Raw genomic sequence first — 61,432 nt, 5'->3', positions numbered from 1 at the left:
CGAGGCGGAGCCCAGCCAGGTCACACGTGCGCGGCGCCGGCGGCCCTTGGAACCCCGCGCTGGGACGCAACCCGCAGAGGGCGGGGGCTGCCCCTAACGCAGCCGAGCCTGAAGCAGCGCAGCGCTGGGACTCTGCTCCTGCAGCCCGCTTCTCTGCTGACCGCGGCTCTCAAGCATCCAGCCTCATTAGGGGCAACCTGTTACAGGGCGGGAGATGTGCCCGCTTGTTCCCGCGGCAGGCAGCGGAGCTGGGTAGCCCCCGAAACTGCCTTGCCCGCACCTCGATGCAGAAAGGATTTCGCTTTAACGGGGCCTCTGGACGCCCATTTTAAGTCCATAAAAAAGCCGAGTGGAATGTTTTGATTGAGTCTCAACATTGTCTTTGAATAAGGCTGAGACCATGTAATTAATGTGTCTTTTTAATAAGAGACAATACGGCCGTTCAAGCTATTTAATTTCATTTAATTTTCCATCCCATTTGCTGCACAGCCCGCTTTTACTTTTAACACCCAGCCTTTCACGGCCCATCTTGCTCCACTGGGCACATTAGATTGGTTTCACCCTTGCTTTTTAGGGGAAGAAAAATAAAAGAAAATGTGTTCCTTTCCTCCTTTGTGGACAATTTATTTCACTTGGGGAACTTCAACTCTGAGCCACAGGACAGAATAAAACTCGCCGAGCTGGTGTGAATGCCTCTGGCGCAGTCCCTTTCTTCTTGCAGGGCTGGGAACCAGCCACAATTGGCTATATTAATAAATAACTTTCCTCACAGTCGGCCTTTACATGGTCCTATTGATAAAATTGTTCGCGTGTCGTTCACGCTTTTTCACTCATTAAGGAGAGCTAGGGAGGAGCCCCAAACCCAGGCCTCACGCTCGCCCCTTCCCGCTCACAGTGCTGGTAATTTAAACTGGGTGTCATCCCGGAGTCGCCAGGCCAGAGGTTAGAGGGACATGTTCATGGCTTAAATTTATTGCCCTCGACTCTTCGGAGCGGCTTCCTTTCCTCCTCCCCTCCCCAGGCTTTTGCCATTCATGGGATGCCGGATCAAAGGCTCCCTTTTCTCCATCGCGCGCAGCCTTTACAGCCCGAAGAAGGGAAATTGGAGAGGTGAGAGGAAAAATCAGCGGCAGGTCTCTCAGAAAGTGGCTCAGGACATCGTGTGGCAGCACAGTCAGAGGAACCGCAGCGTGTGGCCTCTCAGACCAGCGGAGCAGGGGCTCTCTTCTCTGCCCCAGCAGCCTTTAGCCCCATGATCGCCTGTCTACGTGTCATCGCACAGTGTCACTTAAGAAGCTTAGACTTGAGACCCTAGACCTGGCCTAATTCCCCCATTAAACAAACCTCAAGTTTTGTAGTGCCCCAAACTCATTCACTCCATAAATCATTGCTATTGACCTTCACAACAAACTCAAGTGAACTGCGGGGTGGAAGACAAGGGTCTGTTTGCATCATTTCCATTTTAAGGATTAAGAGACTGAAGCTCGGAAGCAATTTACCTAAGTTTCCCCGAGTCTTGAATGACAGAGCACAGACTGAAAGACTCCGAGACTCCTGACCATGTCCAGTATGGTGAATGTAGATCAAGGGGTGCCACACAGAGCTTCTTTGAGGGCCTCGTGGGACAAAGTGCTGAGTTACAGGTGTCGCCACCTTGCGTTCTACCGCCATTGTTAACCAGGGTCACCCTGTCAGTGGCCTAAGAACCGCACCTTCCGTGGGTAGAGCAGAGCCTAGTGGAGAATTCGACGTGGTGGTTGCCGGAAGTCCTCCGCCCGTTTGTACAGCGGTTGGGCTACTAACACCAGGCCAGCAACCCAGAATCGCTGAGGCATCTCCCGGAATTCTGCTTCGGGCTCGAGTCCAAGAACATAGGATAAGCAGAGCGTGGCAGGTGCGGGCAGAACTGTTAAAAATATCTGATGAACTCGATTACTAGGCTATATATTTTGAAAATAAATGTTACCACAGAAATCGGAGGCTTTCCTAAAAGAAAACGAGCAGCACTCTGATTTAACTCCGAAGTACCCGTTCTCTTAGTTCATGAGCTGGGCTAAAACAGGGGTTGCCAACGTCTACCTACATTTTTTAAAGAAAAGTCCAGTTTGTTGGTTCCCAAGAAGTCAGCCTTAAGGACTTCTCAATTTTAAACTTAAAAGTAAATCAGGATTTGGAACGGTTGGTTAGCATGTGGGGGAGACGTGGTTAAAAACCCAGCGGGCAGAACCCGTCTTCTTCCTTAGGCGTGGTCAGGACACAGGATACCCCACAAAGCCGTGGCCCTACAGCCCCTTCCCATTCTCCAGAGAAACTGCGGGCCCCTGGTGTACCCGAGAGCAGTGATGCGCAGCTGACCTCATCTGTCCAAACTGGTCCAGACGCCTCCATATTTCGGGGCGAAACTGGACAGAGGGAACGATAAAGCGGTTCTAAATAGACCACTGGCCTGAACCCAATCCCCTGAAATGGTAATATGGTCGTCATTTAAAAAGTGTAGGTATTTTCTGGTGTTTTCCCATCAAGTACCTGCCTAATTTCTGTATGGCACACGCCAGAAATCAATAGAAGTTAACAAGTCCTCCAAACAGTCCCCATCTCTTTGTTTAATCTCCTTTACAATAAAGCCAAGGGGAGAGAATTAAAAATCTTTGAAGTGGACCAAGGTTCAAAGGAATCAGCCAAGTAGACTTAAAGTAGTCACTTATTTCTCAAAACTGGTTTGTCGGCGAACAATAAAAGGAAGTAAAATTTATGGAGAAATTATACAGTGGATTTGTCACTTAAAATATCGTAACTGTCTCGAGGACAATACCCCATGCTGAGGATTAATGGTCCCGCCGGACCTTTGATTCACCATCGCCTTTTCTTCGCCCTTGACAAATTGGATTTTTAGGAATGGGAAGGTCGCCTGGACCATTGTGCGCCAGCCATTCAGAGGCCTCGATTATGCAGGGGGCTGAGGGAACCACTCCATGTGACCCTCTCGGGTGGGACTCTGCAGCTGCTTCGCAGCGCAACTCTCTCACCAAACTCCGCGCCCTTGCGCTAGCGATGCCAAAAGGCGCCCGCCCTGATTGAAAAGGCGCAGTGCATGCCCGGCCGCGTCACTCCGCGGGCGGAGGACGCACGTCGGGGCGCGGCTCACTGGCTCGCGCGCGACTCCGGCACTGTCACTCGCGCCCTGCCGAGGACCCGGCGCGCCCAAGCGCCTGCCTGGCGGCGGCGGCAGCAATGCACGGAGCCGCCCGCGCTGCGGCCACCAGCGTGAGTGCCGATTGCTGCATTCCGGCCGGCCTGCGCCTTGGGCCGGTGCCTGGAACCTTCAAGCTGGGCAAGTACCTGTCAGACCGCAGGGAACCTGGGCCCAAGAAAAAGGTATTAGCCATTCCTACCTTCGCCCCCTGTTGTTCGCTTCCCTTTTCCCTGGCCCAAGAAACCAGTAGATAGAGCAAGTAAAGGAATGGGGTGATTGAGTCGTTACCTGCGAACTCTGCCGTTTAAGGGGGCTCCGATTATTTCCCGCAAGTTGCATTAAACAAGAGCTGGACGTGGGCCGGGCTGAGGGAAGAGGACGGGGTTGAGAGGGGACAGCCCCCGGGTGGGGTGCACGGGGCTATTTTCGTGCCGGGACCACTGGGAACGTGCGGTTTTCCCGCAACTCTGGGGTCTTCGCAGAGGCGCGGGTGGCCCCAGTCGCTCTCCACAAACGCCCCTTTCCTCTCTTTTAAAACGGTCAAGGCGTTGAGGAATTTCCTTATCTTTCCCTTTAATATGCTAATTTGAGCTCAAATTTACCTTAAAATAATTTAATCTCATCTCCTCTGAAAAAATAATCCTTGGGAAACTCTCAGTTCCTGGAACCTCCCCAGAATTTTCTTTCTGCGGATGTCTGCTTGTGGGTTTGGGGTAAATGGATAGAGGGTGAGCCAGGTGGTGGCTCTAATGAGGGCTCCAAGGGCGTGAAGCGCCCACTCGCCTGGGGCACCGGGTCCGGGTGCCTGCAACCGGGCTTTGAGAGCCCAGGGTCGCAACCGCGAGGCGTCAAGCCCAACCCCTCAGCTCCGACTCCCCAAACAACGTCGAGATCCCTGACCATAGAAGGGTTTTCACAGCCCCCGCCCGCCCTCAGGAGTCCCAGCGGGCAAAGTTCGGTAAACAGCCACGGGGAAATGAAGATGGTGGGGTGGGGCGGGAGAGGACCTTAGCTTCGGCTTGCGGCTGTTTAGAGCGTTTTTGGTAAGAAATTGCTCCAGTGCCCAGCCAATGGCACCCGCATCTGGCTGCTCATGCAATCATCATGTCCTTCGCGGTCTAAAGCCAGGTTGGCGGCGCACTACGCCTTCTTCTTTAAATGTGCTTTAATTGCTTTTAAATGGCGGGACAGCTTGTGGCTACTTTGTTCAAACACTTGGGCTGCCTCCGCACCTCCGTGAGGAGCAGCGAGAATGGGGGAACACGAGAAGGGGTGGAGGATACTCTGGAACTCGGGTGGAGGTTCTGGAACTGACTGCGAAACGTCACTACTCTGGTAATTGGGTTGCTCTCTGAGCCTCAAGAGGGAGAGCTGGGGTGGAAGTGGGGGACGTCTTGGTACGAGATGCGCCCAGGTGCTGCGGGTGGGGATGCTCTCACCCCTCGTATTGCCTATAGGCGGGGTATAGAGGTGGACTGCTATATTAGCTTGCCTACGCTTTTCATTCCTCTCCTAAGCAAGGATCCTAAGGAATTACCCTCCTCCCAGCAGCCCACAGCAGTCTGGCCAAAGCGAACACAACCGTTTTCCTGAGTCGGCTGGGGTGGAGGATAAACTTTCCCTCTGGATTGTGGGCCTGGCTGTGGCGCGGGGGAGAACGACCACTGCTTGTGTTGCAGGTGCGCATGGTGAGAGGGGAGCTGGTGGACGAATCGGGGGGCTCCCCTCTGGAATGGATAGGGTTAATCCGGGCAGCCAGGAACCCCCAGGAACAGACTCTGGAAGCTATTGCAGACTTACCCGGAGGACAGGTACTGTGGGCCTCTCCCCCACTGCCAATTCTGTCTACCCAACCGTCACTAAGGTGGCCAGCAATATTAAGAGCAAAGCTCTTTAGCTACGAGTCTCATTTAAACATCCCAACAACCCTGTAAGGTAGATACTATTATTTTCCGTTTGAAAAATAGGCAAGTGAGATTCAGAGAGGTCCAATAGCTTTTCCAAGGTCACACAGTATCAGAATGGGGGATTCCAACCTTTCCTCTCAGTTGTGTTCTGACCAATTATCCAGGAAATGACAGCAAGCTGTCCTGTTCCTTGCGTCCCAGATCTTCTACCGAGCGCTGCGAGACGTCCAGCCAGGGGAGGAGTTGACCGTGTGGTATTCCAACTCCTTGGCTCAGTGGTTTGACATCCCCACAATTGCAACTCCGACACACGACGAGAAAGGTACCGCCTCCAAGAGGGCCTCCGGGCCAGCGCGGGTGGGCACGAGTCTAGCCTTCCTCTCATCTTTGGGCAAGTCCCCAGTCTTGAAAAGCCTTTCTCTTGCGCTGTGTAAAGTTAAATTCAGATTCCCAGTCTGTGTGGGCAGAAAGGCGATGTCACCACTATCTCCTTAAAATCAACAGTCAATGATGAAGTGGCAATAATAATCTGGCTCAAAGTGGCAGGCAAGAACTACTCTTTATAAACTTCATGAAGGTCATCCTTTCCTATTGCATACCCAAAGACACATGTATTCAATTAAGTATTAATAAAGACTTACCATTTTATTAGAATAATCACATTATGAGCTCCAGAAACCATAACAAGCCTGGAATGCTTTTAGGTGCAGGGGCATCTCTTTTCCACTGGTTTGAAGGATAGTAATGTGTTTCTACGACATTTTAGAAGCATTACGGTACTTACAGCTGGTCAGTTGGCAGGTACTGAGGCACTTCCATTTAAATGGTATTTATTCACTTCCCCCTCCCTACTTAAATTGAATTTGGGATGTATCCCAGTTTCTTCAGATTTATTTGATCCCTTCCAAAGCCAAGAGCGGATTTATGCAAATTAAGGTGCAGTAACTAAAGAGGAAAACATTTTCAAACCTTCCCTAGAACACTGAAGAACAATTCCCATGGAAAAAAGCTGGGAGGTGCTAAAGTAAAGATCTTGAGACTCACTTTTAGTGCACAAAGCTTCCATGATTTTTTTCCCCTTGCCGATTGTTTATCTGTAATTTCTCCTAAAGACACAGTTAATAATAAAATCAACATAATAAAATGCTGCGAAATATTTTAGCATGATCTCCTCCTAAATTGTCTGCTCAATCTCACCCCTTTACAAATAGGGTTAAATTGGTACAAATGTGGGAATCAAACATTTCATGAATAAGGCAGAGTGAAGTTTATTCAGAACAATGAATCACTTCACTTCAAAGTATCACTGTCTTCTATAAATCATTTTTATTGATTTTGTGGGTATATTTGTATGTACAGTATTCATAAAAATTATCCTAAAATAGTTTGTTCCTTGTATCACATTATATTAAATTCTCTTGTCAACTTCTTTCAGTAAAAGAGAAACATCAAAAACCCCATAGTGGAGAACTCTCAAATTTTATATTACAGAACAATTTTGAGGGCTGCTGGCCATTAGGGGCCAGACATTTCTGCATAGAACACACTTCCTTAGGCACTCTCAAATAGTATAAAGGCAACTCGTTTGAGTGGTGGCCCTTGTGTTTTCATTTCAGCCAACTGAGCCTATAAACATTATATGGTAACAAATGTCAAAATATACACCATTTTTCTTTCGGGGAAGGTATGGGTTATTCTGAATCCTGACTTTTGACACGTTTGAAATCTTGACAACCTTAGAGTTACATGAAGGAGAGGAGGTGAAGTCACTTATGAAGTGTTTGATACTTTTGGTATAGGGTAGATTTCAGAGTCCAGAGAACATGTCAGTGGTTAAGATGAACTGAAAAAGAAACATCGAAACTGAAAACATTTATCTACTTAAATCTTGAAACAGGGAAGAAATAGGTAGGGATGGCTGCTATTATTCCAATGTTTACTAACTCCAGTGGATTTCAATTCAATAATAAGGTTAAGGAAAATATTGACCCTTTGTTTTAGGTACAAATCTTACCTGGCTTTGCATTGAGCTGAGTCATTCTGGGGCAACCTCTGAAAACTCCCTCTTAAAAAAGGGATAATGAGAGGGAGGGTCTGAACTCAGGAGAATGGAGGTTATTTAAGATATTAAATCAGCATACACACCAAGAGAATCCAGGAGGTCTCTTCTCTCTTTTTCTTTCCTTCGAGATTTATTTTACATGGCTGTTCAATGTAACAGAAACATTAAAATGATATTATCCAAGCTTTCCATAAACAATTAGGATAGGGTTTCATAGGCAAATCCTCTTCTCTACTTTTTTCTTTCTGCTCTCATGGCTTCAGCTGGAAGAAACTGCTCCTTACTTGAAATTCCATCTTAGTTATCTGCTGGATACTACTTGCTTTACGACAAGCTAGAAGTAAAATACACGAGGGAGGAAGATGTGCATATTTCCCCGCATTGTTGTTCGTAGTGATGTTTTAGAAGTTTGACCTGCTTGTGTGCAAGGAGAGAAAATTTATCTTTTCCATCAAATTTAATGAGACTGACATATATTTTGGATACTTCCTTGTGGCTCAACTACTTTTTCACAGAAATCCTTCCCTTCAGTATTATCAATAAACCACAACATTTAAAAAGACATCCATTTGCAAATCAATGATCTCTGTACAGATGTAACACGACCTTTTGAGTGAAAATTAACTTTCACCATGTGATCAGAATCTGTTTCGTACATATGTCTCTTGATTGTGTTCACAGGCTCTGACAAAATTAAAAACAACTGATGTTAATATTAAATAAAAAAAGATTTGACAAAAAACACATAGTTCTGGTAGAGAATAGCACACTTATTAAAAGCTGAGTATCTATACCTACATCACTTATATGTATTCATGTAATAAAAATAAACTACATATCTTTTCCAAGGCTACACTTGGATTTGTGCAGCTATCTAGGAATTAATTAATTACCAGTTGGAAAAACTGACAAGATAATGCAACATCATCCTTCGGTTTTTAGAAGATCAGGACACAGGATTTTTTCTTTCTCCCATCAAATTAAATGGGGTTAAAGAGGAAATAAAGATACAAATAATTTTGAAGAATAGCAAATTATAGTCCCTATGTGGTTCTTCAGTTAGTCACGCTCCAGGAAAACCTCAGGCAAAGTATTTAAGGCTGGGAGGGGTGGAAGGGGTGGGTAGTTGACATAAAAGACATTGTTCTATGAAAAGGAATGATTACATATGGCCCATACATACAGGATATTGTCTTGCCTGGTAATGAGGAGCTCACGACCATTAGATTGGCCTTTGTTTAGTTTATCCAAACTCCTTGACATACGCCACCTATTCTACAAACGCCAACAGATGGGCCCGTGCACAGCACAGCCTCAGCACTTGATTTAGAGCAACAGCTGCTCTCTGCTCTCATCTCTTCCCTGGCCAGTCTGCCTGAGCTCTGCCCTCCCAACGAAGATTTGCTCGGATGGCCCAGAGGAAGTCTTCGTTGGAGAGGCCCAGATCTTACCCCCTCTTGGCCTCTAAGTAGTCCTTGAGGATGGAGATAGTGACAAAGTGGGCCATTTGGGGACTTCTCCCGGTTCTTGCTACAGTGTGGCTACTGAACTCAATTATTGGCCGGGACCTAAGAATACTGCTTTTCTCCATACCGCTAGTCAAAACCTCGGTTTTGCCTTGGGTGCGCTGGCGCTTTCTTTCTCTCTTGCGTGTTTGCCTCTCATGGGGTCGCTTTTCTATTCTTTCTCGCTCAGGGGAGGAACGCTACATTTGCTGGTACTGCTGGAGGACATTTAGATACCCTAACAGCCTTAAGGCGCACCTACGTTTCCACTGTGTGCTCAGCAGCGGCGCGGGCCGCGCATACCTGCACCAGGAGCACGCGGCTCGCCCAGGAGCTGCCGGGGCTGCGGATGGCCTTTGCCTCTCTCCAAAACCACCGGTGCCGGACTTCGCCGCGGCCACCCCGGCGGGCACTCTGCGGCCTCACCTTCAGGCCCTGCCTCCTGTCCAGGCCAGCGGAGCGAGGGAGAGCATCAAGCGCGAGGCCTCCTCGACACCCTCGGCCACCTCGCCACCCCCAGCCAAGTGGGGGCCGTCCAAGAAGGGCAAGGAGCAGCCGGACCGCACCCTGGACATGAGCGGGTCCGCCCGGGGACACGGCCACTTCCTCGGCATCGTGGGTGGCTCCCCAACCGGGGGCGGCGGCTTGGCCTTCTATCCCGGCGTGCGCTCGGCTTTCAAGCCCGCCAGTTTGGCCAGGGCGGCCGCGGCCGCGCATGGCGACCCCTACCGGGAGGAGGGCGGCGGTAAACCAGGGACCGGCCTGGTCTTAGGGAGGCTCCTGGGCGGGGGTCGGCCGGGAGGGCGTCCTGGAAGCAGGGAGAATCCGGCGGCGGGCGGCGCTGGCCACCACCATCACCACCACGGGCACCACCACCACCACCCCAAGTGCTTGCTCACTGGGGACCCGCCGCCGCCGCCTCCTCCTGGCCTGCCCTGCTCGGGGGCCCTGCGCGGCTTCCCTTTGCTCTCTAGTCCCCCGGAAGAGGTGTCTGCCTTTAAGCACGTGGAGCGGGCCCCACCCGCTGTCGCCTCCGCCGCTGGCGCCGCTGCCACCACGCTGCCGGGCGCGCGTTACACGCAGCTGCCCGGGGTGACAGGGCTGCCCCTCGAGCGCTGCGCACTGCCAGCCCTCGACGCGGGCGGGCTGAAAGCCTACCCGGGTGGCGAGTGCAGTCATCTGCCCGCAGTCATGCCAGCCTTTACCGTCTACAACGGGGAGCTACTTTACGGCTCACCGGCCGCCGCCGCTTATTACCCGCTTAAACTGCACTTCGGCGGGCTGCTCAAGTATCCGGAGTCCATCTCCTACTTCAGCGGGCCCGCGGCGGCGGCGGCGGCGGCAGCGGCTGCGGCCGCTCTAAGTCCAGCGGAGCTGGGATCCTTGGCTAGCATCGACCGAGAGATTGCCATGCACACGCAGCAGCTCTCCGAGATGGCGGCCGGGAAAGGACGCGGCCGCCTGGACGCGGGGACGCTGCCACCCGCCATCGTGCCGTCGGGTGGCGCGGGTGGTGGTGGCAGCGGGGGCGGCGGCGCGGGCAGGCCCAAGACAGGTCACCTGTGCCTCTACTGCGGCAAGCTGTACTCGCGCAAGTACGGGCTCAAGATCCACATGCGGACTCACACGGGCTACAAGCCGCTCAAGTGCAAAGTGTGCCTGCGGCCCTTTGGAGACCCTAGCAATCTCAACAAGCACATCCGGCTGCATGCCGAGGGCAACACACCGTACCGCTGCGAGTTCTGCGGCAAGGTGCTGGTGCGCCGCAGAGACCTGGAGCGCCACGTCAAGTCCCGCCACCCCGGCCAGAACCTGCTCGCCAAGACAAGCGATGGCCCTGGCGCTGAGCCCGACTACCCCCCGGAGCCTGGGGAGCCCAAGAGCGACAACGACAGCGACGTGGACGTCTGCTTCACGGACGATCAGAGTGACCTTGAGGCCGGGTGCGGCGGCGAGCGCGACTCATAATGAGTCTTCCCTGGAAGGGGTGTGTTGGGGGACGTGGACAGAGAAAAGTAGGGATTATGTTCTGGGAGAATAGGAGCTCCTGGTGGTGAGAAGGACCCGGTTGACAAAACAGTTTAATATGGCGGGGCGCCAGATTTTGGAACAGCGAGAGGAACCAGGTCCGATGCTGAAACTCATAGCACAGGTTTAGAGGTGGCTTAAAGAAACCTGGCCTCCTGGGCAGCCTGCGGGACTAGGTCCCGGCGCGCTCCAGGCCTCTGGTCTCTGAGGATAGACTTCCCTTCAACCGCCTAGGCGGTCTGCTCTTGAGGTTCAAGATCATACAATTGTGAACTTCGCAGCGCCCTTGAGGGCACCGATTTTAACTGCCACGTATTTTTAAATTGTTCTTTTCTGTGGAGGAAATTGTGCCTTTTGAAATAATGTTTTGTGTGTGTATTTTACATTAGCATTTCACTGCATAGGCAAAACAGTAGTCACAATTGGGTAGATGTGGCATTCATACACTTGTTTCCATTTCATCTGTTCTCCCATCAAAGTCTATGCATTGCTGCATTGAATATATAGTGGTAGCAGGTGTACAAATTGGTCAAGTCGCAATTATTTATAAGAGAATAATGACAAATGTAAAATATCTAAAGCATGAATTTAAAAGCACGCAATATATAATTTTAAAGAAAACGTCCTATTTGGTAGAGTACAAATGTGATGTATGTTGTTTTATAACGAATGATGTACAGCGGATTCAGTATTTTGGTCTTGGTTCCATTCTGTGCAATCTTTAATAAAAGTAAAGATACTTATGAAAGTTGTTCACTTAATTTCAGCAGATTCTTTAAAAAAACAGTTTAATTTGAAAATGATTTTTGAGGAGACTCCATAATAAAATAAATCATAGGAAACTTGAATACTTTGATTATTCATAAGATAAATGTTAAGTAGTGTTGTGATAGGGAAATATACCATTTTCAATGTGTGCATTTCACAAGCTCCCAGGTAGCAGGCAGAACAATAGTTTTCTGAAACTGTTGCTAATCATGCTAAGTGTCTTCATGTTTATAGAAAGAAGCTAATGACATTCAAGAAAAACACATCGTATTTCTTTTCAAAAATAATTCCGGAACTGTAGAATTATTATTTCTTGTTAATATACCAAAAATAAAAAAAAGGAAACTCGCTCAGTACCTTTAATGCTGCATACACTTTAATATTCATTCAACAAACACTAAAGGAGGATCTATTTTTATTGGAGGTGCTGATCTATTTGCTCTATGTTGGTTTCTTTTTTCCATGTCTTCCTTCCAACAATCTCGTACTGTCAGTATGAGTCCTATTTTACAGAAGAGAAAATATACTCTTCAAGATCACTGGGAGGGCCATAATTAGAACAGCAAAGTTAGAAGTAGTGAATTTATTTAAAGGTATAAAAAAATTAATGCTAGCCGATGGAAGGATATCATAAAGAATATAATTTTGGGGCTAAAATTGGAAAGCACTCTTTCCCCTTTCACTCTCCCCTCACTGCACACACATTCTGGGGAGGATTTTACTTCAGTTATATAAGAAGTAGGGGATAAGTGATCCGCTCAGCTAAGGGTAGGTACCCTAAGAGCCCAGGTCTGCAGGGCTCTTCTCAGAGGTTGGTGGAAGACAATAGGTCACCAAAAGGTCTGGATGTGCCCTCTGATGATTTAGTTCAGTTAAAAATGCCCTTCATTTTCAGAAATCCTGATTATTGCAGCAGTCTTCACCCTGTTATCTCCCATGGCCTCAGTCATTGGGTGGCTGGCAAGGACTTTTTCTGATCTATCACAGCAGGAGGCATGGGGGGCATCTGACTTGGTGGTGATCAGTAAAAAGATTTCTTCTACAATAAAACTATTGCTGGAAATTATAGGGTTTTTTTTTTTTAAGTGTCAGCTGACCAGAAAATGCTCTGTAAAAGAAAGCCCAAAGAGAAACAAAAATAACGTGTGGATTAACATGTATGTATGGTGATAATGATACTACATTTATCGAGGACCTATTCTATGCCAGATCCTAATGCTATTTGCAGTTCTTCTCCACAGATGAGACTGTGGGCTTGCCCCACCAGAGTCAGTGATGGCTCTGCTACACAGAACTGGAAGTGAACCCAAGCACCTACCTATTCAACCTGGGCTCCAGAGGCCCAAGGCTTCTCACTGCCTGCTTAGTGTCATGGTCCTGCCCTTTGAAGCAATTGTTACTTGAAAACAAATCCACCCTTGTAGAGAAATATTAGAAAACTTTTCTGAAACCAGATAGTGTAAGTCCCCAGGGAAAGTGAGAAAGGCTGCCCAGATTTGAAACATAGGAATGTTTTACCAACTTTAATAATCTTGTTTCCTTCTCTCATTTCCTAGCTCAACACTAAGTCCTAAAACTCTTGTTGTTTTGTGTGAAAATAGCCTTTAAAGAGATAAATTAAAAATAGTTTGGTCAAAGAAAACACATTCAGAATTGATAAAGATTTAATAAAATGAACAACCCCCGTAGCTTTCTGTTTTCCCCTTCATAAACATAAACTGATACCTGTATGTTATAAAGAATGAAAATTGAACATAGATTTAAAAGGCTATTAATCACAGGTTGTTTGTAATTCTTTATAAATTACCTCAGGTAACCTGTAGATGTGTCCATGGATGTGCATATTCTCAAACGAAATTAATGCAATGATTTATTTTAATGTTGAAGTAAAATTACTGATATACAATCAGTAACAATAATATTACTTATTTTAAATGGCTCAGTTGAAGTAGTGTTTCTCAGATTATTTCTTTCAGTTTCCTATCCCTTTTTCTTTACTCCCACCCCGACCCTCGATCCTTCTCATTCTGATGACCTAAGTTTGATGGTTATGCTAAAGCCACTGGAAGTTTCTGCGATTTTAACTGAATATTTTGTACCAAAAGATTTTTAAAAAGATAGGAGGATTCATGCCTTTTAGAAAGGAAGGACTCTAGATCGTTTGGGCCTAGTTAATTTGGATGCTAAAATGTTTGCTAACCTAAATAAATCAGAAAGACATGGTTCTAGGCTTGCTTCCACTATGTACTTGCTTGGCATCTTGGGCCAATCTCTCTACTGCTTCAATTTCCTCATCTATTAAATAGGTTGAAATAAGCAACAGGGTAGTTGTGAAGACTGAATGAGTTAATATAGGTAAACTTCTTAGAATCAAGCCTAACAAATAGTAAGCTGTCAAAGAATACAGTCATGCACTGCTTAACTTCTGGAGATACTTTTGGAGAAATGCATTGTTAGATGATTTTATCATTGTGAGGACAACATCAAGTGTACTTACACAAACCTAGATGATATAGCCTACTATACACCTAGGCTATATGGTACAGCCTGTTGCTACTAGGCTACAAGTCTATACAGCATGTTACTATACTGAATATTGTAGGCAATTGTAACACAATGATAAATATTTGTGTATTAAACATATCTAAACATAGAAAAGGTACAGGTAAAAGATAAAGGGTGTTTGTGCCCGTCCATCTGTGGGCACTTTGGTGGGGAGGCCGGGTGGCGGGGGGAGGCCTGCAGAGGGAGGCATCCTCTGAGGGAGAGTAGACATCAGGAGGAGGGAGGGAAGAAAGGAGAGAGAGAAGAGAACCAAAGAGATAAAGGTCATGATGAACTAGTAAAAAGGAGAGGGGGTTGGTGTGGGGGGGGAAGGAGAGAGAGAGAGAGAGAGAGAGAGAGAGAGAGAGAGAGGGAGAGATTGGAAGATTGAACTGGGCTGGGAGGGAAGAAAAAAGAAAGGGAAGAGAAGTGAGTTTGTGCATATGAGTGTATGTGCCTGTGTGCAGGGTCTGGTGGGGGGTGGGGATGGGCTCTTTGGCTTCTCTCCTTCCCAGCCTGCTTCTCACTTCCTCACCAACTGTTGGTCCTAGTCTCAGCCACTGGGTAGACAGCTTGCTGAGCCTTCTCCTCTATTTAAACCACTCCGAGCTAGCAGTAAATTCAACACCTGGAAGGTAAGGGCCAACCTTTTCTTTCAAACTTTTTGATTATAATCCATTATATTACGGACCACAGAGGCATATGCTACATGCGGTCTGTCGGTGACTGAAACTTCTTATACTTCCAAGACTGTATTAAAATAACTCTAGCAACTCTTCGTGGTTTCATCTTGAAGATATCAACGAATAAGATAAGGGTTGCCATCCTTTTATAAGCATAGCGTCTTTTTCCAGGCTACTCGCTTCCTCCTTGGTTCACTTCTAGCCCCGGACAAACTTGTACCAACTTCAGTAAATAAAGGCCTTTCTCCATTTTACTAAAGAGAGACTTCTTCAGACTCCTTATCAAGCCATCTTTCCATTTTGAGCTCAGACACCGGGTTCAAACGGTTCTTAGCGGTTAAGTGAACCGGAAGAATAATGCCATTCGTCTCTTTTCACTCATTTCTTTAAATGCTAGGCTGTACGATGAGTGGAGAGTTTAAGCAGAAGAATGCTACAGCGGTGAACGCCCGTATGTCTCCCCTCCGGATCCCAGCAGAGAGGGGAGCATTTGGCAAGAGCTGCCATTCCTCAAGGTTACTCTGGGGAAAGTTTGTTTACCGTCTTGACTCTGAGGCAAGGAGGAGAGTGGCGGCAGGGCCCTAGGTTAGAACTGCTGTTCAGGGTAGCTGCAGGAGCCGCGGTGGTGCTTGTGCTGGTGGGTGCCAGAGCCGAGAGTGCGGTGATTGGCTGTGCCTCTTTAATCCGAGCTCTTTCGTTGGCTCCTCTTTTGGAGGCAGGATTGCTATTGGTGGCGGGCTCGCCGCGCGCGAAGATCTGGGAAGGTGCTGCCTCGTGGGAACCCCTGCCCAGTGGCGGTGTCGCTGGTTGGGCGGGTGCTGCGGCGTCAGCCAGCGCGTGTGGTGCCCTTGAGACTCACGGCTTCGCTCTCTCTGGGAACGGAAGTTTACCGATTCTGGGTTGCGGCAGAGGTGTGGAAGCCTCCCAGCGTTTAGGCGTACAGTCCCTCCGCGAGCCCTGGACGGGAGGGAGACGCAGGAACCACTCTCCTCTGGCCCCGGGCACCAGGGGAAGCCGAAGGAGTTCCAGGCGCCCAACTAGTCTTTATTTAAGTGCTCCTGCCCTGCTCTGGTCGGGAGCTGAGGCACCAGAGCATCGCCCCTCGCCATCTGCCGCTTCCTCAACGGGAACGGGGCAGAGGCGCTGGCGTCATCGGGAGGTCAGACTTGACCCTTAGCCACCCAGGTGTGAGTTGTGAAGGGGAGGACTCAACAGACGGCGGGCCAAAGTGTTTAATTCCAGAAGGAGCGTAGCGCTCGCTCTGGGCTGGGTGACCTTCGTACAAAAGATAAAGCAGCGCTTCTGTCTTCTGCGACTGTAGTTTAATTCAAATTAGGTGTAACAGGTTGTAGACAGACAACTTGTTAATGCCTTGGTTTGTTAACCATCCGAAGTCCCTTCAAAAAGGGATAGATGTTGGATGGACTGTACATATGTATGTAAACCCTTTGAAGACACTGATTTTATTTCAAGTACGATGTATTTTGTTTAAATTTTAGCTTTTTATGTAAATAGATAAAAACTAAAGCACAGGTTATTAAAGAATATAAAAGTGATAGCATAAAGACAGATTTTTGGTAATCAAAATTAGGTAGCTTAAGAAGAACGTTTTCATGTAGAGCAAGGAAACTATTAAAAATAAAATATATTAGATATCCAAATATCATGAGTATTTTCTACCTTTTTTCTATCTAAATATTCTTTTGTATAATTCCATATGGTAGAAAATGGCTGCAGATACACATTTCCTATTCTTAATGTTGGCAGTACAGTAATGTTCCTGAAGTTACTTTAAGTAGAAAATTATTTAAATTCCAATTTTCCATGGCAAGTTGTATTCGAGTGGAAGACACTCAATTCCAGTTATTTGTGTAGAAAGCCTTAGGTAGAAATGTCTTATGTGATAGGAGATATAGTGGAGAGATGGCTTTATATAAGAACAAATTGAAGGTTAAAGATAGTTTTTAATCTTTTTTGTTGTTGTTGTTGTTTTTTTGAATCCCTGACAACTGGCAGAAAGATAAGATACTGGACACTGAGCAGTTGATTCCTGAATTATCACCTGAAGGTAAATGGAAACATGACCTGGTCAGGTTTAAGCTCATTTGAGTGCACTGGACCACAGCAGAACACATCTGTGAGCAACAAAATGCTTTCAGGTATGGTAGAAGTCAATCCAATGAGAAATAAGTCAATGTAGGATGTCACATTTTATAAGCTTATTTATGATTTTCAGAAAGATGGAGAATGAATACTTTGGCAACGAGAAGATGTAGAAAAAAATACATTGGGGGGTGATATGTATACTTTCTGAAATATTTAAAGCTAACATGCTGAAATGTCTCAGAGTACTGGCTTTGCCATTTATAGGCGTTTGTACATATACTGTGCCCTATGTTTGTTTCCTAAATCAATTTGTTTATTATTGTCTTGAATTAGTAGTTAGGGACTTCATGCTATATTGGACAATATTCTTCTCAAAATAAGAAAGAACAGCGTTGCCTTGAGGTTTCCTTGACAGCCCTCATTTCATCATATCTTCAGTATCTCATTTAATCTTTATAACAACCTATTTTACAAGTAAGGGAAATGAAGTTTATGTTGCACAGCCAACTATAAATATTGTCCTAAAACTGCACTACTGATGGTAGAGCTGAGGGTGATCAGAAAGAGAGAAATACAGAGACAATATCAAAATAAGATGCCAGACACATTATCATCCGGAAAGAGACAGGCTGAGGCAGAATCCCAGTACATACCGGGCAGCAGAATGAAACCAAACCAAACCAAACAAGAAGGTTGGAATAGAATAAAAGAAGGTGGAGAAGGAGTGAGACCTTGAACAGCTAGAGCCTGGAATTTAAAAAAAAATTAATTTTACTTTTTAAATAGGTAATATACTCAAATGTTCAAAGACAATAACTGTATAAATAAGTTTATATTTAGGAATATTAATTCCATCTCATTTCTGTCCACTCTTGTCTAGTTAGAGGTAATTTCCAGAGGTGGATTTATTGTGAAGTTCACTGGCACGAGTTCCTTCCATGACCTATACCTAATTTTGCCTTCTTTTTCTTAAAGTGGTCCTCCCAAATCCTATGACTGTCAGAATCTACAAAATCTGAATCTGTACTTTGTAACCACTTATTTTAGTTTCTATACTTCCAGCGTTTCTTTTTGTAAGTATAAACACCCAAGAATGGATACACACACACACACACACACACGCACGTATATGTATATACACAGACATATACATATATGTAATTATATACCCTAGAAGTCTTTCCATAGTAGTCCAAAGAGAGCTTCTTATTCTTATTTTCTTTTACTGCTGTATAGTATTCTATTATGTACATACATAGATTATTTAACCAGTTTCTTTGTTGGTGGACATTTGGTTTGTTTTCTATAAAGAGTACTTCAATGAATAACTTGTGCTAAGGGATTTTGTATGTGGAGTGCAGATATTTTTGGAAGGTATCACTGCTCTGATTACAGTGGAGAGATGGTTGGTGAAAACTCTGAGGTGGCCGGGATAACGTCAGAATCAGATTAACTTCTAGGAGATGGATAATTGGCTGATTGCTCCACTTGCTTTTTCTCTTGTGTTTGCAAAGCTCAGAGTTACCTTCAGCTCTTGACCATATTCTGTATAAAGGAGACAACAATGGGGCCTCCATCCCATTCTTTTGTTCTTTTGGGAATTTGGTGAAGAATCCATGGGAAACCTTAGCTGTAGAACTGTGCTTCTCCAGCCAAGGCAACATAGAAATCCTAATGTTAGGCTAACATGGAAAATGTATTTGTGTGCATATGTATTTGAATTTTTAAAATTCTTTCCTATGAACACTACCATCAAATTTGGATTTTCTTATGATGCCTATTACTTAAAAGCACCTTATCTAAACTCATCTTTGGGATTATGATTCAGATCTATAGCTGGATGATTGGGTGTGGGCCTGTGGTAAGTAGCAGGTACAGAGCATAACCCACACCAGCTGTAGCACAGTGGCCAGCACTCCAGTAGGGAAACAAACGAATGCAAATGAGATGCACTTGGCCATGGAACAAAGATGAAAATGACATTCACTTGTAAATGAGTTTTCTGTGTTTGATGTAAATAGAATGACATGTATTTTGTAAGAAGACCTCTATAATCTTAAAATAGTTGTTGAATTTATTACATGGGGCTGCATGTGTTTCTGACATTTTGTCATTATTAATGTATCTCATCATTTAATAATCTCTAGGTTTTTAATTCACTTAGAAGCATTTCCATTTTATGCCCTAGGAGATGGTTTGAGAGTTAAGGTGAGATGCTTATCACTGAGATGTTAAATGTCCTGAGATAAAATTTGAATCTGGATCTTTGTACTCAGATAAGGGCACAGCTGATCTGACAGGGCACAGGATAGAGAGAAGAAACATCAACTTCTCAGCTTTTCCTTTCATTGCTAGCTGTGGTCCCCAGCCTAGATATTTGCTCAAACATTAGACTTAGATGATGGGTACATAGCTTTGCTTTCTGAGCCTTAATCATCTTTTAGCTAGGAATTAGGCAGAGCCAAGTTTGCATCATGGCTCTGATTCTTCCTAGCTGTGGGAATGTAGTCAAATAACAACCTCTATGTACCTCAGTCTACTCATCTGTAAAATGGAAACAACAGCATTGTATTTAAGAGGTTCTTGTGAAGGTCAATTGAAGTAATGTTTGCAAAGTGCTTAGCACGGGGTAAACATTCAAAGCTGGTTGGCTGATTGTTTTTAAGAGACTGGAGAATTGTGCAGGGGCAAAAAGGGAGGGCCTCTGGAAGGTTTAAAACTGCACACACAGAGAATTTGCATTGCAAGAGGAACATTTAGAAAGCAGGGAGATCATTTAAGAGGCAGTTGCATTCAGCATTTCGGTTGACAGATGACAAAATAGAAATGGAGAGGAGAGGATGGAGTTAAGTATCTATGAGGTAATTTAATAGGGTTTTGCGATTGGGAGGGGGAGTGTGAGAAAGAGTAAGGATAGGACAGTTATAAAGTGTTCTGTAGTATCACACTAAATGAATGGGCTATTAGCAAATGCACCTTAGGTTAAGATGATCTTAGAGGTGTTCTGTTTTGTTGAGAAATACAGCTTAAGAAAGAGACAAAGAAGACTGATACATTTGAATATAAAAATAACAAAAGGTTATGTTCTCCCTTCACAAAAACAAAATTCAGGTAAATTAAAATAAAGATAACAATTATATATATTTTTCTAAGGAAAATAGTTTTACATTAGTTTTGCTAATAATAGAAGGTAATAGCAATATAAATAGCTTATTACAATTTATGAGAAAGCTTCATGATTTCAGTAACTAAATGGAAAATGATAAGAATTAACTGAGTTTCTGGTAAAGGTATGCAAATGTGTTCTCTTGTAGAAATCAAAGATATGCACATTAAAATATTTTAAATACAAAAATTAGATAAAAATTTAAAGAAATGCTAATAATGTTCTGAAATTGATGTGAGTACATTTTGCTGATGTTACTACAGTCATTTATCCAGCAATGTGAAAAAATGTTGCTCAGAACTTGTATTTCTGAGAGTTTATTCTACAGAAACAATTTAGCAACTTAACAAAAGCATTTAGCTATATGCACATGGTTTTTCACTGCAGCATTAAATCTTATAGCAAAAAAAAGCAACTTAAGTATTCAGAACTAAGGCATGGTTATTGTTTAGAGAGCATCACTATTATGAAGTTATATTAAAATAATTATTAAGATAAAACAGAAGAAAACTTTAAAAATATTAAGTGAGAGAAGCTGAATAAAAATAATTGTCCATTATGATTTCAGTTACTGAAGCATATGTATTTGTTTAGATAAAGACGGGAAAGTAATATACAGAACATGAAAGTAGTTGTGCTGGGCTTATGCATATTCTCATGTATACTACATTGCCTTTTTGATTTTCCTCTAGCAAGTCTAATTATGTGACATTATTTAGTAATCGTTAACATTTTGCTATTTTTTATTGCTGACATATTTTAAACTACATTATTGTTATCATGACATATGTCCCTTAATAGCTTAAAATCAAGAATATTTTCTTCCATAACCATAGTAGCATAATCATATCAAGCGAAGTTAATAATTCCTTATATCTAGTACCCAGTTCACATTCAAATTTTTCTCAGTTTACATTTTCTTTTCAAAAATGAAATAACTTGATAAATCTGCCCAGTCCAGTGGGACTGTTCACTACTGGGTGGAGATTGACTGGTGCCATTGTGGTGACTGTTCCCGTGCTGGCCAGTGAGTAACGGGCTGTCAGCCCTCCAGGCCTCTTGCATGGAGCCCTAGGAGAAGGAGGACAGCTGGCTCAGAGATGGTCGGCTCCATCTGTAAGTAGAGCTGTCTCTTTTTCCCCGCCCTCTGCTCCTGGGACCTTGGGGCACAGGCTCTTAGACCCTTGGAGCCAGCTGGCAAGGAGGAGTGGGAAACCAGCCAGCAGGTCTGTGCTCGGGTGAGGAACTTTGGCTCGTTGTCTTTGTCAAGCCAGCTGTAGAAGGTCCCAAGATTTCACACAACCCTCCCTACTCTGTTTGGTGTTGCCAGCTGCTAAATACCTGGCTGAATTGCCCATTTACCTTCTCTACGGTTTGTGCAAAGAATTGTCTCTTCTTTCGATTAGCTGAATCTTCTGAATTAAATCAGGCCCTTAAAAAATCGATGATGAGGGTTATGACTACCTAATATAGTTATCAAGGCTGTCCTGCAACTTTTGTAAAAATCAAACCAAACAACACTTACCATAGAAGTTTTCTAAAATTTCCCAAATTAGAGGGAATGGTAAAATGAGCCTCCTGATGTTTTATCAATCGTATGTCATTTGCTTTTGCTTAGGTATTTTAAATTTCAAGCATTGTATCAGTTCTCCTCTTAATACTTTACTCCTGAAAGAAATGTGTTATTCCCTAATATCTACTACCCACTTCATGTTGAAATTCTCCAGTTGTCTTAAGAATGCCTTTTTACAGTTGTTTCTTTGAATTTGGATCTAAACAAGGTCCGCTGATTGCTTTGATTTATGTTTTAAAGTCCTTTCACATTTATGATGGTTCTCTTCCTTCCACCCTCCCCACCCCACACGTCCATCACTTTTATTTGTTGAAGAAATCAGGTCATTTGTCTTTTATAATTTCCCAAATTCTGTATCTGCCTTCTGTCTGATTGTGTCCTTTAACACATTGTATTATTTAACACATTCCTCTACCCCCTCATATTTTATGTAAACTGGTAGTTACATCTAGAATATTGATTAGATTAGGGGTCAGTGTTTTGATTTGGGGGACAGGGCAAGCATACTTCGTAGGTGATGCTTGTACTTTTTAATGTATCATATCAGGAGGCATGTAAGGTGTGCATGCTCCACTTTTAGTGATGTTAAGATTTTTAGATTCAGATATAGTCATTATTTTTTCAGCTAATGGTTTTGGCAGCCATTGATGAAAACTTGCTTAGTCCACTCTTTTCATTAAGGGTGCAAAAGAGTGTTCTAATTCCACCATTTCTTCTGCATTTGTTGGTTCTTCTGTTAACTTTTAAACCTCAGGTCTCTGGAGCTGGTTGCATTAGCCAATTCACTCACACTTCCCCTAGGCTTGGGCTATGGCTAAATTTTTGGCACAGCTGTAATTTGGCTTCTTTAATTCTGACTCCGCTTTGAGAAATAGCTTGATATCAGAATTTCAGAGGGAGATTTCTTCCTTCCTTAGCTGTAAACTTTCGAGGTCATGACAATTATAAACAATGTCAGCTTTATGCCCTGGCATGGTTTTGATGTTTGTGTGGTATGATTTGAGAAGAGCTGAAAGGTCGGCCTGATGAAAATATTTTCCTCTTTTCCAGCTACAGTGTCTGACACCCCCAATAGTGGTATTCTCCCTGAAGGGCCTTGTCTAGACTAGTAAATTGTAACCAGGTTAAGGTATGATGTTATTTGGATGTGAGGATGAGAGGAGCAAAGACCAGCACATTAATGAACATATTAGCAGGAATTTGCTCATCTTATCATTAGCGCTTCCCACCCATTGTCTCCATAGCTAGGTCTGGAACAGGTAGCTGGGAATGGAACATGGGATTATTAGCTTGGATATGAGGGAAAGAGGTTTCCATGGGTGCAGGTGATGTATGTACCTTTGGCTTGGTTCAGGTTTTTATGTGGGGATCTCAAAGGATAAGTACTATTGAGGGAGTAAAAGGTAAAGGAAGAAAAATGTTGAAAGAGGTGAGAAAACAAATGACTGCTTTATACTTTAGTTGAGTATGACTCTGCTTAAGCCCTCAAAGTAGCTTAGAAAGTAAAACCAAGACTGTTTCCTATTTTTTTCTTTACTATTATGTTGTCTGGGAAGCATATAACAGTGGGATCTTAGATTCTAGGGGAGTTTTCTTTACAGGTCAGCACTAATAAAGAAAAAGAAGTTTGAAGGTAGAATTTAAGCAAGATGAAGGGCTTGAAAGAATATGTGGGAAATTAGAGGAAATTATCATTTTTTTAAAGGTGAAAAATGGCAGATCAATCCCTTTTGTTATACAAGAAAGTTCAGTATGGAATTTGAGAGAAACGAACCATTTTCCCTTTCCACCTACTCAACAACCAGTTCTAATAAGGAAGTTTCAGTATTTTTATCTTTATGATAATTTCAGAAACAGTAGCCCATTTATTTCTAATAATGTTACTGAAAAATACCAGTAATTATATAATGACTGCAGAAATCACATTTTTAAGCGAATGAAGAGGGAAATAATTTTTTCTTATTATTTGCCCCCAATTTATATGTAATTACCAGCTATAAAAGAACCTTCCTGGTATGCCTAATAACCACCTTTTGTCCTTGCATGAAAAGTCGAGTTTTTTTTATTCAAGGTTTTGTTCTGCTTAGCTTATTTCTGGCTGGTTGGGGAGATAGAGGCAGCTGTTTTATGACATGGCCTCTCACAGGCCTTCTTCAGACCAGGGAGTGTATTGCTCTGGAAACCAGCTGGCATGTTCATCACCTGTCAGACCCAGTGCAAGCAAACAGAATTCAGGCAAACCAGTGGAAATCCGCCAGTACAGGGAGAAGTGGTTCTTGATCAAAAAATACGATCACTTTAAACCAACACTTTCTACTTACCTACAATTCTTCTGATTGGTAGATAATAATAAACAATATATATATACATGTATGTTTCTTTCCCATTGATTTTGGCTTTATTGGTTATTTCCTCTTTTATGAACTGTCCTTAGGAAAAAAAAGGCAGGAAATTGAAGAGAACAAAATAAAATAGAACTTTCTTTTCTGTTTTAGTGATAGCATCAGGTGGTTACATGTCTACTGTCTATACATTGCAAGAGCAATAATAGAATAATTTTTCTTTTAATTAAAAATTTTCTTTTAATTAAAAAAGTCTTTTCTCTTTTCTAAAACAATAGATTTATTATCTATAGCTAAATAGTTGCCATTTTATTTTTGTATTTAATATGTTCAGTTATCATATACTGTAGTATCTTTATTAAATTCTTTCTAATATTTTCTTTTTCACATGAAATAATATCGATATGTGGGGTAATATATAGTATTGTCGCATGTGACAAGAAGAATGAATCTTGAGTACAAATGCTAAATAAAGTAAGCTAGTCACAAAAAGAAAAATACTTTATGATTCCATATATATATATATGTGTTATGTTAAGTGGTCAAATTCATAGAAAAAAAGTAAAATGGTGGTTACCAATGGCTGGGTGGGGGGGAAAATAGAAAGTTGTTGTTTAAAGGGTATAGAGTTTGGTTTGCAAGATGGAAAAGTTCTGGAAATCTATTGAGAATATTTTTAACCCTACTGGTTATATAGTAAATTTCATTTTATATTGTTTTTCAACAAAAAATTAAAAAAAATTTAAAATGTAAAAACTAAACCAACCAAACCAAACAATCTCTATCTCCCTTTGGGAAGTATATTTTTGATATAGAGACCCACCTTGTGCTAAGAGTACCACCTTGAGTAGTGCAGGGAGACCACGTGTAGTTTTTTTCTTAATTTTAAGAAAATATCACCCTTTATTAAGGGAAAAATGTATCTATCTTTGAGATAGAATATATATATATATATATATTTTTAAAAGGCCTGATTTCCTTTAGCTTATGTAGAAGTAGAGGAAATGAAGAGATATTAGGGAGTCTGGTTGGATTCAGAGGCTTGGATTAGCAAGTAAAACACAAACAAACAAAAACAGTTATAAAACAATATCAGTTGCTAATGACATCAAGAAAAGAAAGGAAGATATATGAGACATATTTTCATACTCTTAAAAACTTTATAATACAATTTTTATAATTGTCAAAATATCTTTAAAGCTATTAAATAACAGTCATATCTTCCAAAAATATATTTTCTTGATTTATTTAATTGATTCAGTTGATAATTAAAGAGATATTTTTTCTATTATTCCCTCTTTGTCTTTGATACAACCCAGTCCAACACATCTTTAAAAAATATTTTTATAAACTTCACCCTTTTAAATCAGAAAAGAAGCACATATTTACTGCAGAAAAATCAGAGAGTTCAAACTAATAAAAAGAAGACAATTAAAATATCACCTATCGCCGTATCGCCTACCTGGTGAAAAACAATGTTATTGCTTTATTCTGTTACCTTCCAGACCTCCTTTACTCATATTAATGGACGTATGTGGTTTTTACATAAATGCAAATGTACCTTACATGATTTTGTAATTTACTTTTTTAAAACTTAATATATCATTGACAATCTTGAGTCTTGGCAGCTCGTAGAAGCTACGAGCCTTCTTTGCTAAGCAAGTGTAGACGGACACTGTAATTGTGATATTTGGACATCTTAAATTAATCTGTTAACATAATTCATTCACTGAAAACTTGTCCACAGTGATGTTTAATCTTAATAATTTCAAAGCCTTCTGGCAAGAACGAAAAAGGTATTTGTGGTCCTATAAGATTTGGTATTTCTCATTTCTTTTCTATGCTAGGAAGCATTTTAATAATTTGAGCTCTGATATAGAAATTTCTGAGTTGTTGTTGCAGTTTTACTGCTCCACACAATCCATGTATCTCATCAGATCACACTACACAATCTTATTGGGAAAAAGGATGATGGGGAAAGACCAAAAGGGCTAGGCCGGAAGATAAAACCACCAAATAGCTTTACAGAGATGTCAGTTGAGCACACACATAGGAGCATTAGGCAATGGAAGTGACATTCCAAACATGTCTTTTTTTCCCCCTCTACATACTAAAAATGCTTGTATTAATTGACAGCAAATGAAAGGTGAAAGAATATAATGCATAGTAACTCATGTTAAAGCTTACAGGTAAAAGACTGAATTCTTGTGTGAAATAAATGGCTTTCCACTTAATAAACTGGAGTTGTTCCAAGGACATCTTTTCATTTATGGAGCAGGTGCAGATGAAGTTTTGAGAAACTTGTGCAGTATTTTTTAAAATAAAACATTTAATTAACAAGCTTGAAAACAGTGAAGCACTTGAAGTGGGAATAAAACAATTGTTTTATATCAAACAGTGCAAATCCAATTTGTGAATATAACTGTATTGAAAAGCTTTAAAATATTAATAAATTGCTGTGGGCTTTAAAAAGAAGTTTTAATTTTCTTTCAAGGTTTTCCCTTGAGACAAGTTCTGAACCAGAAAAGATGTTCAAATGAATGCAAAAAAAGTATATTCTTTTTGAAGGTCCAAAGCTTATTTAAAAGAAACAAGATGAAAAGGAATTAGAATATTTATAAGCACTAAAAAATAAATCAAATGCAAACACATCTCTATATGTGGATTTTTTTGTTAAGTTTGTTCGGAATTGCAGTTGCTATCATGACTCTTTAATAACTTGTTCTTAGGGTTTAAACACAATGGAGCTGAAAAAATAATACAATATTAATGGTACATGTTGTTTCCCAAGGGACTAAACCATAAGGAGATCAGTAAAAGTTATGTAATAAAAATAATCTTGAGAAAGACACCATTTCAAGATAAGAAAACTTCAGTTAAAGGTTTGAAGGCCCTTTACATTAAAATTTCCATAAAGTAATCTTTTCTGATTCCAGCCTTTTCTGTCAAAGGCTTTGGTAACAACGTATGCTGTTGGTCATATCAGATCTTGCTTCAAGCCACAGTGTTTGCTGGGGTCTCAGGTATTGGTTCTTCAGTGACTCTGGTCAGGTTAGGTGCCCTGGCTGTCATGATGACAGCCAGGCCTTCAGATGGAGTGTCCAGAATTGACAGGCCTCCAGTGCTCCTTTCCTTTGCATCTCCTGCTTAGAAAAATAGAGCAGATAAAAATCACTAATCAGCTTCTGAGATAGTCTGCCTGCACTGTGAGGACCTAATGAGATTAAAGAAAAACTTGACTCCTTTCTCCATCCTGACAAGGGAGACATGAAAAAAAAATTACAGGTACATAGGATGATGTTTCCCAAGGCACCCATAGAAAAAGGCAGAACAGTGGTCACTATCAACAGAATCTTGGGGATTCTATAACCCACAAAGCTTTTTAATAGCTATTCTCACTTCTTTTATTACCAAATAGGTAAAAAACAGAAAATGGTTGAATAAGAGATGATGCTCCAATTTACCTTTTATGAAAACGAAGAATCTCGATTCGATATGTTTAATTTTCTGTCTTGAAATGATAACACCTGGGATCTGAATATATTAATTTGTTCTAAATTATGATAGTTAATACTCACACTTAAAAAAAGTGCTCCATTTTCTCAAATGCATGCTGCTATTACTCCTCTAAACAAATTCTTTATTAAGTTGCTCAGTTTCACTTCCTTTGTATTTCACATGGGGTTTAAGTCTTTGATCTTTTTGTAGCCTTTTGCCTTCTGATCCCTTGATTCTCTTCATTCGACTTGTTTGCTTAATTATTTAGCCTTCTTAATTCTCACCCTGTACCTCTACTCCCAGTCAACCTTTCATCTTTTTAGGTGTCCTAGCAAATCTTATTCTTCTCACTAAACTTTCATCATATGAAACCTCTTATAAATTGAATAAAACTACAGAGATTAAAGATGATTTTTACTTACCTAAAAAAAAAAAATCGCAGTATTTGTTTTTCCTTTTGATATATCATCATGGGTAATGCAATGCGAAGATTGTCATTGTTCATGGCTTCATGTATTACTGTTAAGTCGTTGCTAGGATATTATTCACCATGTTGAAGAACCATAGAGAATTTTAGAAATTGTAGCAACTTCTAATCAGAAATTAAGAGAGAGACTTTATAAGTCAGTCTCCTCATGGACCCTCCATCAGCAGAACTTTTCCAATATTTGAGAATTTGATAGAGGTCTATATATGACATCTGGTGGAACTTTCATACCCAGGGTTGATCTGGCTAAACTTCTCTAGGCCAAGTCTCCATTAAAGAGGACGATATTCAAAGACAGAAGAGAGCAGCACTTTGGTCAAGCAAGTATATATGTGACTACTGGAAAAGAATTTTGACAGCAATGATAGAATACTGTAGTAAATATATGTAATCTTGATGAATTACTTAACCTCTCTAAGTCCCAGTTTCTTTACTTACGAAATGGGAAAGGCGATGATAGTATCTATGTCTTAAGATTATTGTGGGAATTAAATGAGTTATTAGGTATTAGTGAACTATTTAGATAAATAGAACTTACTGTTAAATAGTAAAACATTTACAAGATTTATCATTATATCTTCTTAAACACAGTAGGCAAAAAAGATTTTTTTCCTTTTTTGTGGTTAAGAGTTTTGTGGTTAATACATAAATAATTGTGATACGTTTAGGTACCTCTGAAATAGGTGGGACTATATACTGATACTACTTTAAATGTCTCCAGGTAACTGCTTTGTTGATTTTTTAAAAAAACCTCTCTAGTTGTAGATGTTATTTTTGGTTGCTGTCGGTCAGTATTCTCTTCCTGCTTCTGATACGCTGCTATATGTTGCGTATCATTCACTCACTCTATAGACCAGTCCTAAGAGCCAAACAGATAATTTAAAATCTTCTAGTAGTCACAATAAACAAAGCAAAAAGAATCAGGTGAAATAATCTTTATTTTATTTAACCCCAATGTATTAAAAATATTATCATTTCAACATGTAATCAATATACAAATATTATGATGTATTTTACATTCGTTTTTTTCATACCGAATCTTTGAAATCTGGTGTGTATTTTACTCTTTAAGCACATCTCAGTCTAATGCTAAATTTTTGAAAGATACTTGTTCTGTACTTAGATTTTATAAAGTTTACAGTAGAAAAAGTAGATTCACATGTGCAAAAGTACAAGTTATTTTAAACATGTTTAAAAGTTTCCCAATGAGAAATTGATTATCAGTTTCAAAATTAAACTGAATTAAAATTAAATAAAATTAAACATTCAATTTTTCAGTTGCACTAGCCACATTTCAAGTGTTCAACAGCCACACGTGGTTGTGACCACTACATTAGTCAATGCTGCTAAGAATGCTTATTGAGCACCTATAATGTATAAAATGTATTAGGCCAGAGACAGGCTATAAGACGTGGTGCCCAAGAGTAGGAGAGTTGAGAGGTGTACAAAAACAGCAAGGATCTGAGAGTAGGTTTTTGATTCTTCCTATAGAGTAATGCGACTTTTTGGCCAAAAGGACTTTTTCTAATCCTTTTTGTGTTAATTTTCATGACCAAGACTTCAGAGGTTCTTGATAGTCTGACGTCTTAGTAATGAGGCTTTATTTTATATTTGTTTGTGTCACATATGCAGGGTTGTGCATGATTGTTATAATTGTATATGTTTTTCATGATGAAATGAAGTGCCTTCCATTTAAACTGTAGCTTTAAACAAATAGCCCAATATTTGCCAATATGCGATCAGATTTTCTAATGTTAAATGTATACGTTTGTCAATTATTCCAGCTCCCTATCCATATTGTTGTTAACTTCAGATTTCTCTCATTTCATCCCTTCGAATGACTAGCTTTTTCTCATTATTTTCTGCTATTGAACCCAATGTTGCACAGAAAAGTTGATTTGTTAATTAGTTTAATCGCCTCTTCTCATAATGGCTGGGTAAGATTGGCGGAGGAAGCTTGCTATCAATTCGTGCTACTGGTAAGCAGTAATTACAGATAATGACGCTTTTGTCTTGTCGCATTCTGAAGATTGTCTTGAAATTCTCCTCGCTGAATTAGCAAATAGAGGGTCATGTTGAATTCTCCTCTGGTTTCTTCCTATAACTTATCCCCTACTCTCCCCCCAATGAAACAAAATTGCAGCTTGTTAGGTGGAAGCTCATTTGAAGTCTCAATTTTCTTTAGCATTCAGCTCTCACAGGGAAGCGCCAGGTGCTCATTCGTGGCCACAGCACTTGCCTTTGGCTTAAGGTTCAGACTCAACTGGCATCCTACAAGTCTTTGATTTTCTTTTTGCTTGAAGAGGCAGCGGTTGTCTTGACAGCGAAGCTAAAGCTCTGTCTTTGTACTTTGATGCATTTTGTGGTACAACCTAATAATCAAAGTCATTTGTCAAGAAACAGAGTGTTCACACTTTTCTCTAAAGAGATTGAAATAAACAGCAGATTTTATGTGGATGTAAGCCAGAAATGGTAGCCACCACCACTTTAGAAATGTGCCTGGAATATAGAGCCTAGAGTAGGTTTTAACCAAGACTTTATACTACTGGTTCTCAACCAGGGACTGGGGATATTTGGCAATGTCTGCTGGTATTTGTGATTTTCATGACTGGAGAGGGAAAGTGCTCCTGGCATCTAGTAGGAAGAGGCCAGGGGTGCTGCTAAACATCCTACGATACATCCTCCACAGTAAAGAATTATCTGGCCCCAAATGTCAGTGGTGCTGAGGTTGAAAAACCCTGCTTTATGTGATTGTGATGGGACTACTGTGGTATATTTGATCCTCTCTCTCCCCAACAACTAATTATTTTTATTTATTATTATTACTTTTTAAACATCTACAGCACCTGGTCTTCCTAGGTGGTCTCTCATCCAAGTACTAACCAGGCCCGACCCTGCTTAGCTTCCAAGATCAGATGAAATTGGGCGTGTTCGGGGTGGCATGGCCGTAGACAACAACTAATTATTTCTATGGTTTAGGGAATAGTTGATTCAGTAGTAGGAATTGAAATTGAAATTGCGAAGCAAGTGAATTTTCCATGCCATGCTGTGGGGACTCCTTATGGACGAGAGTTAAGGAATAAAAATGAAAAGAAAAACCAAACCCTCTCTTTTAATTAAAGTAGAAATTTGTTTATTTTCTGCGGTTGTGGAAGAGTAATGGAAGTGACATGCTATGAACTCTGACATGTTTCAGAGTCCCCAACAGAGTCCTTAGTAGAACCACATTCTTCTTGCAGCAGGAGAAATTATGCAGTCTATATATCTGATGTTGTCATCAGATATAGTTTGGCCAAAGGCTGCTTTTATCTTCCACTTCTTGAGATGAGACTCCATTTCGGGGAAACCCTAATGTAGTCTTGCATGATTCCAAACCCAGTCCAATTCAGAGCAGCCTGGAGAGGTTTGGATATGAGTTTGCCTCATGACGTTAAAGCGTTTGTTTGAACAGACACAATTTCTAGGAGTCTTTTGGACTGAAGTGGGTCTGGAGCTGTGGGTTAGGAGCTCCTTGGAATTGACAGTCACCATCTGATGTATTCTGCTGAGCAGTGCCATAAGCATAAACTTATTCTTGGCACTTACAATCCAACGTGTTAAAGTGGGATGATATATTTAAAAATCTTTATACATCTACACAGATCAGTTTAAGAGAACAATGATAACTTCATAAAGAAGACAGTTCTAACAATTGGAGCTCTCTTCCTCTTGGGAGATGGCAAATTTCCTTTCTCTCACTGGAAATTTTCTGGCAGTAGCTGTATGATCACAATGGATACTGAAAATTTTTTCAGATGATTTGTGAAGTTAATGAAAATCGTGTCTCTGATTCAATGGTCCTGTGAGTTTATCCCTAAGAACTTACAGTTGTGCAGCCTCCTCCCCACTCTTCTATGTACAGTTCTCCTTAATTTGGTTCCATCTATTGTTGTCTCTAAAATCCCCCAAATGATACATCTGCTAATATCTGCTTTGTCTTTTGCAGATGCCACACTCTTTCAGTCTCTCATTCCTGTAATGTCTTTTGCTCTTCCTTCAAGGCTTATCTCCAGTATTACCTTTCATAAAGCTCTTTCTTACTATTCTATCCTAAACTGATTATTTCCTTTTCTTATTTCTCCCACATTTGCAATCTGGATTATAGAATATAGGGAAATATATTAATGTTTTTATAAAAGTGGATGTACCAGCAGAAGATAAGTGAATTTCTACTGTAACTTCTAAGGTTTCTATGTTTGCTTTTTCTGAAGGAATTTCTCACCTCTTCACAATTAATAATGAGGAGACTATTTAGCACTTAATTATAAGTTCTTTCATAAATTCCTGTCTCTTTAAATAGACTCTAATTTTTCTGGAGCCATGCATTTACTTTGATTCTCCCTTTGTTTCTTTACCGTGCTGAGGTTAGAGTAGGCAGGCAATAAATGAGTGCAAAGTTAAATGAAGGACAGTAGAAACAGGTGACCTGGTAAGCATGATATGTCAGTGATTCTACAGAATAGGGTTTTCTTCTAGAATGGCATATGACAGACTACTTTTGAGATGTTCCATTCCCTTGTATGAATAATTTGGGAGAAGGCAATATTTTAGTTCTCTTTTTTTGTCATTTAAGAACAGAATGGGAACCATAGAGATGAAAGAATAGAAATGGTTTAGAAAGAAAAGATGAGAGGAACAGGACTCCCAATCTTTTCTGAATCATAGTAACTTTTTTCCTCCATTTCTTCCTAAGAAATGAATGGCAACCTCAAAATGTTAACCTCTACCTCATGTTTCTTACCCCTCTGCCTTTTGATATCCTCAGGGGTAGAACCACTGGTGTCTCAAGCTATGCTGAGTCTTTACCACATGAGCCTGTTCTTCCAGAGGCAAAGAGTATCTATCAACAGTATTGGCCCTGCCATCTTTGGCAGTTTGGAATCTAGCTACCTTCCCGGATTTTGGATTCAGTGACTACTTTGCTGATCATCTTTACCAATTCCAGAGTTAACTTTAGCTAATCTTGCCAGGAACTAGGTGTGTCAGGCACAAACTGTGAGTGCCAATTTTGCCTTTTAGATGATGTTCTCTCTTACCCACTTTTGGTCATGCTCTCTAATGAGTATCATGGTTTCCTTTGCAGAATTGTAACTCAATCCTACACCTTAGCTTGGTGACAGATACCCTGTTCTTTGCTTTGTTCCGTTGAGACCAGTTGTTCTTCAGGCATGGAGGCTTCCTTTGTATCCTGCACTAATTGTTGTCTTACGTGCAAAGAGAATCAACTGAGGTATCAGCTGTCCATTTCTCTTTTCACAAGTGTTACCTAAAATCTAGATCTCTTTCTACCTCTCAGAATTAGTATTTCACTGGCCTGTTCATAGCTAAGTCAATTTTCCTGAGTGCCTGGACCTGGTGTACAAATTTTGAGTTAGGTTTATAGTTTTTTTTCGCCCCCTGTCTCTGGTAACTCAATCATTTGTTCATGCACCTGATTCTACAGGCTTAATTTGGATGGTTGGAATAACCTTTGCCCTTTACTAAAAGAAGGGAGAGAGGATTGTTTTAACCTTATTGTCCAAGATTCCATGGGATCTTGTTAATAGATGTTATTTGAAAAATGTTTCCATGGTCAAATGCTTTGGGAGAGCGATGAGTTAAGCTTAGTTAGAATTTTTAACTGAAATATGGCTTTCTCAGAGGAAGGCTAGAGTAGCAGAATTTTCCAGTTTTTTTGACTGTGGAGCTATATCTTGCAGGAACATCTCTTAACAACAAAGGGAATACTAATGATTTTTATAACACTCATTTCAGTTTGGACTGTTTCTTTAAAGAACAATAATAAAATTTGGGTAATAGCACTACATGGTAATATTAGGTTTTAGAGGCAGAGAGTAAAGCTAGTCCTGTGTAAAAACAATGACAATTAAGAATAAATCACGATTAAGCTTGTTCTATGAAAATAACCTGTGTTAAACAATATACACATTTATATTTTAATAATCTATAATTAAACTAGAGAAGATAATCGATTTTACAGCAAAAATTTAAGAACAAAATTTCGAGCTTAATGTCATGAAAAAGACCAGAAACTTTCTGGTTTTGATCCTTCATTCCTCTGACATAGAAATGAAAGACCCAAATACTAAGTATTTCTCTGTTACGAGGCCCTCAAACTAATCAGGAGTGCTTCCCTATGAAAGTGATTTTAGTACCCTAAACATCCACCTTTAATCTTTCATTAACATTCATTCAGCACTTTTTTTTGGAGATGTCTGCTCTATACCAGCCCCTCTTGCTTCTATTAGAGCTCTGATAGGTTTGCTATCAACTTAGATTTTTTTTCTTTTTCCTCTTGATAAAGGGACCATTAATGTATTTTCTCTGAGAATCTTTACTATGTAGATAAAAATTATAAAACATATCTACTGATAGTTCAGGACAATAGTTTTCCATGGATAATGATTACCATGGACAAGCAAGAAAAAAATATTAGGAAAATTAAATTCAGTTAGTCAAATATTTGTTATTTGCTTCTTTCAAACATTGTGCTTGCTGGGTGGGACACGGAGATTAACAAAGACAAAGAAAAGTAATTCCTTTTCCCCATCTATTGAAGAAATCTGTAACCAAGTGGGAAGATCCCCTTTCAGAATTAAAAGGAGACATAAATCACAAAAGCTGGGGGAAAAACCTCACAAAATACATTGTAATTTAAAATAGTTGTCTTTTGTATCTTTATTCGACCTTTATGTCAAAAATAATTCACATAGAAAGAAGAGCTTGATGATAATCTGAGTACCTTAAATGTTATATTTCAAAGATGGAAATCAGTCCCTCTGTGTAATACAAGTGTGTTTATATGAGGGCAGACTTGTTCACAAATGTGTAAAAGATTTTGCTTGGTTAAAGAGAATAAAGTTAAAAAGGCGGTAGCATAGAAAACTCTTCACATTTATTGTAAAGTTAGAGGTTTTAGGAAATTGCAAGAGAGTCTGGCATTAAGCTTTCCAAGTCATGTGTCTCCCACCTCTAGCAGGATGTGAGAGAATGAGGACCTCACATTGTGCTCTTGCAGAAGCTATCTGAGGAGGTTGCTCAGTCAGTGAAAGGGTTGGCCCACTCCTTTCAGCATTGGAATTTCAGCAAGCTCTTTTCCGTTCTACTCTGTGACAAAATATACGTATTCTTTGTTTCAACAGAATTTTCCACAACTTTTTTGATGAGCTACTCTGATGTTGTCATTTATTTTTTTATGACCTTTGTTTAGAGAACATCTCATTAAGTCTTTGAGTTTTGTGTATAAGGGTCTTGAGATCCAGACAATGTGAATCCCTACTGTTTGCTGGCCACGAGACCTTGTGACAGATTCATAGTTTCTCTGAGACTCGGTTTCCTCATCTGTAGAACTGAGATAAAATTACTTTCCCTACTTACTTTACGGATTGTTGTAAACATCAGTAATGAAGTATATATAAAAATGCTTTGTGAACATATTTGAAGTATAATGATTACATTAGAACTGGAAGAATTATATAGTTTCTCTATTCTATATTCTAAAGATCTCTTTTCTTTGTCTCTCCAGGCATTACTTTAGTCAAGCCTTCATAATTTTTATCCCAGACTGACTCAATTGCTTATTTTGTTTTCAACCTGGTTATACTTAAACCTTTCCTTCAAGTTACTATCAGTGATCTTTCTAAAATGCAAATCTGTAGAGTCCCTTAGTGGCTCGCCAGTGCCTGAAGCATAAAGCTGAAATAGACTAAGTAAGCCTAATAGACTAAGTAAGGTGTTTGTGATTAAAAAGAAAAACTTTTACTAGTCATTGTCCCATCCCACCAGTACTCTTCTCTGCTACAGTCATACGTAACTTCTTGCAGCCATGAATAACTACCCATGCCTCTTAGTCTTTTCATTATGCTGTCCCTCTGACCAGATGTCCTTCATCTATCTTATGTCGTCTGTTGGGTTCTAACATATCCTTCAGGTCTCAGCTCAAAGTATGTCTTCTGGATGCTCCCCTGTCCTCACTGTCCTCCAATAAGAGTTGGGTGATGCCACACTTGACCTATCACACCATGAAGTAACATTGTATTAATGGGAATGATAATAATATTTACCTCATAAGGTGATTATGCATTAATATTTGTAAACCTGTCAATAAATATTAGCCATTATCAAGAATCAGAGCTATCATTTTGGGGGGAGAAGAATGATATGAATATACCAGAATCCTATTTAGAAACCTCTTTCCCAGATTTGTTGCAATTGGAACAGCTTTCTGGAATTTGGTTTTTATCAGATGTCCATTGCCATTGTAGTGAAGCACACACTATATACCAATGGAAGTTAATGCTTGACTCAAATAATAACATATATTTTCAGTAGTCCCCCCAGCCATCTGTGGTTTCCACAGTTTCAGTTACCTGCAGTCAACCATCATCTAAAAATATAAAATGAAAAATTCCAGAAATAGACAATTTATAAGTTTTAAATTGAGCACTGTTATGAGTAGATGAAGTCTCATGCCATCCTGCCTGTGACATGAATCATCCCTTTGTCCAGCCTTTCTACACTGTATACACTACCTGCCCGGTAGTCACTTGGTAGTGGTCTCGGTTACCAGGTGGACAACTGTGGTATCATAGTGCTTTTTTTTTACATAGTTCAAGTAACTCTTATTTTACTTAATAATGGCCCCAAAGCCATTCATATAATTTTATTACAGTACATTTTTATAATTATTGTATTTTATTATTAGTTATTGTTAATCTCTTATTGTGCCTAATTTATAAATTAAACTTTATCATAGGTATGTATGTATAGGAAAAAACAGTATATTTAGGGTTCGGTACTGTCCATGGTTTCAGGCATCCACTGAGGGTCTTGGAGCATATCCCCCATGGATAAGAGGCGGGGAGTATTGTATTTATATTTTTTTATTTCTTGAATCAATAGTAGAAATATTTCTTCTCAGGTTACTTTGTTTTTCTCTTCTCCTCCTCTTCCTCCTCCTCTACCTCTTCCTCCTCCTCCTTCTTCTTATTTCTTCTTTTTAAAGTCAATATATATCTCTGTTTTAATTTTCCTAAGTCTTATGTGAGGCTTTTTTGATTTATGGTCCACGCTACTGGGAATGTCAGGAGAGAAAAACAGAATGGAGAGAGGGAAGCAGCAGGTTTCGTAGATAATTACAACTTTTGTGATGCTATATGGCTAAGTGGTATATCTATTACTGTTTCCCCTAAACTCCCCCTCTGAGTCTACAGGGAGTTATTGTTGTCTGCAGGGAGCTACTAGACTGACCACTTCTTAGTTCTTTCTTCTTCACAAAATATAAGAAGACAGTGAGAGTGATAGGTGTGGATGCTTTTAGTATAATGAGAATAAGAAAAGTCAATTATAATGAAAACAGATATGAATATTTTTTAGTTTTGTTTTATGAGAAAATATAGATAATACATCAAAAAGTCAAATATTATATATTTTGAATTGTTGCTATTAGATTAATGTTATTATTTATCAACATTCTATTCTTAAAATTTAAATGTTAATCATAGAAACTCTGGCATATGAACTTTAAAATATTAAGTTTCATATTAATAAATATAGAGCTTGTCGGGGGAACTACATTTGATCTTCTCCCAACTGTTTATTTTTAATGAAAAGAGCACCAATAATAGTGGACGTATGTCTCACTGTCAAATGCACTTGCCCAGAGAGCAAGGATTGTGTCTTTCTGATTTCTATGTACTTGGTACCTACCACCCTGCTGGACACAATGTGTTTGTTGTATTGATAGTTATAAATGATAACATTTTTCTAATGTTTTTGACAAGATTTCTAATGACATTTTTATTTTTACCTCCTCCTCTTAACAGAGTGGAAGATATTCTCTCTTCATTGTGTTTTAAGTTGATGCAATGAAAATCACCATAGCCTGTTCTTGAAAAGATTTTATTTATTTCATTATTTTCAATTACATAAGCAAAACCAATTCAGCCATTTTTTTCTCCCTGAATTATTATGTGTTTCTTTCCAAATATCACATTTAGGCTGAAATCTTGTCACCTTAGTCTTGTATAGAGCCATGCTGGTTTGGTTCTCAGGCCCAAAGACATTATTATGTGTTGGTAGCATTAAATCATAAAGCTTTGCTTTGGTTAAATGACATAAATTAAACCTGCTTGAAAAAAATATTTAAAGACTTTAAAATAAATCTTTCATGCTTGACTATTATTGCTGTATAACCTTCAAAATTATCTTGATTGTTGTGATTGTTTCACAATGTATGCATGTTTTCAAACATCAAGTTGTATATGTTAAATATATGAATTTTTATTTCTTAATTATACTTCAATAAAACAGGAAAAAAATCCTAATAAAAAAAGGATCATGTATGCTACAATTTTAGAGGTAGGATGGCAAAAAAGAAAAAAAAGGAGAAGACTTTCTTCAAACTTAAACATATGCTGAGAACAGATTGAAATATGCTGAAATGTGTTTGGTATATATATATGTAATTTAGTGGACACTAGAAAACAGGATGACTTTCTTTGAGACATTGTTTTTGGGCAGAGCTTCTCAGGGGATAGGAGTATAGTGATTTTTGTTTTCTTCCCATATCACGAATTTTGACTCAAAATCATATTCCTTATACAAACTTAGAAAATTTTTGAAAAGATTCCCAAATCCTTTTTAAACCTTTCTGAAAGGATAATATAATTATATTATTCCCTCTTAGGTGTCTGTAGGCAGCTTATGGGAATAATTGTGTTGGGAAGCACATTCTTATTTTAATTAAGCTATTTTCTTAATCTCAGATTAAAAAAATAAATGACCATTATATTATTTATAGCAGAGCTATATTTTGTTTGGGAAACTGAAAAATTATACAAATATAAAGTAATTAAAACCTTTTTATTATAGAAAATTTCAAACCTATACAAAAAAGTTGACAAAATAGCCCCATGCCTCCATCTCTTAGCTTCAACAATGATAAATTCATGACCAATCTTATTTCATCTATTTAAGTTTGAGAAAAATATCTTTTTTTCTGCTACTCATTTTTTTCTCCAATTGTTCAATGGTCACAATGTAACAGTGATTTAAAATAATGCCTTGGTGAGACAGTGATAGAGAATATTTAGAAACTTTTTCTGCCCCTCTTTTCTCATTTCTTTCCAGTGACAGTTAAGTTTTATGACTTGGAAAGATATGGTTCAGCTGCATGGGTGTGGCTGAAACCGTTCCTGTGGCTCTTTCGGTTCTCCTTTGCCTCATTATTCAGTGGCTGATAGCCAGTTATTTTTCCAAAGAGCATGATTTAAGTCTTTAGGTGGTGCTGAGCTAAGATAGCCATACAAAAGTCCTGACTGTTCTTTACCTAACTGCCAGTCTTTGCTGGAAGAGTGAATGAAGACTGGTACCCATGTGACAAGTCTGACCCTCAGAAACAAATTTACTGACCTTAGAGGTGGAAGCATAGGAGCATTTTGCATCAATCTTCTTTCCCACTTTTTGATGGAAATAATGAACGGCAGAGGGCTTTGCTCTTAAGGAGACACTTCCTTCCTAAGTACCATCTTTTTGTGTCTTTACTGTCTCTGTTGTGTGTGTTCAATGGAGAAAATAGCTCAGGAGACCCTTTGCCCCAGCCTATTGTGTTGTTATTCCATCTGGCAAACCAGAAAAAAAAAAAACAAACCTTGTTAGGTCTTGCCTTATGGCAAATTCTGATCCACAGTTGCTGTTTTCCCACACTTAAGCTTTTTTGCACATCTACTGGCACACAGGCCTGAGGGCCTCCTTCTGAGTATGGGATACTTTCATATATCCGGGCCCTCTGGCCTTGCCTCTAGTAGATGCAAAAAAACAAACAAAAGGATGCTTGGAGCTGACTTCCAATAGTGGAAACTGGTTCAAGGCCAGAACAGGAGAAGGCATATTAGAACTGCAAGTGTACACTGTTCCTTGACTAGAGATTGGCAACATTTTTTATTTTCATTTTTTTTTGGGGGGGGGCGAGATCTATCTATTTTATTGAATTAGTAATAAAGAAAAAGCCTTGCTGTGAAAAATGATTGATTTTTTAAATGAAGGCCTGCTTAAAAATTTAATGTGATTTGAAAATTGATGAATAGTTCCAAAAATTTGGAGGACATATGTAAAAGAAGAATATTGGCCTGTCTTATTATCATGGTACTGGTAGGATATAAAAAAAATATGTTAATGTCTTACAAACAATATTTTATGTTTTTAAATTACACCGAATCTGTTTTTGGCTTCCACTGATGTAGTGTTGTAACCATCTCACCTCATGTATCAGTAATCAGACTGTACTTGGAGAATAACTTCATGGACAATTGAAGTTTTAGGAAAAATGGAACATGAACATAACTCTGGTATCATCTATGGCTTCTATTTCTTTTGGCTATCCATCTTTCACCCAAACATAGGATGGGCATATTAGCTTCTGTTTCGAAGTTCGATAAAGAATAGAAGAAGATTGAAATCAATGGCTAGATCTGAAAGTTTTGGAAAAACTGAGTTTTAAAAACTTATCTGATTTTAGAATAAATAAGATATCATATGGTATAAGAATGTCCCCTACCCCCATAGATAATAGTTAAATGTACCTCTTTCTATAAAATCTCCATTTTAAGATACCAATCTCTTATTAGAGCAAATGATAAAACTGAGAATTCAGTTATAAAAATAGCATTAACTGAATTTTACCGGCATTCTGAATCAAGGGAATTTATAGATGTGACCGAGAACTTTTAGATTTTGAAGATATATAGAATAGAATAGAATAATTAGGTATATAACTCTCTACATTCACAACTGTATTCTTACAGCTCATGTAGTTTCTCTCAAAGTCAGAGGCATTGCCATAGGAAGATGAGATTTCCATTCTGAAAGGCGAGAAAGCAAAGGGGAGTAAGCTTTCCTAACCTGTCCTCTTTGCTATGTCCAATCTATAGATGGCCTCCCTTGAGTTTAGCTCTATCTCTGGTCCATTTAGCTGTGGCCTGCGTGGTAGGTCACTTGCCCTACAGAGTGAGGCTACTCCTGTGCAATCAGTCACCAGTGGCTGCTCTTCTTACAAGAGGGTTCTGTGTGAGGCAGGACTTGGAAAATTGCAGTCCACTGTAATTGGTCTCTCACAGTTTTACCTCCAGCTCCCGTCTGCTAACTTTCCAGGGTACATCGCAATTTGTTGTGACTTTTCCAGTGCTGCTGCTTTTCCTTATTTTTCCTTTTCCTCCAGATTAATTTATATGTCCATCATTTTCAGAAGGTTTTCCTTAGTGCACTTTTGATTCATAATTTTAATTTAATACATTTTGGAATAGAACTATGAACTATTTAAAATTCTGGTGCAGTTTACTTTCCTTTGATATTTCAATTTGGTCAAAAGACAGGTGACCAGATAATAGGTATTTGTTAAGATTTCTTTGGAATTTTCTGACACATCATTGTATTTAAGCTGCACTACTTAATCTCCCATTCCTCCTGCTCAAGAACGCAGGTTGCTTGATTGTAGGCTGATTAGTTTTGGTATCTGCACTTCTTTGTGGGGTTTCTGGGAGGGTGAGAACAGACCACGTCCACAGTTATTGTGTATTGTAAGGGGATGTCTAGCTGTGGAGCTAGCTTATGGTTTCAGGGACTTGTATTTACATCTTCTATCATGGGCTGCTAGCTACTGACCAACTGGTTCAGGATTATCCAGTCACCTTCCAAAAGATTTAGCCTAAGCTTCCCAAAATACGTGCCATGAAAAAGGGCTTTCAAATGTGCTGGTAAAATGCTGCATAGGATATCCATTTAGAGACTTATAATGCATGTGTATGTAATAAAGACTCCAAGAAGTTCTGCAGTCAAGAAGACTGTCGGTCTGTATTTAATTCAGTATTTCTTAAGTTTATTTGACCCCAGAACCCTACAAGTCACTCTTATTTATTAACATTTTCTGAAATTTGTATTCACAAGAATATATATATATATATTGGAATTATGACAGGTTGTTTTTTTTCATGACATTTAAAAATGACTTGATTTAAAATACATTTTGCAAAGCAATTTTCTCTCTGTCGTTATGATGAACCTCATGTATGGAGTACTAGTTAGTTGGTAAAAAGAGTTCATAGTCCTGGAGGTTCAAGGGAAATGTAAATTTTATGTTATTTCTGATTCAGTTTGTCTTAATGGAGATCTCGATGCTCAATGCTTTGAGCTATTTTCAAACTTTTTTCTGCCCCTTTTATACAGAAAAATGTGACGATGGCAGCAAATAAAGGTGGTGGTGGCTAAACTGAAAATGAGATACTCTCTACCTCTCCTGATAAGCCAGGTCTTTCAAATGGAAAGTCATCCAATTAGTAACAAAAAGTGTCATTACCAGTAAAATATGCTTCAAGATTCAGATCCCACAGTGTTTTATTGTGGTCTATCCAGCCCAGGTCTCTTACTTCGTGAGACGATGTGTCCTTTTTGACAAGTTTGTTATATAATCTGAGCGACCATTTTGTCCCATAGTAACCTTGCATTATTATTATTTTTATTTTATTATTTTGTTTTTAATTAACTTTACTGGAGTGTCATTGGTTAATAAAATTATATAAGTTTCAAGTGTACAATTCTATAATACATTATCTGTGTATTGCTTTGTGTGTTCACCAACTAAAAATCAAGTCTCCTTCCATCACCAAATATTTGACCCCTTTTACTCTTTTCTACCTCCCTCCGCCTATTTTCCTCTGGTAACCACTATACTGTTGTCTGTGTTTATGAGTTTTTGTTTGTGTGTCTTGCTGCTTCCAGTTTTATATTCCACATATGAGTGAAATCGTATGGTTTTCGACGTTTTTTGCTGACTTAATTCACTTAGCATGATTTTCTCAAGATCCATCTATGTTGTTGCAAATGGCAATATTTCATTTTTTCTTATGGCTGAGGAATATTCCATTGTATGTATGTACCACATTTATATCCAATTATCTATAGAAGGACACTCCAGTTGCTCTATGTCTTGGCCGCCGTGAACAATGCTGCAATGAACATTGGGGTGCATACATCTTTATGCATAAATGTTTTCAAATTTTTGGAGTAGATACCCAGAAGAGGAATTGCTGAGCCATGTGGTAATTTTATTCTTATTTTTTTATGGAACCTCCATATTGTTTTCCATCATGACTATACTAATTTGCATTCCCACCAGCAGCGTATGAGCGTAACTTTTTCTCAACCTCTCTGACACTTGAGTAACCTCTTATTATTTATGAATTTCTCTTAATTGGTTTATATTTTCGGTCTGTTTAATTTCTTAATGTGCTGGAGTGAACTCATATTTTCAGTGGATGAAAAGGTCAGGGCCATTGCCTCTTTTCCTCACCCCCTTCAGAATCCCACTGCTCACGCACCTTCAAAACCTTTTGGCCTTGCTCTGCCTCACCACAATTTCATTGTTACTCACACCCTGTTGCTTCACCAGATGGGTGTATTGTCTGTGGATGTGCCCCTGCCTTACTATCTCTGTCCCTTCCCAAGCAAGAGCTATTGGTTCTGATCAGTTTATTACACATTTAACAAACACTTACTCTTTGTCCAGCATTGTGTTTGGGAGCTGAAGAAATTAAGAAGATTAAGTGCTCACATTCCTGCAGTTTCAGAACAAATAATCTAAGGGGAGACCAGCAGATAAATAGATCATTTTAATATACTGTAATGTGTAATTATAGAGATAGAACAGTGCTGTATGGGAGATATTTGAAGGGTTGCCAAATCCAGCCTATGGCAGTCAGAGAAGGCTTCCTGGAGGAAGTAAACTGAACTGAGATTTGAAGGACAAGTAGAAAATAAGTAGTTGAAGAAGGTCATGGTATTGAAGGTGGGTTTTCTTGGTAGAGGAAACTCATCTCAGACTGGATGATTTCCTGAAGGATGGCAGGAACAATTTATCCAAGGGCAGCAAGAAAGAAAACTATTCTGTCATTTGAAAAGATCACAGTATAGATAGCTGAGGGGCACAGGTGAGATTCTCCAATCCTTTGGGATTTTCTTGTTTTTCTCTACTTTATATTTGAATAATATATATTTCTTTGTGATAATTGGTCCTACTAGATACTAAGCTAAGGAACACCTGGAAGGCATTGTCTTATATCCAAATGCTGGACATATATATCCTGATGATGGTAATAAGGATTGAGTTTAATATGCCATTTACACAGTTTACCAGCTATTCAACAAATATCTTTTTTTGTGGATAAGCATTGTTAGGGGCTGAGAATATGTTGATGAATAAAACAGACCATTCTTGTCTCCTTTTCCTCATGGAGCTTCTTATCTAGTAGTGAAGGAAGGAACTGAAAAAGTAATTATAGTTGTGTTATGTACAATAGGGGATTCTAACTAGTATATGAGTAAGAGTATGCTTACCAATGTTATTTTCAAATATAAATGGTGGTCTGAGCACTCATATACACAAGAGAAGATATCTGTACAATATTATACTTGCCACTGGAAAAAAAGGTAATAACTCCATGGTCACACTCATTAGTGTTAAGATTTCCTAGTAAAATTTGGCATATAAAGGAAGACTATTGTTGAACAAAATCTGTCTTAGAAATGATGATTTTATGGGTTAAAGCAAGTTGCTAATATGAAAACAAAATATAACTCTTTTCACCAAAAGCCTGGGAATATTTTAACCAAAGCCTCCATCTGTCAGTAGGGGAACTGCAGTGTGGCATCTAGGAGGTTAGGTAATGTTGCCAGAAGCTCACTGACTGCAGCTTGTGACAAATGACTGACCCCTAGGGCCACCAACCCTGGTAGCCTGGTGCTTTGCTTGGCCCCTGCCGAGTGGCTCCTATTCTCTCACTTCCGACCGGACCACTCCTCTAGCCTGAGGTGGGTATTTTCATTATGATCCATAATAACGTTGAATGGACTTTGTAATTGAATGAGCATCATACACTAGAGACTTTTGATGGGCTCAGCTCATCCGGATTTGAAGAGAGCTGTGTGAGGGAGAGTGGGTGGTGGGGGGCTGGGTTTGAGATGGCAGCCAAGGGACACACTTGCTTACTTCTGTGCTCAGCTTCTGCAGCCATTTGCTGAAGCAAATCAGAAACAAAGGGTTTTGTCATTACTATGGCATGAATTATCAATAAAAATTTATGTCTTTAGTAATAATGATGAATGAAAACAGGAAAAAATTCTCGTTTGAAAGATCAGCTTGCTATCTATTATTTATAAAAATAAACTATCCTTGAGCCTCAGGCTTATTCCTCATGGTCTGTCGTGGACACCAAGATCAGACTGGAATGAAGGTAGTCTCCACCTGGGAAGGGAGTATAGTGTGAGCAGGAAAAGGGTGAACCTATATGTCTTTATCTTCTTCCCCAAACTAATTATTGCTCACATCTTCTGCTGATCAAATACTTACCCTATTCACCAATGAATATTGAGATACATTCCACTGAGGCTGTTATATACAATATTATGAACAATGAATAAAGTTTAATAAATTGCATAGTTGAGTGGGAGGGAAAAGAGAGTGAACAAATGCATATGTATTGGGTGAGGTGAAAGAATTTGTCACTGTTCAGTCAATGTAATTCTCTATTGGACAGAGGCTGTGGCATAAATCATCCCAAATGGAAGAAGAAACTTTAAAATTTATATCTGATGTAGGATGTGGGTTGTAACCTGCATTTCAAATGTGTACATCTGGGTTACTGGGAACAAACATTTACTTGATTCAGTCCGTGCCCTCAATGCATGTTTGTTAAGTTACTTGAGTGCCAGCAAAAAATTAATTAACAGTTTGAGTACCAAGACACACATGTGCCAGTTAGGCAACAATTGCATAGGAGATGGCATGAGTCAAGGTATGGAGATTGAACAAGGCAGGGGTGAAGTGCCTCCATGAGGAAACAGAGGATTGTTAGGGGAAGTAGTGCTCACCAGGAAATGGCAGGTATAAACTTGAGGACAGTTGGTGGTAAGTTTGAATGTTAGACAGATCTTTCAGAAAATAAGGAACTACTGCAGGTTCTTGGTCAAAGAGAGACACAGTGGAGAGCACAGAGTTTGAGGCATTTGAGATTTGAACGGCATTGACAAGATGGGGACTCCAGGCAGGTAATAGCTTGTTGTCTCAGCACTGACAGAGAGCTGAGATGGTGGGTGAACTGGAGTATGGCTATGAAAGTCAAGACATGTTTCAGATGAAGGACTGGAAAAATATGGTGAAGAATTAGGTGTGGTAGGATGGGAAAAATGTGAGGCAAAAATAACCTCCAGTTATAAATCATGGAGTTACAATTATAGTGGTTCAAAAATGTCAAAAGAATAATAAAGCCCTGCAATTTGGACCTGTATCAGGAATTGCTAAGGGGGTTTCTCTGCAATTAATGAGCGGTTCAGATTATTGTAAGAAAATAGGAGAAGTATGACCTGTGATATGCATTTTTCAGTCTGAGGCTGTTTAGACTTTGATCTATAATGGGTGAAAAAAGAACTCATTTTACTTAAAAGAGCACACACAGAATAATTACTACTTATACTGGTGCTTTTTCTTTGTAATTTAAAAATGTTTTCTCAAGAGATATAGAATTGTAGAAACAAACTTCTGAGATTTCTCAGAGTGGTGCTAGGAAATGAGAAGTGAAAAATTCAGTGTTTAACCCAATAGTATGTTTAGTATTCATGCGGGTGGTTTTCCTTTAGGAATCCCTGGTTGTGCTTCCCTGCCAATGGAACTACTGAAGTTAATTCTTGTTATTTAAAAACAAATTGTGCAAAGATCCACAAAATCTATTTAGGATCGGTCTTTAAGATCTGGGTCTGTCTTTGTTTCTGGCTCTTATCATAAGAGATTTGAGCGTTTTCTTACAGCTCATATAATTTGTCACATTATAATTTATTATTGGGTAACCAGGAGATAATTCTGTTATGCGTGAATTCCATTAATTTTGTGATATCATGCTTTCACCATCATTCATCTGGGGTTGCAGACAGTGTATGGCATGGTTACACAAATAGTTACCACACACACTGTATACAGTTTAGTATGGGTGCTCCAGAATCAACAGAAGAGCAGGTGGTGATTTTCTTATATAAAATTTAATAGCCAATTTTTGTACCTATTCTTACCAAAATGTCTACAATCATAGAACTCTTCTGATTCTCATTGCAATGTAAATTCATATATTGTAATATTTGTTTTGAAAATTTATATACTGGCTCACCATATGAACATGTTCTCATTGCCTACTCAGGCCTTTGAGCAATTTGCAGTCTTTTGTTAGCAAATAAAGGCCCTCAGAGCCTCCTATTTTGAGCCCTAAGTTTACCAGCTGCTATCCACTACTGGGCCTCATTAGAGGCCTGCTGCTCTGCTGAGAACCACACCACATGCTACACCCTCTCTTGTCTACATATTAGCCTGTTGCTACTCCTTAAATTACCTGGTACAAAAGCTTGCTCTATTTCTCTACAGAGAGCTACCACTCCTATCCAGTTTGAAGAGGTTCTATATCATGATCTCTCAAACTAATTAAGGTTTGTGGGCAGGCCATAGGTTGCTATTAGAGGAACTTTCCTGAAGGCTGATATCTGTGAGGATTTTTTTTTGGGGGGGTGGGGGGCGTGGGTAAAAGATTACTGTTGCTACAGCTTATGTTCAAAAGTCTTTTTAAAATTAAAAAAAATTGCTTTCTTGTTTTAATCTAAGTGATATAATTCATTTTACATTTGAAAAGTTATTTCCTAAGAGAAGTAGAACATAATATTAATTTAAAACATTTGCAATAAATGTTTTGGGGGATGAGGGTAATAAATATACTGGAAAGATATTTCCAGTATATTTGGGGGATGAGGCTAATAAATATACTGGAAAGATATTTCCATGAATATTTATTAAAGATTTTAAGTTGTATCCAGTATTTATGTTAATTGGGCAGCATTATTTATATTTTTAAATAAAAAATTACATCTTTCTAACTTTTAAGATGATTTGTTTGCAATTTAGTGGTTTAAGAACTGAATTAGTGTCAATTTGCTTATGCCAAATAAGCAAAATAAAATTTTAGAATTTTTGTTTCTGGGATGAAGATTTTGATATTTTGGTTACAAATTCAGAAGGAATAGTGAAGTTACAGATTTCCAACAAAATAAATTGATAAAAATCTGACTTATGGAATAAAGAATTCCTGAATCTAATGAATTTACATGTGTAAATGAACAGAGGATGGTGAGTGTATCTGCCTAACATTGTCTTTAGAGCTTCAGAGAGATAGTAAATGCTTTTGGATGAACAAGAAAGTAGAGAATATTTAGGTCAATCAAATTGTATCATGCACGCATTTTTTATTGGTGTAAATAAATACCTTTCAAAGTAACTGTCGGGCAGACACAGAAATTATGGCAGCTTCAAATGTGACTCCACTATACACAGTACTTTACCAATTTGTTGATTAGAAATTAATTCTAAGGGACATGTTTATGGAGTCTGTTGTGCCTTGTGGCATAGATGGGTAGATGAGGAGAAGAGATGGGCATCTTCCTCTTGGAAGACAGCCATGCCTGATTAATTAAACAAATATTTATTAAGTGTGTATTATGTATCAGATATTGTATTAGATGTTGGAAGGACAACAGCAGAAGGACAGACATGGTCCTTGTCCTCATGAAGCTCATGAACTGGTGGGGGATAAATAAATAGAAATTTCTCTGTGTGTTAATTGGAGCTACAATGGCAGAGAGCAGAGTATGCTGAGAGGACAGATTGGTCCTGCAGGTAGCAGAAATCAGCCATGCGTAGGCTAGACGAGAGAAACGAGCCTACGGTTTCTGGCCTTTACTCTCCTACTGGGGATTTTGGGCCTGGAAACATCAACCTTTATCTGCAGTTCTAGAAACAACCATTGTGGTCATTATCTCAGGCAGCCAGCCACTTAAGGACTCCTCTACTCTCTTTAGTTTACTAAGACCTAAGCTGATTTTATGTGTTTGATGTGTGTAGGTACACACAACAGGTATATTTTGCTCTACCATTTGAACATAAGTTGTAGACATCATTAGACTTTTGTATGCCTATCTTAAGAATAAGGTTCATTTTCTACATAAATTGTAATAACATCTCTAAAAAAAGTTAATATAACTTGATGAAATTATCTAGTATTTAGTCCATATTAAAATTTCCCCAGTTGTTCCAAGAATGTCTTTTATGGCTATTTTTTCCCCCTGAACAAGGATTTAATTAAAATTAATGCATTACAATTAATTGTTATATCATTCCAGCCCTTTTCTATCCCATAAGTAACCATGATCTTATTTTTTCTAACCTGTCAGGTCTATATTTTATGCTTTCTCTGTATATGTTATACAGCTAAAATAATATATAATATTGTTTAGTGTTTAAAATTTTACTTAAGTGGTATTGCACTGTAGGAATTAGTCAATTATTTTTTTACCCAATGTATATCCGTTACCACATGTAGATCTAATTCATTCATTTTTAACTGCTATAAAATATCGTAATTTATCAATTTCTCTGTTGAAAGACATTTAGCTTGTTTCAATTTTTTTTTACTAGCTAAATTATTTTGCCTTGTAGAATTAAACAGAATGTCTGTTATTAAAGTAGGAAGGTGTTTTTGCAGATCACCTAACTTCTCAGTAAACGTCTCCTTTTGCTCAAGTCTGTCTGAGACTTCTGCTGGGAACTTAGTTCTGTTTCTAGCCTGTTTCTTTGGCAGCCCCAGTGTCAGATCGCGGCACAGTCTTCTTTGCTTCCCAGGGCCTCTCACAGCCACCTTTCTGCTGATGTTGTACACCAGAGGTTCTCAAGTCTGGAAACACATTACAATTTTCTAGGGAAATTTGAAAGAGACTGATGCTTAGGCCCCGTCCCCAGAGATTCTGATTTGATCGGGGTTAGGGCTGGCACAGCCACGGTTTAGAACCATCGTTGATCATTATGGGAGCCACACAGGGTTTTACTCCAAGAAATTGGACAGCTGGGTTATATCTTAGCTCCTGTGCACTATATTACCCTGACGGTATTGACACTTAGAACCAAAGAAGACTGTGAAAGATAAATGGATGCATTTCCCTTAACCCCAGAGCTTTTGGTTATATTTCATAATTACTGAAAATCTTCCATTGGAATGTGTCAGATGGGAGAACTAAATGTTAAGTCCCTTGTTTTATGTAATTTAATACGTTTTTATCTAATTATTTATCTCACTGTTTTAGTATTAAGGAAAGGGTTGTCTCTTTGAGATGTTGATGTTTTCCTGTTATTAGATAATAGAAGAGGTATCATGGTTAACAATTTCCTCTTGCCTTGGCTCTCAAGAGTCTTTCAGGAAGGGAAAATATTTACTGAGCCATATAACATGGCAGGTACTTTACCTACAACATTTTGTTTAGTCCTCTAAATAACCTTTTGATGGCATTATCTCATTTCACATATAAGAACATGAAGGTTCCGGCAGGTTAAGTAATTTGCCCAAAGTTATAAGGATAGCAAATAGAAAAGTCTGGATTGTAAACCAAGCTTTCCTGACCCCAAATGCAGGTTCTTTGCATGCTTCTGCTATACCTAGGAGAGAGATTTATAATGGTTTCGTGCAGTGTCCTTTGCTGACAGGTGCCCCAATTTCGATCTAACGAGTGCCCAGATTCCTGGTGTTCAAGGATGTTGACAGCATGAGGGGAAATGTCTTTAGGAAGAGTGTAGTTGGGGAATTTGGGGACAAAGGCACCTTCTACTGCCATACTTCTGCGGAAGTTCCCTAGGCTCTTCATCTCCAGTCCTCTTCTACACAATCCTTTCTTTGTTCCCTCCAGCAATACTACTGGGTTGTGTGTGGCTCTAATACTGCAATCTTCGAGTCTTTTCCCTTTTCTTGTGACTTTGTCTGTAAGACCCTCTGGTCTAGCCCTTCTCCAGTGCATATTGCATAATTCCCTTGCATATTGGCTTTTCCAAGATATTACTTGGTGGGGTTGTTTTGGACTAGGAATTTGGGGAAACTCGGGAATACAGAATGATTGGGGTTGTAGGCTGCAGGAATGCAAATGGTCTTATGAAAAGGGAATGTATGTTATATTACTTATTATGTTATTACTGATGAATTAAGGATCAAGGACCCTTTTGTATCAGTAAGTGATAATAAGGTGAAATCTAGGAACTAGTGTATCTGAAAGCAGGGATTGTATAGGGATTTGCAAGTCCTTACATAAATGTACAAACTTGTCCAGAGCTGTTTTGGAAAAAAATCTTTCTACATTTCAGCTGATATGAGAAGGTAATGCACATTGCAGGTAGGTCTGACAGGCTTCTTTCAGTGATTGGTTTAGAGCTTCTGTTGATGCCAGCTTAGCCAATATATTTGATTAGATGAGACCTTGGAGTAAAGTAAGCTCTCATAAAGGATAGGGAAGGAGGAGATTTGGGGTGTGTGTGCGTGTGTCCCTGGAAATGTAACCTCATTTAAGGTGGCAAAACAATGCCTAATTAAACCACCACAATTTTGTATCTCTTTGGCAGACTGATGGGAGAGAGAGGGCAAGAGAGGAAAGAGTACTGTGATTTGTTTAGGTGCCTAGAAAATTTGGAACAGGACAAACCAAACCACCTGTGAACAGAATGCTCTGCTTGTTCTGGCCGAACCCTTGAATAAGATGTTGGCAGAGAATCCAGGTGGAGAGAACATGTGTGGGGGCCATTTGTGGGATTGTGGGGTGCTGGAGGGTAAGCTTTGTTGTTGCTCATGGCAGGAAGTTTCCTGTGTCTCTCCCTGTTAATGCAGATGGTACACAGAGGGGTTCGTGTTGACTCTTTGCAGCCTTGTGCGCAGGCAAAGACATGTTTTCTCTGTACACATCTATTCTCTGCATGGGATAAGGTGCCTCAAGCAAAGTCAGAAAGACATTGGTTATCCAAGCTTTGACAGGCTCATTGGGTTTAGATGGGAAACTGCACACCCCAATTTGTGAGACATTTCTTTTTTATCTTTCTCCATACAAAATTCTTTTCTCCTAAACAGAATATCTTTTAGGCCTGATTTGACTAATAATTGACCTAATTATAATAATAATTTGACTAATAATAATTTGACTAAATATAATAATAATTTGACTAATAATAATAATTATAATAATAATTTGACTAATAATAATTTGACTAAATATAATAATAATTTGACTAATAATTGATCCTTGACCTGATAATTCCTGGCTTTTTTCAAGTCTGTGGAGAGAAGTTGACTTGTCAAATAAATTCCCAGAATGTTAGTTCATGATGTAGGATTGCTAAGTATGACAGCTGTTATGGCTAAAATGTGTCCTCAAATTCATATGGTGAAGCCTTAATGCTCAGTACTTCAGAATGTGACAGTATTTGGAGATAGGGCCTTTAAAGAGGTGATTAAGTTAAATGAGGTTATTAGGGTGGACCCTAATTCAATAAGATTGATGTACTTACAAGAAGATGAGATTTGAACACATGGAGAATCACTAAAGATGCATGTACAGAGGAAACACCATACGAGGACACAGCAAGAAGATGGCCATCTTGCAAGTCAAGAAGGGAGGCTTCAGGAGAAACCAAACTAGCCAACACCATGACCTTCGACTTCTAGCCTCCAGAACTGTAATGAAATAAATTTCTGTTGGTTAAGCCATTCGGTCTGTGGTACTTTGCTGTGGCAGCCTACCAAAGAGCTTAGTTGATTTTTACCCGCCTTTGAAAAGAGTCATTTTCTTATAGGCTGCTGCCTAAATTCCATTCCAACTGTCTTGACCGATCTTGTCTCAATTTTATTACCTAAGTGTACTAAGGCAGCTAGTTAAATTATTTTTTTAGTTTACTAATATTTTGAATTAGGAAAGCATTTAAAAATGTTTCATTATAGAAAGTTCTATTATATACAAAAGCAGATAAAATATTAAGATTGTCAAAAATTCAGAAATAACAGAAGTAAAACTAATGAATTACTAAAGTAGTAGTTAGTAAAAGTTTATGGTTCACACACCACAAAGACAGCTTGCAAACTGGGAGCACTTCAATCAGAACATGGAATGAGGCTCAGGGGTATATTTGTGAGAATGCAGTGACTGTTTATTCTTCACAGTGGTTGCTTATAATATTAGAATTTTCAGTGGTTACCTCATATTGACCTTGGAAATAGTTCAAGTTTTGCTTATGATTTCCAGAGGCATAAGCAAGAAATGACCCAGGTCAAGTTAGTCTTGCAAAATAAGCTAAATTAAGCTTTGTATGACTGAATTGGTTTCGTCTGCTCAGGAAATTTTCAAAATGGATCTCCATTTTTTATTTTAACAATGAATCTCCACGTATTCACTACCCAGCCTCAACAAATCCACAAATCACAGCCAACCTATTCCTTCCATCCCCACATTCTTCTTCCTTTAATTATCCTAAAGCAAATCTCAAACATGGTTCCTCCTCATTGGTAGATATCTCAGTAGGTATCTACAAAAGACAAGAACTTTAAAAAATAACCTAAACACCATTGTCAGCACCTAACATTTTAAAATGATTTAATTTGATAAAGATCTACTCAGATTTTAAATTTATTTTGTCTCATAAATGTAACAAAAAATAATAGTTTTTTCTTTGAACCAAGATCCAACTAAGATCCACACATTGCAATTAGTGGCTGCGTCTAAGTCATTTTTAATCTAGAGCTTTCCTCCTCCATCCTTCTTTCTGTAATTTATTGGAAGAACGTGGGCTGTTTGTCCTACAGAGTTTCCCATGGTGTATATTTTGCTGACCGTATCTCTAAGGTGTTAAATAGCATGTGCATTTTCCTCTACTTCTTTTAAATTTTGTAGTTATATTTAGAGGCTTGATTCCATTTTAATTTTTTTTTTTTGATAAGATTACTTAATAGAGGTGTTCTTTTGTTAGGATGCACATGATGTTTGGTTATTTATTTATTTATTTTTTTATGTAATGTCACTTACTTTCCCACGTTTCCTTGCAGGTAAGAGTAGCCATGTGATCCAATTCTGGCCAATGACATGTAAGGTTAAATCTGCTGGGCTGAGGTGAGGGGTGCTTCAGGAAAAGATAGATAGAGAAATGCCCAGGGGGAGGCTCTTTCTTTTCCCTCCTTCTTTGAATATGCTATGTGAGTTCATAATCTGGAGCTGAGGCAGCCATCTTGTGGCCATGCGGCTACAAGTCTGAGGATGGAAATGGCTGCTGAGGATGACAGAAAGTGAGGAAGGAATAAGTCGCCTCCTTACAGTTTTTCTGTGAAAAATAAAATGTGTTTATTAATCTACTATTGGTCAGGGATTCAGTTACTAGCACACAGAGGTAGCTTAACTAATTCCATGCAGAAACTATATTGTTCATTACTGGATTTGCCAAATAAGTTGTATGATTCTGGGGCATACAGATAGAGATTAAATCTGGGTTAAAATATATGGGTTGTTTCATGTAAGGCTTTTATTCTTGAAGAGTATTTCTCTTCTATACTAAGTGAAGTAATTTCATTTCAAATTTGTAGATATCTCAATCCTCCACTGTAGAACATTTCATTTCCTGAAGCTGAAAACTTCGAACATGTCAAGATATTTCTGGGACAAACAGTTTTCAGAGTTTCTCAGTAGAAAAGGGTAGGAATGTTGTCATCCTATATTGTATCACTCTGAAGGGTGAAAAACTCTAAAGTTTAGAACTGACTTGAGATTTTCAGTGAATACTGCCAGCACTTTGCAACTATTTCCCAGAAAATAAAATCTTTTGCTTTAGCCACAGTGATGTTGATGTTCTAATGGGTAGTTTGTGTGTTTAATACTACTGCTGAGCTTTGCCAGTCACTGAGGATGTGAGTTAAAAATTTAAAAAACAAAACAAACAAATTGGTAAAGGGAAGGTACACAGCAATAAATAAAAACAATACATATTGTTTAATACATATGGAGCATTTAATATATGCAAGGTACTTTTCTAAGCTCTTTATAGGTGTTAAGCCATATAATTCTCACAGTATTGTGAATTTTTACTAGCCCTATCTTATAGATGAGGAAACTGAGTCACAGAGAAGTTGAATAACATGCCCTAGTCACACAGCTGTCAGTGGAAAAGCTAGAATTCAAACCCATACCATATAGCCGAGAGGCATCTTCTTAACCTCTACTTTCTTGTGCCTCTCAATGTAGATTTATATGTAAAAGAAAAGGATGGAGAAACTCAGCATTTAAGATGTAGTCTATGGTTTGGTTTTCTGAAAGGATGTAGAGGCAACCTGTTTTTCTTGAACTCCCCAGGCCCTTGTAGTTTGTTATGGCATTATTTTATTAACTGTCTTAGCACTTGGGCCTTCTTTCTTGAGCTGTACAGTGGCACAGCTGTGTAAGAAGAGCAATTAGAGTTTAACAAAGAGATGCTAATTGTTTATAGATGCAACAGGAAAAAACGATTTTGGAAGTTATTATGGTTGCTGAAGGCAGGATGAGTATGGTGGCATATACTTAGGATACTTTTATCTGGCATCCCTAAGCTCAATGTACTGTCAATTACAATTGACTGCAAATTCTCTATACAATTTTCAGACATTTATTTGCTATATATACAGGATGAGCATCTTTTCACAGTTCAGTGAGAGCAATGAAAATTTGGCTGTCCTTAGTTCTTATTTTTCAAAATTGTTTGAATATTATAGGACCTTTCTTTTTTCATGTAAGCTTAGAATCATCTCATCAATGTCTACAAAAAACCTGCTGGGATTTTGATTGAGATTGCATTGAATCTATAGATTAAAATTGGGAGAACTGACATCTTAACAATATTACGTCTTTTGATCCATGAACACAGATCTCTCTCTTTTTTTTTTTTTAAATTTAGGTCTTCAATTGTTTCTCCAATGTTTCACAGTTTTCAGCTGAGAAATCTTGTGTATATTTTGTTGTATTTACCCTTAAGTATTCCATGATTTTTGATGTTTTGTTAAATGGTACTTAACAATTCAATTTTAATTTTCTTTAAATATGTACACAGAAATGCAATTGAGTTTTGAATACTGACATTGTATCCTGCAACCTTTAGTTCTAGTGTCTTTTTGTAGATTTTTTGGGATTTTCTATGTAAACAATTATGATGTTTGTGAATAAAGACTGTTTTACTTATTCTTTTCCAAACTGTATGCATATTATTTCTTTTCCTTGTCTTAATGTACTGCCTAGAATCTCCAGTACATTCTTGAGTAAGAGTGGTGAGAGCAAAAATTTGCCTTGTTCTTGATCTTAGCAGAAGTCTATTCAGTCTTTTGCCATAAGTTTGATGTTAACTGTGAATTTTTGTAAATGCTCTTTATAAGGTTGAGAAAGTTTCCTTAAATTTTTAGTTTGCTGAGAGTTTTATCATGAAATGATGTTGAATTTTGTCAAATCTTTCCTTGTATTGATTTTTAGCTTTTAGTTTGTTGATACGGTGAATTGAATTGATTGACTTTCTAATGTTGAGTCAGCTTTGCAACCTGAGATAAACCCTGCTTGTTCATGATGGATTATCTGTTATATGTGTAGCTGGATTCGGTTTGCTAATAGTTTGGGGAAAATTTGTAATATTATTTATTCGAAATCTACTTTACCACTTATATGAATATAGCCACCCATATTTATTTTAATGTGTTCGCTTGGTATATTATTTTAGATCTCTTTACTTTTAATGCATTTATGTCTGTATATTTAAGGTAAGTTTTTTTGTAGATAGTATGCCTTGCTTTTTAAACCTAATATGACAATCTCTGTTTTCTAATTGAGTTGTTTAGATCTTTTACATTTAATCAAATTAGGTATAAGTTAGACTTAAATATATCATTTTTTAGTTATTTTCTAATTATCCCATCTTTCTTTTTTATTTTTAATATTTATTTATTTATTTATTAACAATTTAAAAAATTTTAAATTAGAGTTGGCCTACAATATTATATTGGTTTCAGGTACACAACACAGTGATTAGACATTTATATAACTTAGAAATTATCATCCTGATACAATATCCATTTGACACTTTACATAGTTTTTACAATACTAATAACGGTATTTCTCATGCTATACTCCACATCCCCATGACTATTTTGTAAGTATCAATTTGCACCTCTTAATCCCTTCTTCCCTTCACTCATCCCCTCATCCTACTCAACCTAGCAACCATCAAAATGCTTTCTGTATATATGAGCTTGTTTCTGTTTTCTTTGTTCATTTATAAGTGAAATCATATGACATTTGTCCTTCTCTGTCTGACTTACTCTACTCAACATAATGCCCTCTAGGTCCATCCATGTTGTTGCAGATGGCAAGATTTCATTCTTTTTTATGGCCGAGTAAAATTCCATTGTATATATGTACTGTCTCTTCTTTATCCATTCATCCATTGATGGACAGCCAGGTTGCCTCCTTGTCTTGGCTATTGTAAATAATACTGCAATGAATGTAAGGGTGCTCATGTCCTTTTGAAGTAGTGTTTTGGGTTTCTTTGGCTGAATACCCAGAAGTGGGATTACTGGGTCCTTCTTTGTCTCTTGTTACAGCTTGTTTTAAAGTCTGTTTTGTCTACCTCACATTTTTCATTTCTGTTTTCATGAAATATCTTTTTCCACTCTTTTACTTTTAGTCTGCGTGTTTCTTTTGGTCTGAAATGAGCCTCTTGTAGGCAGTATATGTAAGGATCTTGTTTTTTTTAATCCATTCAACCACCTTATGTCATTTGATTGGAACTTTTAATCCATTTACATTTAAAGTAATTGTGATACATATGTAGTTATTGCCATTTTATTATTCATATTTTTGATTTTTTTTTCTTCTTCTTTAACTTGTCTCATAATACTGATTTGGTGGTGATGAACTCTTTTAGCTTTTTCCTGTACGGAAAGCCCTTTATCTGACCTTTGATTCTTATTTATAGCCTTGCTAGGTAGAGTAGTCTTGGTTGTAGATCCTTGCTTTTGATCACTTTGAATATTTTGTGCCAATTGCTTCTGGCCTGCAGTTTCTCTTGAGAAATCAGCTGACATTCTTATGTGAGTACCCTTGTAGATAACTAATTACTTTTGCTGCTTTTAAAGCTCTCTCCTTGTCTTTAAACTTTGTCATTTTAATTATGATGTGTCTTGGTGTGGGCTTCTTTGGGTTCATCTTTTTGAGACTCTCTAAGCTTCCTGGGCTTGTATGTCTTTTTCTTTAATCAGGCTAAGAAAATTTTCAGTCATTTCTTCAAATAGATTATCAATCCCTTGCTCTCTCCTCCTTCTGGTAACCCTATGATGCAAATGTTGATATGCTTGATATTGTCTCAGAGGCCCCTTAAACTATTCTCATTTTTCTTGATTCCTTTTGCTGTTCTGATTGTTTTCTTCTATCTTGTCTTCTGTATTGCTGATTTGATCCTTTGCTTCATCTAATCTACTATTGATTCCTTCTAGTGTATTCTTCTTTCAGTTATTGTATTCTTCATTTCTGACTGGTTCTTTTTTATGGTTTCTATGTCCTTTTTTATGTTTACTATCTCTTTGTTGAAGTTCTAACTGAGATCATCTATTTTCCCCTAAGTTCATTGAGCATCCTTATAACCAGCGTTTTGAACTCTATATCTGGCAGATCGCTTGTCTCCATTTCATTTACTTCTTTTTTTCTGGAGTTTTCCCCTATTTTTTAATTTGGGACATATTTCTTTGTTTTCTCACTTTGGCTGACTATCTGTTTGTTTCTATGTATTAGGTATATCTGCTATGTTTCCCAGTCTATTGCCTATGTAGTAAGTGTCCTGCGTGGCCCAGTGGCGCAGTCTCCCTGATCATCTGCTCCAGGAGTATCCCTTGTGTGGGTGTGCATGCCCTCCTGTTGTAGTTGAATCTTGATTGCTATTGGCATGTCAGTGGGTGGGATTGACTCTCAGGCTGACTGGCTGTGAGGATTGGCCACATTCACAATGTATAAGCTGCTGTGTAGGGGCTGAACCCATGGAGTCACCCCAGCAGGCTTGTGTGCCTATCGAGACCAGTGTTTGATGTGCTGCTTGCGGGGGTAATTAGCTGGTACTCTGTTGAGGTATAACGTCAACCACTGGGTGTGTTGGTTCTGGAGCTCCTTGGGAGGAGCTCTCCTGCAGGCAAAGGTAAGCTGCTGCCTGTGACCCGCCCAGGGATAACTGGTAGGAGCTACAAAGCTTTCTATGTTTCTGTCTCTGCTGGATCTGGAGGCATGTGGGAGAGGCTGTGCATTGAACCAAGTCTGGCTACCACCAGTATCAGGCCTGGGGCAGCTTCACTAAAGGCTCAGGGTACCCCAAAGCCCAAGGCTGCCTGTCAGCTACCAATAAAGCTCAGCAGTTGAAAGAACCTTGGGTGGTATGTGAGTTGGAGGAGGTAGGATTCCAGGGAGCCACCAGGGTAGGGCAAATGGGTTTCTCAGGTTAGTGCAGAATCAGATTTGTTGCCACTTCTGAGCCTGTGGCCACTCGCAAATGTCTCAGCTTGCCTCGGGCCTTGCAGACCCTTAAAATTTGTTCAAGAAATATTGCAGCTTGGGCAAGGGCTGGTTCCCCACCCCAAAAGTGTTTCCTGAGGTGCACAAGCCAAGGCCTGTTGATTAGTGCAGAAGGAACCCCCCTGCCTAGAATGTGGAGTGGGGCTGGTTGCCTGGCAATGAAATTGCCACTGGCAATTTGTGAGTTGGGTGGGGCAGGGTCTGAGGGAGTCACTGGGTGGAGCGAGGGAATCTTACCTGGGCAATGAAGATTCAGATTTGGCTGTGACGAGGGAAGGCCCAACAAAGAAAAGATGGCGTCTGCCTGTAAGTTGCACAGGAGGAGGGCTCAACAAAGGGACAATGACGGCTGTCCCTTTAGCCCTTGCCTTGAAGTCACACAACTGTCTTTCCCTGTATGTCTCTGGCACCTCTGAAGCTACTGTCCCTCTGTGGGAACTCAGGGTGAGTCCCTGTGAGTGAGTGAGTCTGTGCACCGGCGCTTTAAGGGGAGGTCTGTGTTTCTAGCTGCCTTTTGTCTCATCCAGATGTTGGAATCCCCACTGATTTTCACAGCCAGATTTTGTGGGGACTCTTCTTTCCAGCACTGGAATTCTGGGCCAGGAAACCCTGGTGTGGGGTTGGGGCTTCTTGCTCCTCTGAGGGGAACTCTGCAGCTGAAATATCCAACCCTGTCCCCCCGCCATGGTCAACCACCACATGTGGGTATGGGACCAGTCCGTTTCATGTCTCCAGCCCTCCTAGCAGTCTTAATGTGTCCTCTTCTCTACATCTTTAGTTATAGGACTTCTGTTCAGCTAGACTTCAGATGATTCTCCAGGTTAACTGTTCCATAATTTAGTTGTAATTTAATGCAGTTGTGGGAGGAGGCATGCACAATGTTTGCTCACTTTGCCATCTTGACTGGAACTCCAGTTCAAATAGTTTTTTTTGGTGGAATCTTTGGGGTTCTCTCTGTATAGTATCATGTCATCTGCAAATAATGACAAATTTCTTTCTTTCTTTCTTTTTTTCCAATTTGGATGCCATTTATTTCTTTTTCTTGTCTGATTGCTGTGCTTAGGACTTCCAATATGATGTTGAATAGAGTGGTGAAAGTAGACATCCTTGTATTGTCCCTGGTTGTAAGGAAAATGCTTCTAGCTTTTCACCATTGAGTGTGATGTTAGCTGTGGGCCCATGCTTTCTTATAAGCACCTGGTGGAGGCTTGTGGAAAAATCCTATAAATAAATAAAATTTCCCCTTGTGTCTAGATGTCCCTCCTACCTATACCACATTGTCATGCTAGCCCATACTCGCCATTATAAATAAACATTTTAGTTGAGTTCTCATCTACTTCTGTAGCAGCCATTCCTCTCTCCTATATTTGCCAAAGGTGAAACAGTGCTTGTGTCCTATTTCTTTTTGTTGGTTTTGTTCTTCTTTGGAATTTCATTTACTTTTCTTGCTTGTAGATGATCCATTTAATTTCACTGTCAGTGCAGGAGAGACCCTGTCTTGTGCTTCTGTGTCCTAAGCATAGATGTGAAACTCCCCAGCATTATTTTTAATACTTCGCTCATTCAGCAAATATTATTGAGTCTATATCGTGAGCCAGAAACTGGGGATATAATGGCAAATAAAAAATAAATTAATGGCAAATAAAAATATAATTTGGAGATAAAGTTGGTAGGACTTGATGTTAGATTATATGTAAAAGATGAGGGGAAGGAAGGTGCCAAAATGACAAGAGAAGAGAAAGGAGAAGAAGCCAATAAATAATGAGAAAGTGTGGGCCAGTGGATGGTCTGCATATGGCAGGAGAGTTGTAAAAAAGGACTCTATAACAAAATGACTGGTTGTAGTCTAACAGGGTAATATTTGAATCGAAAATTTTGGAGATAATGTGATTTCTGGTAATGACAAGGTCTGGGAGTGGGTGGCTGTGGTGTTGAGGAGGAAAAGATCATTTGGTTGAGGAAGATAAGAAACTGAAGCCAGTGGTTCACTTAAGTGGATATTAAAACTCCACTGACAGTATCAGAAGAGAGGATAAGAGA

General features: G+C 39.2%; 1 protein-coding gene and 1 pseudogene across 1 annotated transcript; one reads left to right on the top strand and one right to left on the bottom strand.

Annotated features, from left to right (window-relative positions):
* The first annotated feature begins 3,231 nt into the window (after nt 1–3,231).
* On the top strand, nt 3,232–10,635 carry PRDM13 (PR/SET domain 13). Its single transcript, XM_039853330.1, has 4 exons — nt 3,232–3,375; nt 4,873–5,004; nt 5,302–5,422; nt 8,858–10,635. Exons 1-4 carry the CDS (start codon nt 3,232–3,234, stop codon nt 10,633–10,635), a joined length of 2,175 nt encoding a protein of 724 aa, XP_039709264.1.
* A 20,061-nt stretch (nt 10,636–30,696) lies between these two features.
* On the bottom strand, nt 30,697–30,815 carry LOC120595153 (uncharacterized; annotated as a pseudogene).
* Nucleotides 30,816–61,432: the final 30,617 nt, after the last annotated feature.

This window comes from Pteropus medius, unplaced genomic scaffold (genome assembly GCF_902729225.1).
Source record: "Pteropus medius unplaced genomic scaffold, Ma_sr-lr_union100, whole genome shotgun sequence".
Classification (NCBI taxonomy): Eukaryota; Metazoa; Chordata; class Mammalia; order Chiroptera; family Pteropodidae; genus Pteropus; species Pteropus medius.
Note: the sequence above shows the minus strand (reverse complement) of the source record. Positions and strands in the feature narration are given on the sequence as shown.

Bases quoted from the DNA above. Each gene is read 5' to 3' on its own strand.
- PRDM13 (XM_039853330.1), top strand. From the start codon at position 3,232: ATGCACGGAGCCGCCCGCGCTGCGGCCACCAGCGTGAGTGCCGATTGC. The intron at 5,005-5,301 runs GTACTGTGGGCC...CTTGCGTCCCAG, and splicing joins CAGACTTACCCGGAGGACAG to ATCTTCTACCGAGCGCTGCG. The intron at 5,423-8,857 runs GTACCGCCTCCA...TTTCTCGCTCAG, and splicing joins TCCGACACACGACGAGAAAG to GGGAGGAACGCTACATTTGC.